Source organism: Osmerus mordax, chromosome 6 (genome assembly GCF_038355195.1).
Source record: "Osmerus mordax isolate fOsmMor3 chromosome 6, fOsmMor3.pri, whole genome shotgun sequence".
Lineage (NCBI taxonomy): Eukaryota > Metazoa > Chordata > Actinopteri > Osmeriformes > Osmeridae > Osmerus > Osmerus mordax.
In genome coordinates this window covers 21,775,942-21,848,030 of record NC_090055.1, presented here as the reverse complement: position 1 = coordinate 21,848,030, position 72,089 = coordinate 21,775,942, and the positions used below count along the sequence as shown (strand labels likewise).

The 72,089-nt window shown below is 44.3% G+C and overlaps 1 protein-coding gene across 3 annotated transcripts; it reads left to right on the top strand.

Annotated features, from left to right (window-relative positions):
* The first annotated feature begins 32,352 nt into the window (after nt 1–32,352).
* vegfaa (vascular endothelial growth factor Aa) lies at nt 32,353–48,400 on the top strand. Of its 3 annotated transcripts, XM_067238586.1 has the most exons (8): nt 32,353–32,756; nt 32,900–33,038; nt 33,946–33,988; nt 37,404–37,600; nt 38,967–39,043; nt 39,181–39,207; nt 44,484–44,615; nt 46,189–48,400. In XM_067238586.1, exons 2-8 carry the CDS (start codon nt 32,973–32,975, stop codon nt 46,208–46,210), a joined length of 564 nt encoding a protein of 187 aa, XP_067094687.1. In that variant the 5' UTR covers nt 32,353–32,756; nt 32,900–32,972; the 3' UTR covers nt 46,211–48,400. The 3 variants fall into 3 exon arrangements, with proteins under 3 accessions (XP_067094687.1, XP_067094686.1, XP_067094688.1); XM_067238585.1 differs by having other exon boundaries at nt 32,353–33,038; XM_067238587.1 differs by lacking the exon at nt 44,484–44,615 and having other exon boundaries at nt 32,353–33,038.
* The last annotated feature ends 23,689 nt before the right edge of the window (nt 48,401–72,089 follow it).

Genomic DNA, 72,089 nt, shown 5'->3' with positions numbered 1-72,089 from the left:
CAGATTCAGCCAAATGCTTCAGAACTCATAGGACGGCGCTTCACAGTGCAGATGGACAATGACCCGAAGCATACTGCGAAAGCAACCAAAGAGTTTTTTTAAGGCAAAGAAGCGGAATAATCTGCAATGGCCAAGTCAATCACCTGACCTAAATCCAATTGAGCATGCATTTCACTTGCTAAAGACAAAACTGAAGGGAAAATGCCCCAAGAACAAGCAGGAACTGAAGACAGTTGCAGTAGAGGCCTGGCAGAGCATCACCAGGGACGAAACCCAGCGTCTGGTGATGTCTATGGGTTCCAGACTTCAGGCTGTCATTGACTGCAAAGGATTTGCAACCAAGTATTAAAAGTGACAATTAGATTTATGATTATGTTAGTTTGTCCAATTATTTTTGGTCCCTTAAAAAGGGGGGCCACATATAAAATGTGTTGTAATTCCTACACCGTTCACCTGATTTGGATGTAAATACCCTGAAATTAAAGCTGAAAGTCTGCACTTAAAGCACATCTTGATTGTTTCATTTCAAATCCATTGTGGTGGTATACAGAGCCAAAATGATAAATTGTGTCAATGTCCAAATACTTATGGACCTAACTGTATATTGTGCTTAGTAAAGTTATGCATTGTGCTTATTAAAGTTCTGTCTTATGATCTGAGAAGTGTGCTCAGGCTTAAACATGGTGTCTCACACAGGGTGTGGGAAGCAGGCTGTTCTTTGTGTCTCTATCTCTTCATTTTCAGAAACAACCTTGAAACTGGGTGGAGATGGCACCCGAGCAGGTGGGACGCGTAGGCAAGAACAACTCCCTGATGCACGAGAGAACAAGCTCAACCCTTTTTTGATACTTGTGTTTCATTGTATATGATATGCTGGGGCAGGGAAAGATAGCCAGTTGGACTTTGTGAACCAGCCCAAACTCTGTTGCGGGTAGGGAAACTTAGACAACCCCAGAGCTGTGTACTTGTTGAAAGCCTGCAACAACGCAGGCTTTCCTTAGCGAAAAACATGGCGTGCTCTAAACCCAGCGAAAAGTTGCTTCCAAAAAGACCTAATTTCAGACAAGTATGCATTTGTGCTGCCGGTGGGGAGCACACAACCTGTGTTTAATGCCCTTGTCAACAGTGGTAGCTAATGTGAAACGTCACTATCATGGTCGTGGGAACTAGGAGTGCTGTAGCACACCCTGACAGCACGAGAATTTCAAATAATATGACTTGAAAATTCACCAATGCGGTCGGCCCAGCCCCCCAGTAGCGGACTGGCCATCGGGAGCACCGGGAGAAGAATAACCATGGAAAACCAGGCTAGGAAACATAAGGGTGGGGCTGAAAAATAAAGATACAAAAAGACATCACCTTCACTAGACAAGGTTTTACCAATTGAAAAACGTCTATGTTGATTTTTCATAAAGCTCAAAAAACTATTTTGCGCTCAATTAAGGCAAAAATGGTCTCACACAGAACTCTTGAGGTAAGGGCCAGAAAAATAAACCATAATTGTTCCAGAGCCTGGACTGAATAAAAATTTGGTTAGTGGACCTTTTGGGTTTCTAATTGAGTACCTCTGGTGTAGACTGTAAAAAGAATGGACGACGGACGCGTCACTGCTTCCTCCCACTGTACAAAAATGAAGCCAAAATATCTCGGATACAGGTGCTGCCATCTTGCTCTGGTGATGTCATTTGTCAACTTTTCAGAGCTGTTATACCCTCCATTCTCTTTACAGTCAATGGTTTAGAAGCTGCCAGTTTGTAAGTCAACATCAGGGTTTAGGCTTTAAGGTGTTGGGGGAAGAAAATATGACATTTTTGTCAAACTTTATGCACGGGCACAGGATGTCCAACATGACCCTCCCTTAAAATCATAATTAGCCTCCAAAAGAAACAAACAAAATAGAAAGAACCAATACAATTCTAAAGATAAATAATGAACAGGGTTAAGGAGTAAGGGTAAGGAGGGTTAGGTAAGGAGGGTTAGGAGGGATGAGAGCCAAGTTCGGTCTCAGCTGGAGCCCCCTAGAGGTTGGGGTTAGGGGCCCTGATGGAGAAAGGTTAGGGTTAGGTGTGGTAGGGTTATGGTAAGGTTATTCAAACTGTCCCTGAATGTTTCAGCCGTCGTTTTGGCATCAGATGGCCCATGTTTAAATTGTCACTGTTAATTTTCTTATATGTATTTTTACTGGGCTGCTGGTGGGCTGCCCTTCTGTCACCAGTCCGGTCAGGGTGAAGTCATGGTCCTAAGAGACAGTTAGAGGGGAGAGGTCCTATCATTCTTCCAAGTTTGTAGGGTGGAGAGAGCAACATGTGCATTTGAGTGTGCATGGTTTCTGGTTTGTGTGTGTGCGTCTCTATGTGTTGGTGGTCTTAGATGTGTGTGTGGTCTTGGGTGTGTGCGTGTATTAGAGGGGAGAGAGGAAAGACACCCAGATCATTGACTGTGGAAAGGCTGTCATGATTTCAAAAGGAGTTTCCCAAGGTGACCTCTTACACAACAGTGGTGTACAGTGCTGAGCTTACATAAGCCACTTCCTGTCTGTATAAACATGTTTTCAGGAGGGTTGACGTCATTCTGTCACTCAGCAGAATCTCTGTTGAGCACCTAAATAGGCCCCCATAGAAGATTAGCATGAAAACAAAGTACATACAATTAACAGAAGAGATCCCACTCAGGAAGTTGTGGTTAGGGGGAGGAGGAGAGGGTTAGGGGGAGTGAGAGGGTTAGGGGAAGCAGAGGAGGAGGGTGGGAGTGTTGGGGGGAGGAGAGGGGGAGGAGAAGGCAAGGATGCAAACGTGTTACCTTTTGGCAGGATAGGAGGGTTATGAGGAGGATTAGGGTCAGGACAACAGTAGCGCATGATCCATTGCCCCCCCCCCCCCCCCCCCGTCATCACTTCACACACACTGCCCTTTCTCCTCCTGCCTGCCCTGATATTTTTATCATACATCCCCCTTACTTACACACATACACACACACTCTCTCACACACGTACACACGTATGTCAAGCCTATAGATATGTTAACGACCCAATCACTAATGAATACAAGCTGTGAGGCAGACTGCAGCCCAGGAGTGTGAGGGAAGCACAGGGCTACTAGGCCTGCAGCCAGACACACTAATAAACTGTGCACACACTCACTGCAGGACGTAAGAGCACACACCAGGCTTCCCTAAGTTGCTGTGTGTGTGTATAATGAGGTGTTAACTCTCCGGTTAAGTTCTTTCTTGTGGAACTGAGGATTGCTCTCACACTCACCCTCCACCTCAGAGAAGGAGAGGATCGAGAGGAGGGAGGAGTGGAGGACAGGGTTAGGGAGTCAGGTGGCTGAGCGGTGAGGGAATCGGGCTAGTAATCAGAAGGTTGCCGGTTCGATTCCCGGTCATGCAAACTGACGTTGTGTCCTTGGGCAAGGCACTTCACCCTGCTTGCCTCGGGGGAATGTCCCTGTATTTACTGTAAATCGCTCTGGATAAGAGCGTCTGCTAAATGACTAAATGTAAATTAGCCTAACAATGAAGCAGCCAGTGTACATGCTTTTCGCAGACCTGCCCCCACTGCTAAAAAAAATCCTAGAGGAAAAACTTATGTTGCAACCTCACATAGTTGAAACAGTTGTATAAAAACAAAGAAATTGGGCAATCCTGTGTTAAAATGGTCCTAACATATATCTACCAACGATGTCACTGGCAGTATGTTAGCTGGAATCGCAATTCAGACATTACCCTCTGCAAACTGAAAAAATGCCCCTCAAAAACGTAAATAAGCTTGAAATGTACTTCTGGAAAACTGGCTAGTATTACAAGTCACAAGAATAGTATGACGTCATGAACCTCCCCAGATCAAGATTCTTGTGACGTCATACTGTAGAGAAATACCTAAGGTAATTTCAATTGTTTATACTTGTTTAATGGAATCCAAACAACACTCAACATTATATATAAAAGCTAAATGGGAGAAAGAGCTAGATGAGGAAATCTCTCCTGAGATTTGGTATGAAATGTGGGAATGTCACGAGACCACCACACAATCTCATAAATGGAGAGAATTTGCCTGGAAAAATCTGATCTGTTACTTTATCACCCCCTTAATTACAAGTAAACAGTTGTCAACTCCGCAAACATGCTGGAGACAAAGTGGTGACATGTCGCCAAATCATACACATAGTATTTTTTGGAGCTGCAAGAAAATAGAACCTTTTTGGAAAGAGGTACATGAAGTTGTATGCCAGACTCTGGGATTCCCTTTACATGTACAATCTTATACCTAGGAAATTTAAAAGAGTGTGTAGCTAGAGATTACCTATATCTGGTGAAAATTCTTCTGGTGAAAATTCGAGCAGGAAGACAAATCCCAAAAAATGGGCTGAAAGCAGACCTGCCACACTCTAAGCATGGCTATCTATAATCAGGGACATCCAGGGAATGGAAAAGTTAACATACAAACTGAAATTGAAAGAAGAGTTATTTGCTAGGAACTGGGGAAAATGGATACAAAATGAAACATATGTAGACATGACTGGATAAAAAAATACAATATAAACATTGAAGGTTACAGGTTCGATTCCCGGCCGTGCCAAATGACGTTGTGTCCTTGGACAAGGCACTTCACCCTACTTTCCTCGGGGAGAATGTCGCTGTACTTACTGCAAGTCGCTCTGGATAAAAGCGTCTGCTAAATAACTAAGTGTAAATGTAAATAATATGGCTCTTGTAAAGTCTCCTCCTGTTAAAGGCCAGGTTTACCCTTGTATTTTTCTTCAATTAATTTCTTTCTGTTAACCTATTTTCTATATTTCCAATGTATGTTTTTACCATATTTCTGTCACTATAAGTACAATATGTTTGTGTCTTACTTCCAATAAAGACAAATAAAAAAAACCTGTGTGGCTACTCTAATCCTCTTTTCCGTCTCCATCTCTTTCTTCCTCTCAATCAATTGTCCTTCCATCCTTTCTCTCCTTTCACTCTCTCCACACACGCCGACCTACACGTATGCATGCGTTTGTGACAAGTGTGCTTGTTGAAGCACTTCACCCACATATCTGGTCCACTTTAGCGAAGCAATTTACCTAAATTACTCCCGCAAAGATCCAGCTGTACAAATTAACTGCAGGATGCATGGAATGGAGGCACTTTAACACATTGACCACTTCACATAGAGGCAGGAGAGAGGAAAAGGGGTAAAGGAGAAGTGAGGGGGAGAGGAAGAAATGGAGAGTAGAGGGTGAGGAGGAGAGGATATGGAGAGTAAATGGGAGAGGAGGAGAGGGAGTTAGTCGAAGCGACCAACAACGTTATCTTGTTCGGGAATCAAGCTAATAATTTATTGGTAGTTGTAAATATGTAATTGTTCAAAAGCCAATGCCACCATAAAACCTAGTCGTTCAGTACTAGTTTTACATTCATAATATAGGGTCCAAGGACGCGTCTAAACAATGAAGGCCTCAACAGCACGACGAAAGCTGAATCCATCGAAAGATGCAGCACATCATGTGTCCCACGAACATGTGCTGTGGGGATGTCATTGGTGTCCTGACTAGTGATATTTGAAAGTCTTGGGCTAGTTCTATATCACATTGACAGCATAGCATACATTTTTACTGTATTATTTTTATCAAGGTCGTTAATATGCATTTTATATTAATATCAATGTCTGTTTTCTTGTTTTTAGCTCATCAATGGTGCAGAGACTATAGAGGTTCCTTTACAGCAGACACTAAATGGAACCAAAGAATCTGATTATTTCGCTGGTATGTAGGAATCATGCTACAAATATCAATGTTATTCAGGCTACATGTCTGAATGACAGAACCTTATACATGGTAACCCCTGTGACATCTACTCTTAAGAGATTTTAACCTTCAGAGATTATTTTTCTTGTTTATCATCGCTTTAATGTGGACACTCACAACGTCCCCACAGCACACCTCCAGTCAGTGTTTGACTTTGCACACATCTGAGACAACTAAGCCAAGCTGTTTGCGTTCGCACATCTTGAGTAAAACAGGCTTTGTGGGGACATCTCAAACACAATGTTATAGTTCCCTGAGGGGACCAGTTGTCTCTGTGTTGCCCAAAGTCAAACACTGACTAAAGGTGTGCTGTGGGGACGTCGTGAATGTCCAGAATAGAGTGATATTTGAAAGTCTTGGCAGGGTTGAGGAACTGCAAAGTTGAACTTCATATATTACATAGACTGTATAACATCAGTGTTTACTGTATTATTTTATCCAGGTCATTTAATATGCATGTAACATGAATACCAATTGTCCTGCTTTCAGCTCATCAATAGTGATCAGACTCTACAGACACACAATGAAACCAGTGGTGGCTCAGATGTTCCTCTGTCTTCTAGATATGAGGTAAGAAACTAAGTGAATTAATTGGTAGGTATTAGACAATCAAATGAATGGGGGGCACTATGGGTTACCCCAAACAGGGTTTGGATTTGTGATATCAGCAAATGTTAAACTGATTGTGATGACTCGGCTATTTATAAAAGGTGTCATTTGAATAGTGTTCTATCTCGTTTCCCAACATCGGATTTGTATAAGTATAACTTATTTTAGAGTTCTTTCCCCTGGAACAGATTTCATGTTCCAACCAAGGGGGGCTGGCGCTGTCTTAGTGTCTAGGGCTGCATCAAATACCCTTTTTTGCTCTGCTAAATTGCTGCACTAGTCCACACTTGACCGGTGGGGATTTCATTCTAATATGAGTGTAACCGTTAGCTGCTCCTGGCATTCTCTAATCCCTGCTTTCCTCTCTCTGTCCCCCCCCCCCCCCCCCCCCCCCACACACACACACATCCCCTGTGGTGTGGGGGGTTTGAGCTGTCAGCACCTGCCTGGTCGTCGGTCTGCCAACGCTGGACCTGGTCGCCAACCGGAAACCAGTCTCCATGACGGGCAACTGCGAGTTTCCCGGTCCCTTCCTACATCTACCAAGTTAAACAATGGATTTTGGTGTTTCAAAACCCATTGACATTTCCCTGCTGTATGACTATGTTAAGCCTGTGTTCTGCTCCTCTCTTTGACCAACCGTCTCTGGAGGAGGGGATCCCTCATTGAATTTCTCCTCCCAAGGTTTTTCCTCTAGTGAGTTTTTCTGGGAGTTTTTCCTTGAGGGTTTAGGCTGGTTGAGGGGCAGTTCTATGGGCGTATATGAAGACCTCTGTGACATGCTTGTGTGTAAAAAGTCTATACAAATACATTTTTGATTTGATTTTGATCAGATACCTCCTGTGACAGTGAAGACAGTGACTCTAGCTTGAAAACAAGTCAAAAACAACACTACCGTGATGACACACTGAGTGTCTTTGGCTTAATGGGTTTGACTGACCCTGTCTGTGACTCTACAACGTCAGACAACGTCACTGTTGACAGGCCCAGCCTTACATCTGAAGCCACTGGAGCACAAGAAAAACCCTGTTTAAGTCAGAACATAAATGACAGCATAGTTGTCAATACTTGCCCCAAAAAAGGTGCAAGCAGGTTGTATAACAAATACATTATTGCTTGTATTGCTCTAAGCCTTATGCTAAGATGGCAAGGCATCTAGAAAGTGCACACAAAAATACAATGGATGTGGCTAAAGCCCTAAGCCTTCCAAAGGGTTGCCAAGAGAGAAAGAAACAGTTTAATTATATCCGCAACAAAGGAAACTACGCTCACAATGCTGGTGTTATGGAGTCAGGAAAGGGGGACCTAGTTCCATCTAACTGACCAGTTAAAGACTCAAAGGGAGAGGACTTCATGCACTGTGCTTACTGCCAAGGACTTTTTACAAGAAAGGTCCTGTGGCGGCATTTGCGTTGTTGTACACTTAAACCTGTATCAGACAAACCCAAACCAGGAAAGAACCGTGTTCAGTCCATGTGTGCATACACAGGGCCAGTGCCTTCACACATAAGTAGACAACTGTGGAGAGTTTTCAGTGCCATGACTACTAACACAGTCATGGATACAATAAAAAATGACCACATCATTATTGAAGTTAGGCAGCACTTGTAAACAAAGGTGGGACGTCAGCCAGGAATCAACAGATTGTACGAGAGAAGATGCGAGAAATGGGAAGCCTGTTTCAGAATCCCAGGAACGTCACCATCTTGAAAACAATGAAATACCTCATAAATCCAAAGAAATACATGGAGACAGTCAAAGCTGTCCAGGTTACATGTGGGTATGACAGTAAAACAGATGCGTTCTTTACTCCATCACTACCAAATAAACTTGGGAATTCTCTGGTTAAAGTAAGCAAACTCTTAAAAGTTCAGGGTTTAATCTCAAATGACAAAGATCTTGTTAGGGATGCCAGTGAGTTTCAAGACGTCCATAAGGAAAAGTGGAATGAGATGATTTCAGCTACAGCGTTGAGGAACATCAGGGAAGCAAAGTGGAACAAACCCTCTCTCATGCCCTTTACTGAAGACATCCCAAAAATGTATGCACATCTCAATGAAGTGCAAGAGGAGTGCTTCAATTCATTCACCAAAAGTCCATCTACAAACGACTGGATGCAAAGGTGTGTCTGACCCAGATCATTCTCTTTAACCGGTGCAGGGAAGGAGAGGTGTTGTGCATGCCTCTATCGGCATTATCATCAAGAGACGCCTCTGATCCACATGAGGATTTGGACTGGGCACTCTCTGAAGTGGAAAAAAAACTCTGCCGACAGTTCGCAAGGATTGTCATCGGGAAAAAATGGTCGGCCAGTTCCAATGTTTCTTACTCCAAAAATGCTTTTTAAGCATTGAGAGGCTTGTGGGGTTCTAAAAGAGAATAGTTACATGTTTGCAAGACCAACAGCTATGACACATTTCTGAGGTTCAGACTGCATCCGTAGCTATGCAGGGGAGTGTGGTGCAAAGTCTCCCAAGTCATTGACATCTACCAGACTGAGAAAGCATGCTGCAACCCTTTCAACGGTGCTGAACATTTACATTTAGTCATTTAGCAGACGCTCTTATCCAGAGCGACTTACAGTAAGTACAGGGACATTCTCCCCGAGGCAAGTAGGGTGAACTGCCTTGCCCAAGGACACAACGTCATTTTGCACGGCCGGGGATCGAACCAACAACCTTCTGATTAATAGCCCGACTTCCTAACCGCTCAGCCATCTGATGCCCCATGACAGACACAGAGATGGACAAGCTGGCCAACTTTCTTGGCCATGACATGAATCCATCGCGAGTTCTATCGACTACCTGAGAAGACCCTGCAACTCGCCAAGATCAGTAAACTTCTTATGGCTCAAGAGCAAGGAAGATTAGCTGAATTTCATGGCAAAAACTTGGATGAAATTGCTATAGATCCAGACGGTGGGTTGTTTTATTAGGCTTTTTTGATAGATCTTTCTGTGTCTACCGTCTGTTACTTTTTGTTTGATCACATCGAGAAGATGTATTTTGTATGAATTCAACAGAAAAAGTTCAGGGGTCTCATTTATAAAAGTGTGCGTAGGATTCTTACTAAAAGTGTACGTACGCCCAAAAGCCTAAAATGGCACACCTGTACGCAATGTTCCCTTTATAAATCACAGATTACCCACAAGTGTGCGTACGTGAATCAGCATTGTACCTCGCCCTGAACACGCCCATTTTTAACCATAAATAGTCAATGCAAAGCACCTCATGAATGCTAATCTAGTATCTCATCATGACCCTGGCATGCGATTGTTCTTTACGGTGAATCATAGTGCATGACAACTTCTCAGACACTGTTAGCCTATTGGTGGAGTCCGAAAACTCTGCGAAACTGTGCGAGTGGCGTCAACTGTGCCAGTGATACCGCGAGTCGAGATACAATTTGAAAACAAAAGCGTTTTGTTATGAACAGTAATCTATTAAAGTCTGGACTGATAACGATGACGTGGAGTGTAGCGATTGCGCGGGAGCTTAACGACTGTATTTGCAGTTTTTGACATATGATGATATATGCACAGTATTAAATAAATATATTTAGTTATACACTGTATTCTGCAGTTATTTAAAGGTAGGATATGTGATATCTGCATTCCATGCAGTCGGGCATTTCCCCCTCCTGCACTCCGGTAGTGGACAATATGATGGTGAGACGGCGCTGAATTTTTATTTAAAATTTGAGTTGGATTGTACAAGGTGTTTATGGAACAATTATCACTCAGTACAAACGCAAATAACACTGCTGGATTTAATCTTCATGATAATGATGAAATGGAGTGAAAAAAACGTGTGTGAGGAAAACAAAATATATAAATATTACGAGTAATGTTCTTCACACATTCACTTTCTGCAGTCTGACTACAGTACGGTCATCTGCGTCGCCAATTTCAACTGTTTCCAAAATGTGCGTAGGCCTACGGGAGGGTTAGAGTTTGCGTGGAGGACCGTCAAGTTTGTTTTTTATAAATCACAACCTTTGCGTGGAAAGTGGCGTACGCACATTTTCAGCCCCGTTTTGTGCGTACGCAAGCTTTATAAATGAGACCCCAGGACAGTAAGGAGGATAATCCCTCAGACAGCAGGGAAACTGTTCATCTGCACTTCAGTCAAGACACACGCAGGCTGTCTGTAGGCAGGCTGTCTGTATTCTGTAATTGATTTCACCATTTATTCATACACATGACAAATGGTTTAACATTGGCGGAATGGATGTACATGGGGAAGCGCTCCCTGCCTTCACTGCAGCATGCATGACATGAGGCAGGGAGCAACAAGTTAAATACCCCACGGGGAGAACAGACAGACAACATGGGGGAGAAGGGGATGGTGGTGGGTGGCAGCAGCGCAGAACACAACGGTAATCGAGGACGCGTGTGCGTGCGACTTTATAGCGCCGCCTATCAAGCTAAGCCTATGGGCTGAGAACACGCCGATGGGTGATATGGCGCGCATATAGTGCATATCATTGGGTGCATAAGGTCTTACTGATTGGGAATGGAAATCTACTGTGATCAGTGGCGGATGGGCCCCCACACTCTAAGGGCCCCGCCCTGCATAGCAAAAAACAGACTAGGCCTATATACAAATATATAAAAACAAGGAAAACACTTTGAGGGCGCTCATTGAGAGCCCCAAGTTTCAACTGCCAGGTAAAGGAATTCCGTAATGTAGGCAACATAACAGATCTTCATCCACTTCCATGGGCTAAATTGTCTCAAAATTAGTGATGTGTCGTTCGTGAACGATTCGTTCATTTTGAACGAATCCTTACAAGGACTCGGGAGTAACGAGTCCTCTCAAAGAGTGATTCGTTCATTTTCTCATGGCCGCGCATCGGGACTGTTGCATAGGCTCGTCCAAGTAAACAGAAATGATTCGTTCATTTCCCGACTCGGTCTTCGGGTACGAGTCTTTGGATCATTTTTCACGTGACCTGCATAGGCTCTGTACTGGTAGCTAGAGGAAACGAACGATTCGTTCATTTCCCGACTCGGTCTTGCTACGAGTCTTTGGATCATTTTTCACGTGACCTGCATAGCCTCTGTACTGGAGGAAACAAACGATTTGTTAATTTCCCGACTCGGTCTTTCTACGAGTCTTTGGATCCTTTTTTCACGTGACCCGCATTGTATTTTTTAGTAGAGGAAACAGTTTCCTCATTCCCTTTCGCGTGGCCGCTGTTTTAGTAAGACGTGAATGACTCAAGTCATCATACTGACTGGTTTTGTTATTTTCACTTTACATTTACACTTACAGTTTAGTGCAGTGTAATTGTTTGCCGTGATAATTAAATGCTTGTGTGATAATAAATGACCAAATCATACAAACTGTCATAATACATTATTTTAATGCAGGAATATCTTTTAAAATAGTATCTGCTGGTGCACATGTCATGCACTAACCTACATGAGAATACGATACGTGTTTGCAGTGGACGGATAGCCCCCCCCCCGCGTTGAAATGAACGAATGACTCGAAAAAAGATTCGTTCATTTTACTGAACGAGATTCAAAGAACCGAATCAGTAAAATGATCCGAACTTCCCATCACTACTCAAAATCCATGAATCTGGCAACAATGGCTTTTGCGTATCTTACGTGCCTATTGCGCCATTACGCCTCATTACGTTCTGCTAGATGACGGTAGAGACATGAGTAAATAAAGAAAATATGCAAGCGGTGCTCAAAAGCGCAGCAATAAACTGTTGTCTGAACAAGCTTGAGCAAAACACCCGAAGCTTAAACACTTATTTAGACCAGCCAGAGAAGAAGCTATTATCAACATGTCCACAGACGAAACACTACCGCAGCCGCAGGTAGCTAGCAGCAGCATGTCTTCACCAGCAACCAACAATAAATATACTTGCTTAGCCTACTTATTGGCAAGAATAAATGTTTTCCTTTCCTCCATTGATTGTGTGTTATTTCATAGTTGCGATGCTATCCTTGGTTAGCCTGGTCCTAACCAGACCCTTGTACATTTCATTTGTACACAGGGTCTTGGATCGCTCCATTGAGAAGCGTTAACTTCCTTGAAGGCGGGTGCTCTGATGTTTAAAACTATTGGATCTGCCCAGAGCCACTCTGATCTGCCATAACCAATCGCTAGCGTTCGCCTTAGCTAGCTCCTTCACCACTACTGTAACGTAGCTAACTGCCGTAGCTGGAAAATCAAACTTTTCCCGAACCCCATGGGGAGGAGGGCCACATCATGGCCACCAAAAAAAGATTATTCTTGCTCCGGCTTTAACTTTTGGATATTCGGCAGCGACTCCGCCGCCATTACTGAACTACAACTCAAACTAGCGAACGACATCAACGTCATCGTTCTCAGCCACTCCCTCTGTTTGCTGATTGGACCTACAAAAATATTGTTTCCAAAAACCGACTAATACATCGAAATCCCAGACCTAGTACAGAAGCAAAATCAAAATTGAGCGGAAGTACGTAGGAGGGCAGAGCCAGGCTAATCCTTGAGTAAGTATAAGTAAGTCAGGGAGGGAGTCAGGTGGCTGAGCGGTTAGAGAATCGGGCTAGTAATCAGAAGGTCACTGGTTCTATTCCCGTCCGTGTCAAATGACGTTGTGTCCTTGGGCAAGGCACTTCACCCTACTTCCCCTCGGGGGGAATCTCCCTATATTTACTGTAAGTCGCTCTGGATAAGAGCGTCTGCTAAATGACTAAATGTAAATGTAAACTATCAGCACCAAAGAACGGGTTTTGAACAATGACAAATGTGATTTTTTTCAACATTTTCGACAACAAAAAAATCGGAGAGTGTGGATGTTCTTCATGTTCGTATGCTTCATGTTTTGGTTACCCGCAATGCTTTTGGGGCTATCTCGTTGTTTATAATCATTGACCGATGCACTTTTGTAAAGCTCTCTCTTGGAAGTAGTTTTGGATGAAAGCATCTGCTAAATGAATAAATGTACATGTAAATGTTCTGCACTGTAATTGCCTGATGCAGGTTTGATAAATACTACGCAAAATGAGGAAGCATAGCAGGCGCTATTACCGAACTCGCATAAACAGACGCAGCGTAAACTGCGCATGTGTTAGTAAAGGCCGCAGTATGCTTCTCCGACTCCGTTAACAGATGGGCGGGTTTACGGTTATGGACTGATACGGACAGATAGACTGCGTTTATGGTTTCTCCGTAGGCTGTGGGTGCTGAAAACTATTTACCGCCAGTAGAGTAGGTGGCGCGACGTTTTTTCGTCGTAAGTCGTCGTCGAGTGTTTATTTACCTAGGTTATCGAGAAGTCTGAGAACATTTACAAATTAGCCGTTTCATCAATAAAATAAGCACATTTTCAGCAACTACACTGCCCATTTCTCGTCCCATTTTAATTCAGATTCTGATTGACATGTACTGTTTAGCTGAAATATGAATTGTAAAAACTTACAGCAATGGCGGACGAACAAGGATTCTGTTCGTCCTGTTTATCAGGGCAACCCCGCCTTTGACGCAAGCGGTTCTTTATACTGACCAATCACAGCCAAGGGGGTATCCGTAACTATCCGAAATTACGACGGATAGTTAGAAAATTCAGGAGGTGCACGTCGAGCTCTCCAGTATGGTGACCCTGAAATGCAAATCACACCCACTAACATGAGTGCATCCCCCCAAATGAAAACACTCCCCCCAAATACGAATCAACTTCCCCCAAATAGGATGACGTGCTCACCTCCCCCCAATACAAGGACACGCTCCCCCAAATGGGAAACAACATTACATTAACTCAAAAACACATTACATTAACTCAAAACGGAAAGGGTAGGTACAACACTTCGTCGCTGAATGGATGCAGTAACTAACAAGAAATTGATCGACAGAAGTACAAAATGCAATAGCCCAACAGAGTTACGTGCAGGACATTTGTTTGGCTATCGAAGCATGTAGCAAATAGTAGGCTACTTATGCAAAAGTATATATTGCGTGTTAAACGTAAAAATCGATAGCCAAACAATTATCCTGGTCCACGTACAATATTACAATATTGTATATCCTGGTATTACACATGTACAATACATATCTTTCTTATTTTGGGGACTATCAGCAAAGGAAACACTTCCTACAACTGAGAGGGATGAAAGGCCCCCACCTCCCAACAAACTCAAACCACAATCATCAGATGATCTGATACCTTCAGAATTCAGTACTGTGAGGCCATCCTCCAAAGGTGAACTTTTTAACCCTCTTTTTTGTATGTCAGTAATGATTGTCTATTCCTTTTTGAAGATGTACTGTAGTAATCAGTGTATGAATTAAACTAATGGTTAAAGTAATTGCCAAATGTTGTAATAGCAGCCACAGGAATTATGAAGAAACGAAGAAAACCTTTTGAATCATTGACCACCTTACATCTATTTGTGATTTTGTCACAAGAATTCCATCAGTTACCATCCTCTGTCAAGCCAAAATTTGCTGCTGGTAGAGTGATTGATTAATTGATTACACAACCATGGCTGCCGGAATTTGTTTTCTGTACAGTACGTTATACGCAGTACAAATACATAAGTGGACAACACCAGACAATCCACATATCATGACAGACAATACAAGCAACATGTAATTTAAAAACATGACAGACATTGTCAAATGTAAATACTTGTATTGTAGATGTTGGAATTCACAGTATAATGATCAGAATCAGAATCGGATTTACACCACACACTCTTTCTAATGCTTTCAAATACTAATGTGTTTTTCTGCCCACTTCAAGGTAAAGCTACCCAGAAGAAGACACCTTGGCAGCAGACAGAGGTGCAGGTGGTGGAAAGGCACATTAATAGTTTTATCACATCTCGTATTGTACCAGCTAAGAGTGACTGTGAGAAGTGTTTAAGGGCTGAACCAGAAGCTCTCAAGAACTGTGACTGGTAAAACCTGAAGTTCTATGTTAACAACCGCATTACAGCCTACAAAAGAATATGGCAACGTAAGTAGCGTAGTGGTATGGCAGTTTTTGTTTACATCAGCAAACGTATTACATGTCTATACAACCTTTTAAAAAATCAGTTGAAATGTTATGTTATATGTAGTGCTGTCAGTTAAAAGTGTTATTAACGGCGTTAACGCAAACCAATTTTAACGGCGTTAATTTTTTTATCGCAAGATTAATGTTCTTTTTGGCCTAGCAAAATTTGTATTTGTTTTTCACATGGTGTTGCAACGACTACTGACGTTAGAAAACTACAACACCACACCGGATCTAGCTAGACCGGAAACAAAACAACAGGCACACCGCACACACTTGTTTGGGCTTGCAAGCCGGCTAAAGAGTAGTAGGCTAACGTTACGTTTAGAGTGGATAAAGAGCGCGAGACGCCGAAATGAATGCCAATAAGATTATGAATGGAAAGGTTACTTTTAAAAAGTTGCCAAATGGTTCCATTGACAAGACCAAATTGATCTGTGTGTTTTGACGTTGTGAACTGAGCAATCATCGCAGCACGTCCAGTCTGAAATGCCACCTAATGGCCAAGCACACAGCTGATGGAAATTCTCCGCCCCCTCGTCAAAGCCAGGCAATGTTGTTTTCAATTTAAAAAAAAACATTTGCACTAACTAAGCGATCCAATCCACTTTTTCATGTTGATAAGAGCATTAAAATGAGAAAAAAAATAATGGGACAAAAATAAATCAAGGGACATTTAGAATAGATAAAAATGGCGATTAATTGCGATTAATTGCACTAGTTATATGTTCTGAAGTTACTTTTTGAAGTTACTATTTGATTAGTGTTTAAAGGATAATCCAGTGGCTCACATACTGTGACTGGCAGAACCTGAAATTAGTTTATAACTACATTTTGGCCTACAAAAACAAATAAAAGGTTTATTGCAATGTTAATGGAAGTGTCATGTCTTGAAATTCAATTAGTAGTTAAGTGTAGTTTTATTATGATGGTACTAGTGTCAGGGGATTTAGTAGTAAGACGATTAACAGTTGTTGACTGTGCTAATGACTTGGGTCAGATGGCTGAGCGGTTAGGGAGTTGGGCTATTAATCAGAAGGTTGTTGGTTCGATTCCCGGCCGTGCAAAATTACATAGTGTCCTTGGGCAAGGCACTACACCCTACTTGCCTCGGGGAGAATGTCCCTGTACTTACTGTAAGTCGCTCTGGATAAGAGTGTCTGCTAAATGACTAAATGTAAATGTAATAATGGATGACAAAAATGGACAGTGGATAATAGTGTAAAGTAGAAGAATTTAAAGATTGGGCTTATGCAAATATGGGTTGGGTTAGGGTTAGTATATAATAATTATTCACTTATCTTTCAATCCTCGTACTTGGGAATAGCCGTTCACTATTTTACCCATAAATATTAACGCATCATGTTAACTCAATCAAACTGATATTTCTTTCAAACCAAGGAATATCTGTAGAACATAAAATCTGCTTTGTTGTGAAGATAACTACATGCACAGTGCTTAGCATCTGTGCGGTGCTTTGTCTCATTTTACATCTACATAATACATGAACACCTAAGCTGTTTCAATATCTAAACTTTCATTGATGTAAGTTGCGCTCTTCCCTCCATGATGTTAGTGATAGGCTGGGGTGTGGAGGGGAGTGCAATGGGGCTGGGTTATTCAGTAAGTGATTAGCTCAAAACAGGTTGTAGAGTGACATGAAATTGTATTAATATAATAAAGCATAAAGATTGATAAGTAATCCCAGGAACACAACAGACAACATGACCAAAGTATTGGAAGGGTTAGACGGACAACACCAAGCATCCTGTCAAATCAAAAAATAAAACTGACCCGCTAAACTCTCTACTGACTGAACGTCACTGTTATACCAAGGTTTATGGTTGAGATAGAGCAAATAGTTCATACTGGAGTGCAATTATCCACACATGATCCATCAAATGCCAGTGACTTATTCAGCATATTCATCTACACTCAAGGCTAAATCCTGAAACCTATACCAGTCTCTCTCCACACCTCTCTTCTGTACATGTCAGTTGCAGTCTTGAACTTAATGTGTATTATTTCAATATAGTAGTGTCCCCACTAATCAAATGAGTATTTGTGTGAATTACGCAAATTCTATGTAAATTTGGTCCCCATCAGCCATGTTCACTCGTGCCCATAAACCATGGTAAGATCAGAGATTGTCACCAACTTGAGAATTTTGAACGTGTGTATTTTAACGCGTGTAAAGGCTTACAAGGTTGTGGTTAGTTTACCTGATTTTTCTCATACCTCTAGTACCTTTAGAAAGGGTGGTCCCCACAAGTGATGTTCAAAACGGTGGTCCGCATCAGACATAAAAAACGGTATGTGTGTGGTGTATATGTGGTATGTGTGTGTGTATGTGGTGTGTCTGGTGTGTGTGTGTGTAGGGACACATACTTATCTGCTCACAGACATGCACCATCAGACTGTATAAATCAGCACACCAGTATCTATGACGCATACAGTATATCTCTAGATTGTTGCTAATGTACGAACAAACAACTGGAATCAGATTTGTAAAAACAGATCATTTCTAACCAAAAGACAAACAAAGCCGGATGCTGCCAGCCTTACCCCACGCACACCACACACACACACTCTCTGTAGCTGGGCTCTGCTTCCTGGCTTTGATCAAATAATATCTGTTCTTGTGTGTGGTGTGTGTGAACAGTTAATTTGGTGAAGATCCTGCCTGTCATCTCCTTTTAACAGACAGGCCACCTGATTGTCCACTAGTTTACAACATGCTTCTGTGTCTGGTAGCTGAGATGTTACTGTGTCTGGTAGCTGAGATGTGGTTAATTTACACTATGTCTGGTAGCTGAGATGTGGTTACTTTAAACTGAGTCTGGTAGCTGAGATGTTACTTTACACTGTGTCTGGTAGCTGAGATGTTACTTTACACTGTGCCTGGTAGCTGAGATAAAGACACTTGTTATTCTTCTTAAAGCAAAGCTTTGTAAACTGACAGCTTTGCCATGCGCCCCTCACCCTACTCACCCCCTTCAGGGTTACAGCTACAACCACCCTTCTCACCCTCTTCAGGATAGGTTACAGCACCCTTCTCACCCCCTTCAGGATAGGTTACAGCTCCTCCACCCGCCTCACCCCCTTCAGGATAGGTTACAGCACCCTCCTCACCCCCTTCAGGATAGGTTACAGCACCCCCCACCCTCCTCACCCCCTTCAGGATAGGTTACAGCACCCCCCACCCTCCTCACCCCCTTCAGGGTTACACCACCCCCCACCCTCCTCACCCCCTTCATAATAGGTTACAGCACCCTCCTCACCCTCTTCAGGATAGGTTACAGCACCCTCCTCACCCCCTTCAGGATAGGTTACAGCACCCCCCACCTTCCTCACCCCTTCCTCTCTACCAGTACTTTATTATTTGCTCTTTCATCCTCCTCCCTTTCTCCATCCTCACCCTCTCTCCCCTCAGCCTTTCCCTCTTTCCCCTCGCTCTTTACCCTTTCCTTTTCTCCCCTCTCCCTGTCTACCCTCACCCTCTCTCCCCTCAACCTCTCCCTCTTTCTCATCACCATTTCTACCCTCTCCCTTTCTCCCCGCTCCCTCTCTCCCCTCAACCTATCCCCCTCTCCCTCTTTCCCTCTTTCTCTTTACCCTCTCCTTTTCTACCCTCTCCCTCTCTACCCTCTCCCTCTTTCTCATCACCCTCTCTCCCTCTCCCCCCGCTCCCTTTCTCCCCACTCCCTCTCTCCCCTCAACTCTCCCCCTCACCCTTTCTCCTCTCACCCTCTATCCCCTCTCCCTCTTTCCCTTCACCCACTCTCCCCTGACCCTCTATCCCCTCTCTCCCCTCACTCTCTATCCCCTCTCCCTCTTACCTCTTTCTCCTCTCCTGTCCTCTCCCTCTCCTCCTCTCTCTCCTGTCATCATGGAAGGGTCTGCTCATGCTTCTGTAGTGATTCCACTGACCGTGGGGTCCTGACTAAATATTTTCAGAGAACTATGTGGGGTGTTAAGGGCTTTAGGACGGTCCTTGGGATTAGTGTGTGTGTCTGTGTGCAAGGGTAGTTAGTGGAGCTGAGGTTGGGGTAGAGGTCAAGATTTGACCTTCAGGCTGACAGATTTGGCGATGCAGTGTCATCCCAGTCTGCCTGTCTCGCTGGCTTTGCTATCTGGGGTTTCAGACACAATAGAAGTAAAGTCAGACTTCCAACCATATCCACAGATAAGAGGAGCAGAAACCTTGACCAGGAACAGATCTGAGACTGGACCAGACAAGACGGCATGTTCTGCATCCCACACAGTTGCCCACAGAAGCACCGTACACACACCGCTTTACTTTGCATGGCATTGTGGGATGGAAGTTAATTTATTAACCATGCTTCATGTTACATGCTAAGAGTCACTTGCACCAAGACAGACATAACAGGATGATGATGCATTTTGGATTTTATTATCTGGAATTAGTTAATTAGCTATGTACACTAACGTGATATCTGTTTTTAAATATGTGTTTTGTTTTACTACAAAGTAATGTTGGATATGACTCCATAGTGTCCTCTACAGGTGAAATAATTCAGTGTCCTGCAGCAACCTTCTACACCAGGAGTGGGGAACCTTTTTTCTATAGACCTGGGAGTCAGGTGGCTGAGCGGTGAGGGAGTCGGACTAGTAATCCGAAGGTTGCCACTTCGATTCCCGGTCATGCCAACTGATGTTGTGTCCTTGGGCAAGGCACTTCACCCTACTTGCCTCGGGGGAATGTCCCTGTAAGTCGCTCTGGATAAGAGCGTCTGCTAAATGACTAAATGGAAAATGTAGACCAATTTTTAGTTTGTAAACATTCGGGATGCGCGCGCAATGTGGCTGCAGAAAACCGGGAAAGGATAGCATTTAAAACGGCAAAAGGACCACACAGATCATACAAATAGTTAGATTTAAAAAGACCAAAATAGTCGAGGAGGACAGCAGTTAAGAGAGAAAGCGATTCCCCATTGGTCTATCGCATCAGAATTTTGATTTGGGTCACAAAAGTCTTGAAATTTGAGTGAGAATGTTGCCCGATACAGACCGCATAGTCGAGCGGCAGCCATGTCTTCACGTCATGTCACAAAGTTAATCATTTTACAGTTTTACAGTCAATTCTACATCTAAAAAGTCGAGCAAGGCAGCTTTCAAGAGATATGGGAATTCTGCTTTTAGCCAGCTGGTCCTATTATTTTTGTGATTTGTGTAAAACTGGCAATCTGAGTGAGACTGCGTCCCCGTTACACTGTTTTGACGTTAGACTCAGTCAGACTCGTCGCTCACTGTCAGTGTGCACAATGTTGTATTTCACTCCATTCTACACCAGAAACGTCAGAGAGGACTGCCTATCGTAGATACGAGCCTGCTGAAGATAGCCAGCATCTCGGATTTCTTTAACCAAGCCTGATTCATTCATAATTTGCCTGAGAAAGCGACCTCCGCCAGGATAGTTTTGCCCGATCACTTGGTCAGGCTATTTATAGGTATCGGGGTCAAGTGAGTCAAGGGATTCAAGGGAGTCAGATGGCTGAGTGGTGAGGGAGTCGGGCTAGTAATCTGAAGGTTGCCAGTTCGATTCCCAGCCGTGCCAAATGACGTTGTGTTCTTGGGCAAGGCACTTCACCCTACTTGCTCCGGGGGGAATGTCCCTGTACTTACTGTAAGTCGCTCTGGATAAGAGCGTCTGCTAAATGACTAAATGTAAATGTAAGTGACTTTTGTGAATTGACAAGTGAAACGTAAATGTACTTGTCCAAAGGACAAGTGCCTCAAAAAGTTAATGTCAAGCCCTGTAATCCAGTGGACAGATATATATGATGTCCTGATCCACACTCCAAGTGTATTATACCCGGGAGAAGTTCGTCTTTTGCAACCGACATGCGCAGTTGAGCCTGCTTGACAGTCGTGTGACGTAGGGTGCAAATTGGTCTATAGATATAGATATTTATATTTCCATTCGATAACGATAATTAAGACGATATACCACAGATCCGTAGTAGCAAAATATGTCTCTTCCTCAACCTTTTCCCTACAATAAAGTTAAGGCAGCGTGGTGTGAGAGAAATGTTTGCGGCCAGGGAGCACGTAACTGGGGTCCAGTAACTTAAGCTTTTTAAAACCTTGCTTTTTATCAATACCTTGGCGCAAACTCAAACTTTCTGCATGTTCCAAAAAATTATTTTGCTTCAGGTGGTAAAAAAGGTTTCTTATATACTGGTATAATAATTGACCTATCGCTAAGCCCCGCCCCTCGAATGCAAACGGGCCAATGGCAGTATAGTAACAGCTGCACTCGGACATCTTCAGTTTACAACTCCATAGAGTAGCATTAGGAAAAGGGATTCTTCTCTTGTTTTATCGGGTTTGTTGTAATTTAAGTTAAAAAACAATGGTCAAACGATGTGCATGGGGTAGATGCAACCCTGATACGAGGTATCATTAACTCCGCTTCAAACCCCCACAAACGTTTTTCTACCTTCTCCACCCTTCTTAACCCACCTCCCCCACCCCCTCCCTCCACCCTGACAGCAGACGACTTCTCCTCCTTCTTTGAGAAAAAAGTCGCCGACATTAGCAGTCGGTTCCCTAAACCCACCTTTCCTACCCTCTCACCCTCCATGATTGACCCAACTAAATGTCTAAACTCTTTTTCTCCCCTGTCTGAGGCAGAGATCTCTGACCTCATTCTCTCTCATCGCCCCACCTCCTGTCCGCTTGATCCTATCCCCTCCCCTCTCTTTCAAACCATCTCCCCCTCCATCATAACTTTTTTTCTCCATGTCCTAAACTCCTCTCTTACCTCTGGCACCTTCCCCTCTGCCTTCAAACAGGCTAGAGTTACCCCTCTACTCAAAAAACCCTCCCTTAACCCTGCCGTCCTCCAGAACTACAGACCGGTATCACTGTTACCCTTCCTTTCAAAAACAATTGAACGTGCTGTATCTAACCAACTGTCTAACTTTCTCTCTCAGAACAACCTGCTTGACCCCAACCAATCGGGCTTCAAGACTGGCCACTCCACAGAGACTGCCCTCCTTTCAGTCACCACTGCCCTCCAGTCTGCCAGAGCGGCTTCCAGGTCATCCGTCATCATTCTGCTGGACCTTGCTGCAGCGTTTGATACGGTTAACCACCAGATCCTGCTCGCCAGACTTTCTGAGATGGGCATCACTGGCACTGCACTCCAGTGGATCTCATCCTACCTGTCGGGAAGATCCTACCAGGTTTCCTGGGGAGGCAAACTGTCAGGACCTCGCCAGCTCTCCACTGGTGTCCCACAGGGCTCCGTCCTTGGACCCCTCCTCTTCTCTCTGTACACCACCTCACTTGGACCAATCATCACCTCCCATGGCTTCTCCTACCACTGCTACGCTGACGACACGCAGCTGTACCTGTCGTTCCCCCCGACCGATCCGGGGATCTCAGCTAGGATTGAGGCCTGCCTCACAGACATCTCCGCCTGGATGACCGAGCACCACCTCCAGCTGAACCTCGCCAAAACAGAACTTCTCATCATCCCGGCTAAACCCTCCATCTCCCACGATCTCTCAATCACCCTGGGATCTGCGACGGTGACCCCTTCATCCTCTGCCAGGAACCTTGGGGTTACCATGGACGACGAGCTCTCCCTCACGGCCCACATTGCTGCGGTCTCCCGGTCGTGTAGATTCACCCTCTACAACATCCGGAAGATCAGGAGATACCTGTCTGAGCACTCCACCCAGCTGCTAGTCCAAGCACTTGTCCTCTCCAAGTTGGACTATTGCAACTCGCTGCTCGCTGGTCTCCCAGCATGTGCAACCCGCCCTCTTCAGAGGATTCAGAACGCAGCGGCCCGCCTGGTCTACAATCTACCCAGACGCTCCCATGTTACCCCGCTCCTCATCTCTCTCCACTGGCTACCTATCATGGCCCGTATCAGATTCAAGACCCTGGTATTGACCTTCCGAGCAGTGAACGGGACTGCACCCGTCTACATGAAGTCTCTCCTTCAGCCTTACACCCCCACCCATCACCTACGGTCTTCTTCAGACAACCCCCTGGTGGTCCCACCGCTCAAGACCGCCCAGTCCCAACACAAGCTCTTCTCCTGTCTGGCCCCCCAGTGGTGGAATCAACTCCCCACCTCCATCAGAAATACTGACTGTCTGTCCACCTTCAAGAAAAGGCTCAAGGCGCACTTGTTCCGGGAGTACAATGGTACTTAGGAATGGTTCGCTTGACCCGATGTCAGTTTCCTCAAGGATCACAATGACTCTTGCTTAGAGACTTGTTGCTCTTGTGGTTAGTGGTAATTGTTTAAAAAAAAAATTCTCGCTGTGATATATTGTTTTTATTACTGTTGCTTGCTTTTTTCCACAGGTACACTTGCACTTATAGCGGTTCATGTTGTTTAATTGTAACTTGTTTAACTACATGCTCTTATGGTTCTTCCCTTTGGCACTTACTTTGGTTGTTCACAATGTGTGCTTCATGTTTTGGCTACTCGCGATGTTTTTTGGCTATCTTGTTGTTATGATCAGTGACCTATGCACTTTGTAAAGCTCTCTCTTGGAAGTCGCTTTGGATAAAAGCGTCTGCTAAATTAATAAATGTAAATGTAGACATGGTTTAGTTTTGAGAAGCAGAAGGTGGTTCGGAGTTAACGCCTCCAAGTCGTTCGGATCTGTGGATTCCTTGGTGATGGGTCTACTGTTAAGAATTGATTCTACTTCACAGAGCACCGTGGAGAGGGCTTCTTCATCCAGACTTTGTGTCCTCAATGTAGAGTTAAGGACCTTCCTAATAGAACGAATCAACCTCTCCCATTCTCCTCCAGGATGTGATCCAGTAGGAGGGTTGAAGGTCCATTTAATTCCTTTCAACGAGAGTGCGTCATTGATCTGTTCCAAGTTCCATCCGTCAATGGCCCATCTCAACTCGCGCTCTGCGCCGACAAAGTTGGTGCCGTTGTCTGACCGCACCTCTTTGACCTGCCCTCGTCTTGCGATGAAGCGTCGCAGAGCATTAATGCAAGAATCTGTGTCCAGTGAGGAGGCAACTTCAATGTGTACTGCCCTTATCGCCAAACATGTGAAGATGACTCCATATCTTTTCACAAGGCTCCTCCCATGCTTAACCTCGAACGGACCAAAGAAGTCGACTCCCACATGACTGAATGGAGGTTCTTCCGAAGAAACTATCCGTAGGCAAGTCCGCCATCTGCTGTTGACCTACAACTCCATGTAGCCGTCGACACACTACACATTTAGCCAAAATCCGCCTTATGGAACCACTAGCACCAGGGATCCAGTATCTCTGGCGTAATCTCGACAACATATGATTCCTACCTCCATGGCCAACCTCTCGATGAATATGTTGTAAAATGAGGTCAGAAATATGAAGGTCTTTTGCTAGTATGGCCGGATGTTTTGACTCTTCAGGCATGGCAGCCCTACTCAGCCATCCTCCAACCCTTAACACACCGTCTTCCAGTTTCGGATTGAGTCTACGTATATGGCTTCCCTTTTTCACACTTTCTCCCTTTTGCAAGCATGAGAACCTTCTTATCTGACAGAACATGATAACCTCAAGTTCAGCTCCTCTGATCTCTCCCGATGAGAGGTAACCACCACGGAGCCTGTTCCTGGAATCACGAGTGTCCTTAGTGAGAGCATCTTCATGTTGCGTTGCATCAGTAAGACATGCAGTGTCCTCCGTTCTCCTGAGTTTCAAAAGCAATGCCTTGAATCTTAGGATCCAACCCATCACTCTTATTAGACGTGTCCAAGATGAGGTGCGATTTATCAAACAAGTCACGGCATCATCTTCATTCCTTGTTGTAGAAACCCCAATTGCAGCTGATACCTTTACCTCGAAGTCTTCAGATGGAAGTTGCTGCAATCCGTCTGGGTTAACGGGCCAGCATTCTTCTGATTGTAAGAGAAACGAGGGACCGGATATCCAAAAGTCGTTGTTTAGGAATGGCTCCGCCCTTACACCTCTGGAGGCAAGGTCTGCAGGATTGCGTGCAGTGTCCACAAATCTCCATTGAGATGCGTCACAAACCTTAAGAATCTCTGAAACCCTGTTTGCTACAAAGATTAGAAATCTCGAAGTCTCATTCTTGATATACTTTAAGACAGACAAACTGTCTGTCCAGAAAACAGAATCTTGAAGCTGTAGTCTTAGCTCCTTTCTCCATAGTTGGTCCATACGTGCTGCTACAACAGCAGCTGTCAACTCCATACGTGGGATAGTAACAGTCTTTAAAGGTGTCACCCTGGACTTTCCCATTATGAAGGCGCTGTGTATCTGAGAATGTTCATTGCACAGTAGCAGATAAGTAACAGTACCATATCCTTCCTCACTTGCGTCGGCAAAATGATGCAACTGAGCAGTGGTTACTTCCCCGAAGTTCAGAGGTTTTAAACATCGTCTGATGCTGAATCCTTCCAACTGGTGTAGCTCCTTCAACCAGTCTATCCACCCCTGAGCAACTGCTTCTGGTATGACGTCATCCCATCCTAGCCGGTTCCGACATAGATCCTGAAGAATCCTTTTAGCTGTAAAAACCACAGGAGCCAGGATCCCCAGAGGGTCATAGAAAGAGCTAACCGTCGAAAGGATCCCTCTGCGGGTCAAGGGTCTCTCCTGAATAGTTATGCTGAATTTAAAGGTGTCGGACTGGACGCACCAACGCACTCCCAATGCTCTCTCGACAGGTAGTGAGTCATGGTCCAGATCCAGGTCTTTGACTTCTTTTGCTCTCTCCTCTTCCGGTATTGAGGCCAACACACTGCGGCTGTTACTTATCCACTTCGTAAGATGAAAGCCGCCTTTGGCACAGATGGCTTTAAGGTCTTTATAGAGGGATATAGCTTCCTGTTCTGAGGCTACAGAAACAAGGCAGTCATCCACATAAAAACTGTACATGATGGTCTCAAACACTTGTTGGCTGAAAAGGCTTTTGTTGTCTTCTGCACACCTTCATAGAGCAAAGTTAGCGCAGCCTGGCGAAGACGTTGCCTCAAAAAAATGGACAACCATCCTGTACTCCTCCATACACTGACTGAAGTCTCCACTGGACCACCAAAGAAATCTCAACAGGTCTACATCCTCCTCTGGAACCTGAACCTGATGGAACATCGCCTCGATGTCAGACATCAGAACAACAAGCTCTTTTCTGAACCTGGTCAGGACTCCAATCAACGTACTAGTCAGGTCAGGGCCATTCAGGAGCTGCACGTTGAGTGATGCGCCTCGAAATGATGCTGCACAATCAAAGACAACTCAAATTTTTCCTTTCTTCGGATGGTACACCCCATGGTGTGGGATATACCAAACCTTTCCATCACTGCGTTTTAGATCTGTGGTTGGTACTTTCTCTGCATAGCCACTGGATATAAGGTTATTCATGAAACCAGTGTAGTCTTCATGAAATAAGGAGTCTTTGATAAACCTTCTTTTCAGGTTAAGGGTGCGTTGTTCTACAATGCTACGGTTGTTAGGCATGCTTATCTTCCTGTCCCTCAAAGGTAAAGCAATACTGTAATGGCCATCAACTGATTTCACAGTATTGTTAGCCATTTCTAAGAACTTGCAGTCCTCCCTGGAAAGTCCTGGCTGTTCCTCCTGACTGCACTCTGGAAAGTCCGTCTTAAACTGTTGCTTCCAGAGTTCATTAAGTGTTACAGCAGAAATTCTGTTGATGGTAACTGCAGACGGATACACATCAGGGCCATCACAACATTCTCCACCAAGGGGTCCATTCACCGTCCAACCAACCATCGTCTTGATGGCATATGGCCCTTCTTCCACACTCCGGATGACTTCAAGTGGTTCCAAAGCTCTGGCCACATTCATGCCTATCAGAAGCTCCACATCTGTATCTATCTCAGGTAAGTACACATGTTGCAAGTGAGGCCATTTATGCAGATCTTCCTGTCGTGGGACGTTACTCCTATTAACAGGCATCCTACGTTGTGTGAATATATCTGGCATTTCACAGTACCAGCCACTGTTCAATCCAGCCACTTCCAAGTCTGACACGATACAACTGTCCACAATTATCTCTTGGCCCATGGTACGCAAAAGAATCTTTGTTTTCCTCCCAGAGAGATTCAGTCTATCCATCAAACCCGTTGTGCAAAAGGATGCTGAACTGCCCTGGTCCAAAAAGGCATAGGTCTCCACCGTCTTTTGACCTTTCTTTGATTTAACCTTTACTGGTACAATGGCGAGCTTAAAGTCTTGTTCACCGGCCCCAGTAAGACCACTGGTTTGGACTTCAACCAAAGAACGGCCCACTGCACTCTTCAAGTTCCTCTTGCCTTCCTCTGCCTCTGCTCCCTTGTCCTTGTGGTGGATGTGAAGCACACTAGGGTGCCTTGAGCCACACATTTTGCAAGAGAGACGTTTCCTGCACTCCTTACTGATGTGACCAGTACACAAACAGCCAAAACACACTCCATTCCTTCTCAGGAAATCAATCTTCTCACTCTGAGCCCTTTGCTCCAGCAGAGTACAGAACTCCAGCATATGTCCACCATTGCAGTACAAGCACGTCCTTTCAGGTACATGTCCATCTTCAACCCTGTGTTCTGTGAATGTCCTTCCAACTGTAGTAGCAGCAGTGGCAAAGCTACCTCCTTTAGCCCCTAAGTGAGGTGGCCTTGTCCTGCTGCTTTCTTTATTTACCACCAACATCGGGGCATCCTGTAGGTTTCCAAACACAGGGTCTGTCATGATTTTTACTTGACGCTCCATAAAGGTCACAATATCAACAAACATAGCTCTCCGGTGATGCCTTTCCTGGACGTCACATGACACTGTTCCTCATTTGTCTCTCAGTTTGTACGGTAGTCTTCTAATCACAGTGATCATATTGGTAGGTGTATTCAATTCACACAGACTATGAACCTTCCCCATGGCATTACAACATCCACGCAAGAACAAACTGTATGCATGTAAAGCATTTACATCTTCTGACTTAATTATTGGCCATGAAGAGACCTTATCCAAATAGGCAGATGCAATCATATGCAGTAAAGTCCTTGCCTTTGCAAAGCCCGAGCCGTCAGTCATGTGTTGACAGCTCCTGACAAGTTGTTGTGGTTGTCCCCTGGTGTACTGTTCCAGAAAATGAAGGCTGTCTTCAGCATTGTCGGTTCTTTCCTCAATTATTTGTTCAAAGGACCTCATGAAAGCATGGTACTGTAGAGGATCACCATCAAATATTTGCATAACCCTTTTAGGCAGTGATACAAGACATTGCTGATGCACCAGCATGGATGTTATCTCATTCTGTTTCTCCATTATAGACAACATGTGGCTCGGGTCCCTGTCAATGTTCATGAAAGAAGGTGTATGGACATCTCTACATCTGCCGGAGATGAATGATATTGTCTGCCCTTTTCTGTTTTGTCCCTCCAAAGTGTATTTCAGAATTTCCCATTGCCAATTTTCCCTTCTCATCCCTTTCAAGTTTATGTGGAATGAAGATATCTGAATCGATATTAAGAGCTTCAACTGCCTTGTCATGTTCCTGTTGCAGTTGTCTTGTCATGGTTTTCTTGAAGTATGACTCCATGCCATTAGATCGGTGAGAAGTGGCAGTTTGCACCCCAGATCCACAGGTCCTTAGAACATTCACTTTGGCCACTGATGCAGCTATATCTGTGTCAAGCGGAAGTTGTTCCTTTCGTTGTCTTAAGTCCTCTTCCTGCTTCTCAAGAGAATGTTTTTCTTTCAGTAAACCATGACGGGCAAGCCGGGCATGACACATATCAACGCAACGTAAAAACCCAACACCGACAGCCGCTGCAATCACATGCAGGCATGCTAACCAGCGCGCTGAAACAACACACATAGATCAGATAGGTCCGCTCCAAAAACGCTGCAGACACAATCCCACACAGCGGCAATTCACCCGCTCCACACAACGCCAGAACAAAAACTCAACAAGTGGTGGTAATCCGTTCAAACTGCGTACCAAGCAAACCGTAGCACAGTACGCCTACAACACAGGTTACATACCACTGTTTGGCTGGGTTTCTCTCGGGCGGCTGCCATCCTACGATCCGTTGCCGGGGCTTGCATGTGTGGTTTTCGCTTCGTTTCCTTTCCGTTGATTTTGAGGTTGTTTTGCTGACAAATGTAGGCGGCCAATTTGTGATCCTCAAACTCTGCCGCCGAGAGGCTGAATAGGGGAAACCAAGGTGCCAGACGCGCTTTGTAGATTTGTATTTATTTGGTCTTAAAACAAACAAGGTTGTGCATCCAGTATAGCAAAATACGACTTCCCCCGTCACCCCCTCCTCTCCTCAAACACACAGGTGAACAAGTTAAATAACATAACTTCCTCCGCCCCCCACCAGGTGTCCTAATTACCGCGACCTGGCTCTTACAGTTGGGGTCAAGCAGGTTGTTCTGAGAGAGAAAGTTAGACAGTTGGTTAGATACAGCACGTTCAATTGTTTTTGAAAGGAAGGGTAACAGTGATACCGGTCTGTAGTTCTGGAGGACGGCAGGGTTAAGGGAGGGTTTTTTGGGTAGAGAGGTAACTCTAGCCTGTTTGAAGGCAGAGGGGAAGGTGCCAGAGGTAAGAGAGGAGTTTAGGACATGGAGAAGAAAAGTTATGATGGAGGGGGAGATGGTTTGAAAGAGAGGGGAGGGGATAGGATCAAGGGGACAGGAGGTGGGGCAATGAGAGAGAATGAGGTCAGAGATCTCTGCCTCAGACAGGGGAGAAAAAGAGTTTAGACATTTAGTTGGGTCAGTCATGGAGGGTGAGAGGGTAGGAAAGGTGGGCAAAGGTAGTCACGCGTGTTTTCGTGACGTTAGTGACGCAGTGACGTTAGTAACGTCAGTGACTGTGGCTAGCAAATTAGCCACCGTTAGCTTCACTTTTCGCCACAAAAACTTAACTGAAGCTTAAACCATGCAACGGAACGTAAATTCCAATAGAAGCAACTCAATCGCTACCAAGACGAAACTTTTGACACCTACGTTGTCTATGTAGGCCAAATATTGACTGAGTTTTAGGGGGGCAAAAATAAATAAATAAATAAATAATAATAATATATATGTGAGAGAACAAAGGTTGTGCTCTCGCCGAAGGCTTGAGCACACCCAATTATATTTGCTATCGGGGCCTAAACAGAAAATATGAAATGGCTGAATATCTATATATTGTCAAGGACATAAAGCAAAGACAGCTGCTCACAAAATACACAATGAGTGAACACACCCTTGCAATCGAAAAAGGAAGACATAAAAAAAACATGGTTACCTAAAGAGTACAGAATCTGTGGGCACTGTACATCAGGGGAAATTGAAAAATAAAGATATTTCCTACTTTAATGTTACAAATATAAAAGTATAAGAGATCAATATCTGGACAAATGTAACCAGTTAATTGAAAACTACACAAAACTTGACATAAATGAGAAATTAAGGATATCTCTGGGCGAAGGGCCTACTGCAAGCCTTGCCGCTAGATATGTATCTCAATGTCACAACCTGAGGGACAGTGAATCAACCTTGTATGACTGTTAAAACCTTTCTGTCTCCTGTCATCTTAACATGCATTTATCTGTTACTTTTCTACAGTCCCCAACTTACTATGCTACTGTTGTTTTGCCATATTATTATTGTTAGACTCTTTGTTAAATGTTATGATATATATGTTAAAATGTCCATTCAATATGGACTGCTTTGGCAATACTGCTCAACCCGAACTGTCATGCCAATAAAGCATACTGAACTGACAGGGGGGTAAACAGAGAGAGAGAGACAGGGGTAAACAGAGAGAGAGACAGGGGGTAAACAGAGAGAGAGACAGGGGGGTAAACAGAGAGAGAGACGGGGGGTAAACAGAGAGAGAGACGGGGTAAACAGAGAGAGAGACGGGGTAAACAGAGAGAGAGAGAGACAGGGGTAAACAGAGAGAGAGAGACAGGGGGGTACACAGAGAGAGAGACAGGTGTAGAAAGAGAGAGAGGGATGGGGGTAAACAGAGAGAAAGACAGGTGTAAACAGAGAGAGAGACAGGGGGGTAAACAGAGAGAGAGAGAGAGACGGGGTAAACAGAGAGAGAGACAGGAGGTAAACAGAGAGACAGGAGGGTAAACAGAGAGAGAGACAGGGGGGTAAACAGAGAGAGAGACAGGGGGGTAAACAGAGAGAGAGAGACAGGAGGGTAAACAGAGAGAGAGACAGGGGGGTAAACAAAGAGAGAGACAGGGGGGTAAACAGAGAGAGAGACAGGGGGTAAACAGAGAGAGAGAGACAGGGGGTAAACAGAGAGAGAGAGAGACAGGGGGGTAAACAAAGAGAGAGAGACGGGGTAAACAGAGAGAGACGGGGGTAAACAGAGAGAGAGAGACAGGGGGGTACACAGAGAGAGAGAGAGGTGTAAACAGAGAGGGAGAAAGAGAGAGAGGGATGGGGTAAACAGAGAGAAAGACAGGTGTAAACAGAGAGAGAGAAAGAGAGAGAGGGATGGAGGTAAACAGAGAGAGGGGGAGATACTTTTATAGGACAGTATTGTACAGTATTTTTAAGTATTTCTTATACTGCAGAATCAGTGTCTTAATTTTTCCCAGTCCTGAATGACCACCGCAGCGTCTCTTCTCGCAGCTTCTCTTCTCTACTTACATTACTTCTTTTTTTGGCAGAACTTCGCACTATCCCTTTCTTAATGTATTTCCAACGCAGACGTCTCTATTTGAAATGATAAGTCATAAACCTTACTGTGATTCACGTTTATCCAGACTAGTGTCTACTAATTCAAGGACAGTACCTTAGGCTACTATATCTTTAGTTTTACAATAACTGTGTATGATAACTTTGGAACTCTCTAGTAACACCCCCTGGCATTCGTCCAACCAATGAGGACAACGCTCGGTCGGTCCACCGATTCATTCCCAAACCCGATAGCTCGCGCTCCTGCAACAGTATACCCGTAACACCAGCGAGGAACGGAGGTAACGGAAACAGTCTCTCTATTCCTCAGCTGAATGTTAGAAACCTCGAAGAGTAACACACGGACGCTGTGGTGAAATACAAAACGAGGGTGCGCAAGATCAGTCTGAAAGTATCTGTTGCGTTCAAAGAAGGATTGATAACGAAACCCTTTGTACCGGGCAGACACAGTGCCGCTCTCACCGTGCTGCGATCTCCGAGGCTATCGTCGGTTCCGCACGGTGAACAGCATGCGCAAAGTTCCACTAAGAAATTGAGAAAGTTCTCAGCAGCGTAGTCTCTGGTTAATGCCGATTTTGAATTATTTACCCGTTTGGGAAGGATCTAGTATAGCGAAATAACCCTGGAAACGAACTTCGGATGATCACAATTGGATGTTACATTTATGTGGGGTTTTCTGTGAGTCCTTGGATACAGTTAAAATAAAGTAATGTTAACGGAATCCTTCCAAGTCACGCATCAATGTGTGTGGACGACATGGATTTGATTTAGCTACAAACGAGATTACAAACAAGATAGCCTACTCGTTTTTGTGTTTGTAGGTAATCAGTCTACTGTGAATACCCAGAACTAAACGACAGCTGCGATTGTAAAACAACCTTTGGAATTACAACCATGAACTTTGTTGTCAGTTTGGTACACATACTTTTGGCAGCAGTTATCCACTTCTCCCCTGTAAAGGTGAGTTCTCGTGTCGAGCTTCTGTACATGTTTCATTATTGCGCTGGTTTTTCTTGACGCGCGCGCCGGTCGGGTCGCTTCTTGTGGAAACCTCAAAACTACGAGCATATTCATGTGGTTCTTACTGTGATGCGCAAAAATACAACTTTGAATACAATTACATATGTGGTGCTTAATAATTGTGAGTAACCGCTATTATTATTATTGTTGTAATATATGTGGAGGTTATTTGCTTTCCGTTTGTAATGTTAGGGAAACCTAACAACTGGAGCTCCTCGACCGAGGCTAGCTTTCGCTGGGCTGCGAGGGAAACACGAGTGTTTACAGCCAGGACTCAAAGTCAAATTGCATCATTAATGTCACTAGCACTAGGCTATAAAACCGACACACACTTAACATGTCTATTTTTACTTTCAACTTTTTTCTTTTAAAATGTTTAAAAAAATGAATATTTGTGTGTTTAAACTGTCCCAGTCACACTCCTGTTCAGGACAATCTGGAAAATCGAACAATATCATAGGCTGCTGTCATTCCCACCGGCCCATACACTGTAACTGTATTGCTAGCACTATTTGGGCTCCAACGCAATATTCCATAGCTATTGCACCAGTCCGTGCAATGTGACCGTAGGGCGCGACACCGAGGCATCTGCCGTGACTCCGCACTTGCCTGTTATAGGTGGAAAACCTTAAATGTGACATCTGTCATGAAATACGTCAGATTCACTGGAGAGTCCTGGCTTATAACACGTCATTCTATGCTTTATTTTAAAACATACGGAATTGTCATGTATTCATATCTAGACCCAGGAATAGCCTATGGTAGTTTAAGCATAACATGTGCACTGGCATTTACATATGAAACTGTTAAGTTATTGCTCTAACAGCTGTGTATGGTTATTTTACAGACGGCTCACATACCCAAGGAAGGGGAGAGGAGTAAAAATGACGGTGAGTTTACAACTTAATGTCTCGTTTGTGAATTAACGGCGTTGGCGGTTGATGCACAAGGTGTTTTAAGAGCCACCTAGCGGCCGTAGGAGGAAATGTTGTTTCTACAGCAGAGCCTCTCACTTCCTACAGTAAAAACGGATGTTTATATTTACGTGTTTATATTAAGTTATATTATCGAAGTTGCCTATGTGATTCCATTACAGAGGCCTATTATTATGGGATGGGAGCCACTTTCCATAGAGAGGAAGTCAGAGTAAATGGGCAATGCTATCAAACCTGGGAGTTTGAAGTCACCAGTGAACTGTGCTAGACTCCAACGCTGTGTGTCGGTCGAAGGCAAAGCCACAACAGGAAACAGTTGTATCATGTTGTACTTTTCCTGTCAGTAAGTCAGTTTGAAGATAGACAGAAGACTGGATCAGTGTGTCCCACAGCTAGCCTTCACCCAAGGTCGTAGCAAGCTGATGTTTGTTGGTTGGCTGCGACTCAGAGTCCTTGCTAGCTCTGACCAAGGCTGGGAGGACGGCAGGCTTGGAGGTAGGCAGGCAGACAGGCTTGGAGGCAGACAGGCTTGGAGGCAGGCAGGCAGACAGGCTGGGAGGCAGGCAGGCCAAGTCACCAAGAAGCTAGTAGAGGCTGGATGTTGGAGGCCAACACAAGAGGATAGTGGAGGCTGGGTGTTGGAGGCCACCACTAGAGGATAGTAGAGGCTGGAGGTTAGAGGCTGGGTGTTGGAGGCCAACACTAGAGGATAGTAGAGGCTGGATGTTGGAGGCCAATACTAGAGGATACTAGAGGCTGTGGGGCTTCAGCTCAGCCAGGATGTTGTTGTAGTGCTAGGCAAGCTCAGGGGTGGGCTTCCAGGGATCACAGGTCACAGGTCAACCATGGCACCGCCTGTCCTGAGGTCATGACCCCGGGTTCAGGAGACAGCCGGGGGTTCCTTGGATACAGCAGGGTAGAGCTAGGATTATTCTGAGATGTAGAGAAGTATTTTAGAATGTTTTACTGGGTTGACATGGACATAAACATGTTTATTGATATGATGATAGGGTTTACAATCACTATTACCTGTGTAATACTAAGTATAGAGGGGTTGTGGCTGTGTGGGACACCATGGGTGGTCTCTGGACTGGACAGAGTTGATTTTGTTGTTGTTCTGGAGGAACATGAGAAACTGTGTTTATCACAGTGGGGCTCTTTGTGGTGCCTGAATCCCAGGTTTGTACCTTGCTGCTCCACTTACCCGGACGGAGCCCTCATGGAACTTCTAGGCTGGACCTTTTTATCACAACAAAGGAGCAAAAGTGCTCTCTTCCTCCACCTGACAGAGCCCAGGAGGGATGGAGGACAGGTTTAGAGGGAAGGAGAGGAGGGATTTACATTTTACATTTATGCATTTAGCAGACGCTTTTATCCAAAGCGACTTCCAAGAGAGAGCTTAACAAAAGAGCTTAACAAACGAGATATCCCCAACATTGCGAGCAGCCAAAACATGAAGTATACATTGTGAAAAAACTAATAAGTGCCAAAGGGAAGAACCATAAGAACATTCAGTTAAACAAGTGACAATTAAACAACATGAAACTCAAAAAGTGCAAGAGTGTACCTGTAGAAAAACAATCAACAGTAAAATATTTCACATTGAGTACAAGAATTTAAAACCGTTACAACTAACCAACAAGAGCAACAAGTCTCTCAATACGAGTCATTGTGATCCTGGAGGAAACTAACATCAGGTCCAGCCAAGCATTCCTAAGTGCCGTTGTACTCCCGGAACAAGTGCGTCTTGAGCCTTTTCTTGAAGGTGGGGAGACAGTCAGTGTCCCTGATGGAGGTGGGGAGTTGATTCCACCATTGGGGGGCCAGACAGGAACATAGCTTGTGTTGGGACTGGGCGCTCTTGAGCGGTGGGACCACCAGATGGTTGTCAGAATAAGACCGTAGGTGGCGGGAGGGGGGTGTAAGGCTGGAGGAGAGACTTGATGTAGTCAGGTACAGTACCGTTCACCGCTCGGAAGGTCAGTACCAGAGTCTTCGAGGGATCGAGGTTTAGAGGAAGGAGAGGAGGGATGGTGGTTTAGAGGAAGGAGAGGAGGGATGGAGGTTTAGAGGAGGGATGGAGGTTTAGAGGAAGCAGAGGAGGGATGGAGGTTTAGAGGAAGGAGAGAGGGGATGCAGGTTTAGAAGAGGGATGGAGGTTTAGAGGAAGCAGAGGAGGGATGGAGGTTTAGAGGAAGGATGGAGGTTTACAGGAAGCAGAGGAGGTACGGAGGTTTAGAGGAGGGATGGAGGTTTAGAGGAAGGAGAGGAGGGATGGAGGTTTAGAGGAGGGATGGAGGTTTAGAGGAGGGATGGAGGTTTAGAGGAAGGAGAGAAGAGATGGTGGTTTAGAGGAGGGATGGAGTAGAATAGACAGAGAAGACAGGTGAGAGCTGAATAGGGAATGAGGGAAGTGGTGATTTATCCAGGACAGTTTCTCTTAGTTTGCAAGAATAGTATGCTAATCAGTATCTTCTTATTGTATTTTAATATAGCTAATGATACGCTAGGATATCTAACTGACTATGTTACTATGATGGTGATGAAGATGATGACATCAGCGGGAATGATGCTGATGATGGTGGTAATGATTATGATGAGGATGAAGATGATGGTGGCGATGAAGATGGTGGGGGTAATGATGATGAAGATGGTGATGATAGTGATGATGAAAATGATGGTGGTGATGAGGGTGATGATGATGGTGGTTGTGATGGTGGTGGTGATGATGATGGTGGTGATGATGGTGGTGATGATGATGGTGGTGGTGATGATGGTGGTGATGATGGTGGTGGTGATGATGGTGATGGTGATGATGGTTATGATAATGATGAATGTGATGATGATGACTGTGATGAAACATGGACAGGCTGACCCCACCCCTCTCCCCTGCAGTGGTGCAGTTCATAGAGTATGTGTACTTTAATATAGCTAATGATACGCTAGGATATCTAACTGACTATGTTACTATGATGGTGATGAAGATGATGACATCAGCGGGAATGATGCTGATGATGGTGGTAATGATGATGATGAGGATGAAGATGATGGTGGCGATGAAGATGGTGGGGGTAATGATGATGAAGATGATGATGGTGTTGATGATGGTGGTGATAATGATGGTGGTGATGGTGATGATGATGGTGATGAGGGTGATGATGATGGTGGTGATGATGATGGTGGTGATGGTGGTGATGATGGTGGTTGTGATGGTGATGATGAAGATGATGGTGATGAGGGTGATGATGATGGTGGTGATGGTGGTGATGATGGTGGTTGTGATGGTGATGATGGTTATGATAATGATGAATGTGATGATGATGACTGTGATGAAACATGGCCAGGCTGACCCCACCCCTCTCCCCTGCAGTGGTGCAGTTCATAGAGGTGTACAACAAGAGTGTGTGTCGGACGCGGGAGGTGCTGGTGGACATCTTCCAGGAGTACCCTGAGGAGATCGAGCACACCTTCATCCCATCCTGCGTGGCGCTGCAGCGATGCGCTGGCTGCTGCACGGACGAGGCGCTCGAGTGTGTTGCTACGGAAACACGCAACGTCACCTTGGAGGTAAGCTGCTGACTGAAGAACCAAACTCCTTCTTCTCCTTCTCTCTCTTTCTGTCTCTCTCCCACTGTCTCTCTTTTTCTTTTACCATCATTTTATCTTTGAACTCCTTTTTCTATGGAGGTCAATGTGTCTGAATTCAGCTCTGCCACACTGCACCCCACGCCTCTCTCTGTATGGCTCCCTCTCTTTCTCTGTATTTCTCTCTCTGTCTTTCTCCCCTCAGTCTTTCTCCCTCTGTCTCTCCCTCTTTCTCTCTCTTTATTTTTCTGTATTGTTCTTCCTGTCTCTCTCCCCCTCTCTCTCTCCACACCGCTCTGGCATGCTGCTATGTTGTTTACCCAGCGTGTTGTTTACTCCTGTGTTGGTGTGGTCAGAGCCCAATCCTGGACGGGCCTTGACCAGGGCTGGGAAACACACAGGAATGTAGGGCAACATCTGGCTGTGCGGTCACCGAGCGGTCAACCTGTGGTCAAACACTGGTCCTCAGGACATCAGGGCCCTCAGAGGAAGTCATGTTGAAGAGAAGGAATCAGAGTTTCATGAATGTGTTTCATGGTATCAGCAGTGACCCTTCAGCTATGGCAACATAATCTAAATTACCTGAATTAGCTCCCTTTTAGAAACAAACTATCATGAAACCAAATGATCACACAATTCGTCATTTCTTTAATTCAACCAGATATGTAGACATCAATCCCAAATGTAGGGTCTTGCCATCCGCTGTAACACAGACACTCACCCACAGCTAGGCCATGTTGGAGTCCATGAGCAATGTACTTACACACACAGGGTCAGGGTGGAGGTTAGGGTCAGGGTGGAGGTGTCCTCCATGCTGTCAGGGTGGAGGGGGTAATCAACACACATGTCTCATCCTTCATATTTGCAACCTAAATTGGGGTAGGAAGAGGGAGATGAGGGGGAGAGGAGGGAGAGAGAGAAGAGGAAGAAAGGAGGTAGAGTGGAAGGAGAAAGGAGGGAGAGAGAGAGGAGGGAGAGAGAGAGGAGAGAGAGAGAGAGAGAGAGAGAGAGGAGGGAGATAGAGAGGAGAGAGAGAGGAGGGAGAGAGAGAGAGGAGGGAGAGAGAGAGAGGAGGGAGAGAAGAGGAAGAAAGGAGGTAGAGTGGAGGGAGAAAGGAGGGAGATAGGAGCGGGAGAGAAAGAGGAGGGGGAGAGAAAGAGGAGGGAGAAAGGAGGGAGAAAGAGGAGGGGAGAGAAGGGGAAAGAATGGAGAGAGGAGGGAGAGATGAGAGAATAGGGAAAAAGGAGGGGGAGAGGAGGGAGAGTGGAGGGTAGAGGAGGGAGAGAGGAAGGAGATTCAGAAGTCTGAACTAGTCTTCAATCTGAAGGTTTCTTGTGTTCCTCCACAGGTGATCCGTGTCAGGCAGAGAGTCTCTCAGCACCAGTTCCAGATGAGTTTCACGGAACACAGAAAGTGTGAGTGCAGGTAAGACGTTCCTCCATCAATCAACCATGTTAGTTTCTGTGTTTCAGAGACATCATAGTCCATCACACTTCTGCTTCACATATAAACACAACAAAAATATGTCTTCTCACTAGGTTTGTTTCTCTTTCTCATTTTAGACCAAAGCCAGAAGTTAAAACAAAGAAGTAAGTCTCTTCGCTTGTTTGTCTTGTGGGATGAGGGAGGGACTTTTCGCCTCAGTCAAACGCTGCAAAAGCAAATCATTCTGCCCCATAACATCCAAACGTGGATGAACCTCCTCATCACCCAGCCAATCTCCAACATAGAGCTAAACCTGAAGCCTCCAGTGTTGCTGTTTCCCCAGTGCTGGATGAGAAACCCTAACCCAGCAAGCTGCAGCCTGATGAGCTCTTTGTGGACAGTTTTAGACAGACAAACATTTGTGGTCCTAATGCTAAGAAGACCTTTAAAGTTGCTGTTATGTGTTTCTGCGTCTCTATCTTTCTGTCTCTCTCACTGTCTACTCTGTACCTGTCTGTCTCTCTCACTCATTCTGTCTGTGTCTACTCTGTACCTGTCTGTCTCTCTCACTCATTCTGTCTGTGTCTACTCTGTACCTGGCTGTCTCTCTGCCTAGGAGAGCATATTGTTCTAGGAGGCTGAGAGGAGGGGACAAGAAGCCTCTTTCTACTTTGAGAGATGTTCAGTATGTCTATATATATGCTGGATCTATAATATTATATAAAAAATATACTGAATCTATAATGTTATATTATATATATATATATACCTGCAGCTCATCTCTCAGCCGTGAGAGAGGGAGATGGGTAGGGATGGAGGGAGGAAATGGAGGGAGGGAGAGGCCTTAACGGTGCGTGTCCAATACAGCGACGCAAATCGCTTTGTGTCGCTTGCCTTCCTACAGTGCACCATGCTCGGGGGCGTGTCAGACTGGTGAATGCAGAGTTGTAGTTCTGTAAGGTTACTGTTGTAGTTTGTATAATGTCATGGTCAAGTGTGGAGAGTTGGGTTTACATACTCATAATATTGATAAAAATATAACTTTTACACACAGGAAGCAAAAATCCGATACGCTGGCTAGATGTAGCATGATGTTATCTACTGTACACACTAGTTCTGGCTCTTTTTTGCTGTATTTTATTCAGAGTGAAAGACTAAATGTTACAGTATGCGACCGGACGCCACTAACGGTACTAATGATAATCTCAAAATATCAATCAAAATACAACTGGTGTACACATGATGCAAGAAATACAATACGCTGGCTAGATGTAGCATGAACTGCCGCCTGCGCTCCCAGCTGCTCCAGCCTGACCCCCCACCACACTTCCATCTAATCATAGTAACAGGTGTCATTACGGTAACCAGCAGTTTAAATTGTGGATAAGCCTGGAGGCAAACAGGCTGGGGGGATAGGGACTGGGAGAGGCAGGGGAGACTGTAAGTGTGTGTGTGTGTGTGCATACATGTGTGTATATGAAAATGTAAATTTTTGTTGGTGTGTATGTGTATGTCATTACGGTGTTTCCCACAGAATTGGATTATATTTGTGGTGGTAGGCAGGGGCGGAGCCAGACATTGTACACAGAGTGCGCTCGCAAATTTCTTTAGCATCAATTTGAGCACTAAATCGTTTTTTTGGTTATTAGTTCTTTATGTAATATGAACATTACGTTGGACTCATATTAATTGAATGTATCAGTTTTACATTTATGCATTTAGCAGACCCTTTTATCCAAAGCGACTTCCAAGAGAGAGCTTTACAAAAGAGCATATGTCACTGATAATAACAACGAGATTGTTGTTATGCCCCAAACATTGCGGGTAGCCAAGCATACATTGTGAAAAACAAATATGTCCCAAAGGGAATAACCATAAGAGCATTTAGTTAAACAAGTTACAATTAAACAACATTAACCTCAAAAGTGCAAGGGTGTACCTGTGGAAAAAAGCAAGCAACAAAAATATATTGCACAGCAAGTACAATAGTTATAAGTCAGTTACAACTAACCAAGAGCAACAAGTCTCTCAATAAGAGTCATTGTGATCCTGGAGGAAACATCAGGTCCAGCAAATCATTCCTAAGTAGCGTTGTACTCCCGGATCAAGTGCATCTTTAGCCTTTTCTTGAAGTTAGGGAGACAGTGTCTCAACTTTGGACACATTTTGACAAATTTGTGCAGATAATTATGATACTAAGGCCCAATCACAATGTCCCCCCTAAACCTGAACCCCATACTTGACGTCACCTCATAAGCGATTGAGTGCGAGTGGGCTCAAATTGCTATAAATTGGAATGCGACAGCACTTTGCTGCATTTTTGGGGGGCTTCCAGGCTTCCCCTGGTAACCCTCGTGTTTCAAGTCACAACGCTGTGAATTGTGGTCAGTTCTCTTAGTCCTCATTTTTGTGCAGACTTTGGCTAACCAAAAGGGTGCATAAAAGGCTCAAATTATTTGATGTTTGAACACAGCCAGGAAGAAGAAATAATTAAATCAGGGACAGTACAGGTACATGCATGTTCTCAATGACCCCCACACACACATGCACTCAGACCAGTGTTGCCACAGTTACTTTGAAAAAGTAATCTGATTACTGATTACTGAATACTCCTTTAAAAAGTAACTTAGTTACTTTACAGATTACTTGATTTTAAAAGTAATCTTAAAGTTAGATTACAAGTTACTTTATTAGTTACATTCAGCAGCTGCCGACAACACCCCCGCCGCCTCAGCATAAAAATGACAACCGGTTTTGCCAACACTCACAGTGCATTTTTAACAGTAATGTACACAACAACAATGTACAATGTATCTCCAATGTACAATTTATGACATTTTAAGTTGAACTTAACTATTTCCTGAAAAAATACATGTTGGTTTTGCACCGAAGTCCAGCTTTTGTTGTTTGGGTGGCGGGGGACCTCCGGCTCTCTGCTTCGTACCACCTTGTGGAATTTGCTCTGTAAATTTGACAGTGCAGTGCTGCAACTCCAAATTTGACGTCTTGTTTTTGTAGCTTAATAGCACTTTGTCGCCACCAGTACAGAGTGTACAACGAACCTTGATATTTCCATCTTTAGCTGACAAATACTCGAAATAGTGATTGTATTTCCAACTCAAAAATGCGCATCTCTCTCTCCTCCCCCATTGTTGTTTGTGTCGCTTCGTGGTAGGTCTATGTATATACACGTGATTTGACCCTCATGCTGAAAACGTGACTAAATTGTCGCATAAGCTAGGCCTACATGACTTGACTCCCAGAGACGCAACAAGAAATCAAATATATATTTTACTATTAATGACAAAATAGTAACGCACAGTGACTTGGACAAGTAACTTTAATCTGATTACTGGTTTGGAAATAGTAACGCGTTAGATTACTCGTTACTGAAAAAAGTGGTCAGATTAGAGTAATGCGTTACTAAGTAGCGCGTTACCGGCATCACTGACTCAGACACACACATACACGCTCTCACACACACATCCATGCACTCACACATACACACACCCACACACACATCCATGCACTCACACATACACACACCCACACACACATCCATGCACTCACACATACACATACACACACCCACACACACATCCATGCACTCACACATACACGCTCTCACACACACATCCATGCACTCACACATACACACACCCACACACACATCCATGCACTCACACATACACACACCCACACACACATCCATGCACTCACACATACACACACCCACACACACATCCATGCACTCACACCTACACACACACATACACACAGGTGCCATGGATGCCCCCTCCAGTGAAGACCCCAGATTAGAAACAGGATGTCCCTTCCAGAAGGTCTAACTGCTATTGACCCGCTCTGCTGGAGAGTCTGGGCATCCTCTCCTTTCCTGTACTCTTCTCCTCTCTCCTATCTCCTCTCTCTTCTCCTCTCTCTCCTCATTCTCTCTCTTCTCCTCTCCTCATTCTCTCTCATCTCTCCTCTCCTGTACTCTCCTCCTCTCCCTCTCTCCTCTTTTCCTCTCCTGAAGGGCTGTTATTCCATGTTCTGTTTCGGCTCCAGACTGCTGTTTGAAAACAGCAGCTATCAGTGGCACTGGGCCGTGAGCTCAGCGTAGATAAGGGTGTTTTCATACATGGTGGTGAAGTCTCTCTCAGGGAGACACACTGGGCTTGTAGAAAAGGAAACAGTCTTCCTTCGGAGACAAACAGCAGCATATCTGGTGCTTTGGTCCTGCGTCTCGTTCTTGTCTCATACTCTGCTGTCTCACACACTCAGCCTCGATAGACACCATATCTCCAAGCACCAGCATCAATCTTGACTGTAAATAACGCTGGAACAATGAATGAGATTCCGTTCCTCTGAGACATGTCCACACTATATAAAGCCCCTGTCAGAGGTGTGGTCGTCACAACATCCCATGCACTCAACATGGGGGTAAGTGGGCATGGAAACAGGGCGAGCGAATGTATGGGCAGGATTGGGAAGAGAAGGGACAAAGGATTGATGCTGTTTATATTTAAACTGGGATCTGTAGTTGACAGCTCTGTTGAAAGTGCTCCTGCTAGCTCGGCTATACCTGCGTGTGTGTGTGTTTGCGTGTCTCTCTGTGTGTGTGCATGTGTGTGTGTGTGTCTCAATGTGTCTCAATGGCGATGTTCATTCGTGTGCTCTCCTCCTTCACCACACCTCACATGCTTGGCTTGTCATCTGACAGGGAGGGGATGTCTGTCTCCTTGCCATGTGGTTCCATACACTTAACAAAGACACATCCAGCTCCCCCTCTAAAACCTGCCTCTAAACATACCTCCCCCTTTAAAACCTGCCTCTAAACATACCTCCGCCTTTAGAACCTGCCTCTAAACATACCTCCCCCTTTAAAACATGCCTCTAAACATACCTCCCCCTTTAAAACATGCCTCTAAACATACCTCCCCCTTTAAACCTGCCTTAAAACATACCTCCCCCTATATAACCTGCCTCTAAACATACCTCACCTTTAAAACCTTCCTCTAAACATACCTCACCTTTAAAACCTGCCTCTAAACATACCTCCCCCTTTAAAACCTGACTCTAAACATACCACCCTCTTTAAAACCTGCCTCTAAACATACCTCACCTTTAAAACCTGCCTCTAAACATACCTCCCCCTATAAAAAAACATATGCAACCATTAACAAATATTTCTCCAGTTAGTCTTAGTGTTGTTCTGAACCAGTCTTTGCTAACATTGTGAGGAAGGGGAGGATTGGTGTGACTTTGTTAGGAAGGCACTTCTGTCCCAACTGTCGGGGAGGCGGTAGGGAGGAGGGGGTGGGAGGGCGGGAAGATGATTTACAGGTGATGGTGCATGAGTGTCTGTGTCACACCCCTTTCAGCAGTAAACGCTCTGTAGCTTAGATCTCTTTCTCTCCTCTTTTTGCTTCCCTTGCAGCCACTGTGAGCCTTGCTCAGAGAGAAGAAAACGCTTGTTTGCACAGGACCCTCTCACCTGTAAATGTTCCTGCAAATTCACACAGTTAGACTGCAAGTCCAGACAACTTGAATTAAACCAAAGAACTTGCAGGTTTGTTTACAATGTTTACAAAGATAAACATGGTGCCTCTCCTCTCATCCCTCCATTCATCAACCGTCTCTCTATGTTGCTTGAGTGTTGTTTCCTGCAGAGAAATGCATGCTTCTCCCTTGCTTATAGTGGTGCTGTGACGTGTGCATGGTGTGCTGAGGAACCGTCTACCTACTGTATGGAACATCATGTGGAGGGCTGTGAGGGTGGGAGAGGGCTGGGGAGGGATGGGAGGGTGAGGGATGGATGAGGGAGGGCTGGGGATAGATGGGGGAGGGCTGGGGAGAATGAGGGATGGATGGATAGATGAGTGAGGGATGGCTGAAGAGAGTGAGGGATGGATGGATAGATGGGTGAGGGATGGCTGGGGAGAGTGAGGGATGGCTGAAGAGAGTGAGGGATGGATGGATAGATTGGTGAGGGATGGCTGGGGAGAGTGAGGGATGGCTGGAGAGAGTGAGGGATGGATGGATAGATGGGTGAGGGATGGCTGGGGAGAGTGAGGGATGGATGGGGGAGGGCTCGGCAGAGTGAGGGATGGATGGGGAAGGGCTGGGGATAGATGGAGGAGGGCTGGGGAGAGTGAGGGATGTCTGGGGGAGGGCCGGGGATAGATGGAGGAGGGCTGGGGAGAGTGAGGGAGGGCTGGGGATAGATGGAGGAGGGCTGGGGAGAGTGAGGGATTGATGGGGGAGGGCGTGGCGCCTGCACCGACTGCCTCATCGTCTGACTACTCAGATGTCCTCGGAAGAATAATCCCCATTACTTACGTATATGGAAATAAAACCTATTACCATTAGTGCAAACAATGGCTGTGACGTGTGCATGGTGTGCTGAGGAACCGTCTACCTACTGTATGGAACATCATGTGGAGGGCTGTGAGGGTGGGAGAGGGCTGGGGAGGGATGGGAGGGTGAGGGATGGATGAGGGAGGGCTGGGGATAGATGGGGGAGGGCTGGGGAGAATGAGGGATGGCTGGGGAGAGTGAGAGATGGATGGGGGAGGGCTGGGGAGAGTGAGGTATGGATGGGGGAGGGCTGGGGAGAGTGAGGGATGGATGGGGGAGGGCTCGGCAGAGTGAGGGATGGATGGGGGAGGGCTGGGGATAGATGGAGGAGGGCTGGGGAGAGTGAGGGATGGCTGGGGGAGGGCTGGGGATAGATGGAGGAGGGCTGGGGAGAGTGAGGGATTGATGGGGGAGGGCGTGGCACCTGCACTGACTGCCTCATCGTCTGACTACTCAGATGTCCTCGGAAGAATAATCCCCATTACTTATATGGAAATAAAACCTATTACCATTAGTGCAAACAATGGCTGTACTCAGTCAGCAGCCAGTGAGGATCCTGAATGTGCCTCTCGTGAAACTCTAACCAGGTTTTCTGTCCATGACCTCCCATGACCCCACCCAGGTGACCTTTGAACTCTGCGGCCCCCCACTCACTCAGTGCTGGATTTAGAGAGCCACACACAGGGGGGGTAGGATGTCACATGTTTTCAGTTGGTCACGGGAGGGGAGTTGCTGCCTGATTGGTGGCTGGTGTACTAACCTGCCATCCCTCATGTCCTCCTCAGATGTGACAAACCCAGGAGATGAGAGGAGCAGACAGAGATGAGGAGGAGTTGGAGAGGGACACTCACGTGAAGGAATCATTTCTTGGCACAGCACTTTGTAACCTGAGGACGCATTCCCTTCAAGGACAGGAGGAGAGAAGTGAGACAGAATCATGAGCAGGAGAGACTTCACCACCCTGTACAATTCTAAGATGATTAATATATATATATGTATACTTATTCTAAAAAGTACGATGACAATGAGTATTTGCTGCTATGAAACGGATGGTTAAATGGTGAATGAATGCGCCAGAGGCATGTGGAGGGGTGTGTTTCTGTGCCAGTTGCTTTGGGCCCATGGTTTGGGTTTGGAACCAAGAGATTTTGTCAAAATCATTAATATTTTATGTAATACTTCACTGGATGTTGGTCTGCTATGGATGTAAATACCTAAAATGCTTTCTGTACAAAAAAGTGAACTTGTGACCACACCTTCACTTAGGGGTGCAATTTAACATTACTCACATGAGCCGTCCAAGAAGAAGAGGAGGAGGCATGGGCCGGTATTAGATTTTGACGGTATGATAACCTTGAGAATGTATTGAGATTACAGCTTTTTTTTTTACACAATATTTTAGTTTTAAGCAACATATAAAGTTGTTTGAACAGCAGTAAACATGTCAAGTTGAATAGTTCAATTCTTACTTGTTTTATTTTTACTAAAAAGAACAATACATTATACTGTTTTAATTGAACTTATACACAGACGGTGGAAGGCTTAAACAAAAGTATATACATGAAACCAGCTAAATGTAGGCCGAAATGTTTGTACCAAATCACAGAAATGTAGTAGCAGGGCTCTCAGGTTTTATCAAAAGTTTGGCGTGAGATTACCATACCATGTTTCTTATTGTCTGGTTTTTAACTCTGTATAACTTGAGACAACTATCAACTCTGCGCTTCTCAGCGTGAGAAATGGTTGAAATGTGTGAGTCTAACAGCAAATGCGTGAGATTGTAGAGACATGTAGTAGGCCAATTCAGCTCTTCAGCAGAAACATATTTTTCTATGGCTCTGGTGTAACGTAAGCTAACGTGAAACTAGCTGACGCTAGCTAGTTAATTAGCCGTGTTATGTGCCTCAATCGGTAGCATGCCAATAATACTGTTCAAAGTTTATTTCACCAGTGCTAAACATGCCAACTCTCTTAACTTGTTGCAACCGGAGGGTTACTATATCCGCTGAGTAAAACCTGAGGGATTCCTGCACTTTCCGTCTTTGACGAGACATTTAAAAAAAAAACGCAGCAATGGTATAACAGAAAATTAGAGGGGTATTGAAACCGTGACTTTTTCAAACCGTGATATACCTTGACACCGGTAACCGGCCCATGCCTAAAGAGGAGTAGAGGAGTGGACGGGGGTGGAAGAGGAAGTGGAGGGCTGCTGGAAGTGGACAAAAAGACTAACATCTAGTAAGATTTAGTATGAGAATTCTTTTGAAGGGATATTTAAAGAACATGACAGCAGTGTTTAACGAAATGCTGTTGAAAAATCAAGATAATTTAATGTGTTTGTGTGTTGCACATCTGTGACAGGTCATCAAGAAGATGATCTGTAAATAATCACATAATATCCCATTGAGTAGAATACTTCCTCTTGTGTAGAATGTTTGAATATGTGTTTTGTGTATTTTATTTATATTTATATGCAATGTTATGGTGGATGTTAAATCTATCTGCATTTTCACTGCTGTGTCTGGACATGGACACATAGAATAAGACGACTTTTTTTGTACAAAAAAAGAAAAGAAATGAACGATACTTTGACATTCCTGAATAATACATCTGGGGGAGGGTCCTCCCAGCGTCAACACATGAAATTATGAGGCGGTTGTTGTCGTTCTGGACTCAAGTCAGGATATGTTGTTGATGCACAGAGACATGGTAGAGGCTGAGACTGTGGATCTCGACTGAGCTACGGGAACCTACAGAACCGCAACACTACCCACGAGAACGATGCCCTCTGGTGAAGATAAACATTCTATTTGTATTTAATTGTCTGCTGTTTTTTTATCTATCCTGTACAGCCACATTTTAGTGTTTGTTCACATTAATATATTTATTGGTACTGTAAATGAGACATTTGACTATATTAATAACATTTCTTTTATGTAACTACTAAAACTTATTTATTTTTTAAATATATTGTTTTTTATTAAACCAAAAAATAATTTTGGTTTGGAGGACTATCTTTTTAGCACTATGATGTAATTTACATCATCAGCTACATTCACCCTAACATTCCCCACAACATGATATATCTCCTACGGATGATTAATACAGGACAAAGTGAAGCTGTTACACAGGATATCTATAGGATGCAGTATATGTATAGGATACAGGACATAAGTATGATACAGGATATCTATAGGATACAGGATATATACAGGATGCAGTATATGTATAGCATACAGGAGATATACAGGATATCTATAGGATGCAGGATATATATAGGATGCAGGATATCTATAGGATACAGGATATCTATTGGATGCAGTATATGTATAGGATACAGTATATATATAGGATGCAGTATATGTAAATGATACAGGATATAAGTATGATACAGGATATCTATAGGATACGGGATATATACAGGATGCAGTATATGTATAGCGTACAGGATATATTTATGATATAGGATATACGTTTGATACAGGAAATATACAGGATATGTATAGAATACAGAATATATATATGATACAGGATATGTATAGCATACAGGATATATACAGGATAGATACAGGGTGCAGTATATGTATAGCATACAGGATATATACAGAATATATATATATATATATATATATATATATATATATATATATATAGACAGTATATTCTGTATATATATTCAACAACTTTTTAGTTTTTTTCCAAGCCAGTTTTTGCTTCACAGCCAAAACGTCCAAAAAACACTGCATATAAAAGGGTTATGTAATGACAAAGCGTATGTGATTGTGTCACACACAAGCTTTCACCACAAAAGAGGGTAATTTCCTTGTGAATTTGTGGAGATCACCAATTCATTTTAAAAACTGCATCAGGTTTTTCCAGTAGAATATGTGACGCTGATTTACAAGGAAAGAGATTAAGCACACAGTGTCTTTTGGTTTGTAAGCCGTTGTTCAGGACATAGCATGTTTCCAGGCAGATAAGGATCTGGTTACTGTTGTCTACAAGATCTTGATGCAGGAAGTTTTCAGTTAAACAGCTACCCTCACAGTCCTAATCCTAACCCTAGGGGACTAGGTCTGGACTAGGTCAGGTGACTACATTCTGGACTAGGTCAGGGGACTAGGTCAGGACCAGGGCTGGACTAGATCAGGTGACTATGTCTGAATTAGGTCTGGACTAGATCATGGGACTAGGTCTGGACTAGGTCAGGGGACTAGGTCAGGACCAGGGCTGGACTAGATCAGGTGACTATGTCTGAATTAGGTCTGGACTAGATCATGGGACTAGGTCTGGACTAGTTCTGGATATGATCTGTACTAGGTATGGACTAGGTCTAGATATGATCTGTACTAGGTCTGGACTAAGTCAGGTGACTACATCTGGACTAGGTCAGGGGACTAGGTCAGGACCAGGGCTGGATTAGATCAGGTGACTAAATCTGAATTAGGTCTGGACTAGATCATGGGACTAGGTCTGGACTAGTTCTGGATATGATCTGTACTAGGTCCAGGGACTAGGTCCAGGGACTAGGTCCAGGGACTAGGTCCAGGGACTAGGTCCAGGGACTAGGTCCAGGGACTAGGTCTGGAGTGGTGGAATGGACCGGTGTTCATGGGAATGTGTTGGACAAGGAGCAGGACAGAAGCACTCATTGGGACCATGGACACCACAATGGACAAGAGTTACAATGGAGACACTGCTGTCCTGCTTTCAGAACTGGAGCTGTGACCTTTAGCAGAGGACCAGGACCATGGACACTGGTCCTCTGCTAGCCACAGCTAGCCACAGGTTAGCCACAGCTAACCCTAACCAACCAGGCTCAATCACTTGTACATTGCCGAATGATCTCTTGAACAGGACATGAAACACCTTAACCTCTACCATCAGAGGCCTTGTGGAGCTCAGAGGCCTTGTGGAGCTCTATTCCCTCAGGAATGCAGCAAATGATTTCATGTGTGATCAGGGAGGAATGTGTGAGTAGGGCCAGCCCTGACCTCGTGCTAACAAGGACTTATGCTGCTGGACTTTCAACCACTTCTTTGGCCGCAATATGCTACTTTCATTAACCTTAACCCTTAATGACAGGAACCTTGACTTCAATGTATGTGTGCGTGTGTGTGTGTTTGCGGTGTGTCTGGGAGGTGTGTTTGTGTACTGCTTTCTTGAGTCCTGTTGTGAGATGTGAACACCAGACAGACATGCAGGATAGTGGGAAAACAGGTACTGTGGCTTTAGGAGTTCACATGCTGTCACAAGAGCAATGTGTCTGAGATCAGGTAGACCTGGCTTGCTTCCGGCAGTGGAAACTATTTTACTACACACAGTACTTGATACACACTCCATTACACCTGTAAACTCTGGGATTTTCTCAGACGCTACAGGCAATGTCCCCTCTATAGGCCGATATATGCTTCTGCGTTTTTCGAAAAACGGACACATGGGAACGCCCTCGTCTATGTGGAACGCCCTCTACGAGCTCTCCGTCAGCCCTCGGAGAGCTCGACGTGCACCTCCTGAATTTTCTAACTATCAGTTGTAATTTCGGAGAGCGACGGAGAGCTACGGAGACCCCCTTGGCTGTGATTGGTCAGTATTAAGAACCGCTTGCGTCAGGGGCAAGGGCGGGGTTGCCGTGATAAACAGGACGAACAAAATCCTTTGACCGCCATTGCTGTAAGTTTTCACAATTCATATTTCAGCTAAACAGTACATGTAAATCAGCATCTGAATTAAAATGTGACGAGAAATGGTCAGTGTAGTCGCTGAAAATGTGCGTATGTTATTGATGAAACGGCTAATTTGTATATTTGCTCCGACTTCTCGATAACCTAGGTAAATAAACCCTCCACAAAAAAACGTTGCGCCACCTACTCTTCTGGCGGTGAATTGTTTTCAGCACCCACAGCCTACGGAGAACCATAAACGAAGTCTATCCGTCCGTATCCGTGCGCCCGCCCATCCGTAAACGGAGACACGGAAGTATATTTCGGCCTTTAGTTGCGCGCATGAACGTCCGCGCAGACCAGTTGAAGGACCCGCACACTAAATTTTTCAGACTACGCACAAAATAAAATCAGTATTTTTTTATTCTTATTTTAGAAGAACTAGTAATGTTCAGTTGATCGGCCAAGTGCGGCGATGCACACTTCATATGTTTCAATGTTTCTCTACTCAGCCAATTACAATACAATTACAATAATAATGTTACATTTGAACAATCTATCTAACGTCCATTTCACGCTCAGCTCAAGCTTTGACTAGAAATGCAGCAATGGCTAAAGGAACATCAGGAACGTTACCTTTACAGTCGGCCCAAAAAAGGGCAATTTTACATTTAAACACGAATGGCTTTGATGAAATCGTTCAAAGGGACACAAGCGATGGTCCAGGTGGCTGGTGAAGCTTTCTGATATATTTAGCTACAAAGAAGCTAGCGGGGTTCTGCAAACTTGCTCAGAGGCGAAAACAAAAAGCGAGTTTACCACCGGGAAAACTTGGGCCGAGTGGAAACTGTATTATTTAAAACATCACTTGACACAATAATTTAATTCTGATGCTGTGCAGATTGACATATAATTATATGAGATTATTGCTGTAATTATTATCATGATATTAATGTTGTCCATATCACCCATCCCCTACATTATAGCTAAGGCCGTTCTATATAGCCTGCTGATCGGTTGCAGCATTGAACGGGTCATTAATTGCTCACAGTACTGAGGTTTGCTCACAGTAATGAGGCTTGCGTTCAGACAGGTTTCTATTTGCTCAATGTGGATTTTTTTTTGAGGGAACATTGGCTACAGGGGAACATTATGCCTGTGTGTGTATGCATGTGAGTGTGTGTGTGTGTGTGTGTGTGGAAAGAAAGAGAGACCAAATCATGGGTTAACACCCGCTGTCTGCTCATCTTTCACCATCAGTCATATCAGGCTTGAAATGTCTCTCACTGCCAGTTGATATCTGCCACAGCCCCCAGGATAAGTCCCCCCCCCCACACACACACAAACATAAACACACACACGCAGGTTAAGGTAAATGAAGAGTGAATGTAACTTTGTGTGTGTAAGTGCGTATGTGTGTGTGCTTGTCTGTGTGGGCCTCTGTGTGTGTGTGCCTCTGTGTGTGTGGGTGTGTATGTGTGTGTGAGTCTTAGGCCAGAGAAAGGGTGAAGTATTCAAACAGTTTTTTCCATTCCCTACGGTGTGTGTGATGTAACCTGTCGCTGGATTGCCTGACTAATTATTTAAGTGGAAAGTCACAGGTTGGGCAATTGCTGTGCTGGGGCCTTGGCAGTCTGGAAGCTTGTCCCTCAGTCCAGCAGCAGACACCCAACACACCAACAGCCCTCTGTGTCTCTAGTGTGACAGCGCAGGGATGGGGGGGGGGGGGGCTGGGATGGAAGGGGGGGTTTTCAAGGAGGGGGGGTTGACCAGTGCACTAGGCTGGAGATGCACGATAGGCGAGGGTGAGTTGTGTGAGTGTTGGATAGGTGAAGGTGAATTGTGTGAGTGTTGGATAGGTGAAGAATAGACTCACACAAACCTTGTAAGATATACTTGCACATGCACACACATGCACACACACACATGCACACATAAACACACACACACACAGTTAAAGGAGCCCTCTTTCATTTACAGACATGAACTTGGGTTGTGCCTTGTTTGGTTTGATTACTAGACTACCAGGGAGTCAGATAGCTGAGCGGTTAGGGAATGGGGCTACTAATCAGAAGGTTGCCGGTTTGATTCCAGGCTGTGGAAAATGACGTTGTGTCCTAGGGCAAGGAACTTCACCCTACTTGCCTCGGGGGAATGTTCCTGTACTTACTGTAAGTCGCTCTGGATAAGAGCGTGTGTATGTGTTGGATAGGTGTGTGAATGAGCGATTTTCCACTGAATAAATGTCAGATTGGCATTTATTTAGTGTAAAATCGCTCAGTACCATCTGCTAACTGAAAATATGCCCCCGAAATTATGTTTTGGGGGGCATAGTTTCAGTTAGCAGATGGTACTGTTTGATTTGCGATTCCATCTTCTAATGCCGGTAACGTCGTAGAATAATCTTCAAAGGCGGTTCTTTATTAATGAATGAATGCAATGAGTAGGCTAAATGCCTGAAAATATCACGAGAAGGGAAAAACATAAAAGGACGTTTAAGTCATAGAGATTAGGTCAATCTTTACACCGGTCTGCCAAATTTATTAGTTTTGATTCAACGATGAGGCTGCCTCTTGCAGGGGAAATGAGAAGACATCTATTTCATTCTACACTTCACTCGTATTTTGAGTTGTAAATGAGCAGCAAAAAAAAATCTTTTAAATCTATGTAATTTTTAGAAATAATAAGTATGCATTTTTATATAAAATATACAGAAATATCAGTTGTAAAAATGTCATTAAAAAACGGACCCCTTTGCAACCGACGCAAGCAAGCACAACCTACAATTTCCCCAGAAATTGTACCCTCTCTAGTATGTGTTTAATCTTTGTAAGATTTTTCAGGAGTTTTAATGGGAGTGAGCGGTGACCGTGAACAGGTGTGTGTTTCTCTCACAAATGGGGTTAAAGACCAGGCCATACCATCCAGGCAACAGATGTGTATATCTCCTGTCTGGGCAACAACACACACCACACACACTTCAACGGCAGCAGGTTGTGTTCCTGCAAGGCGCTCTCTGCCTTATCTTAGGAATGTGGACGGTGGTTCCTGGAACAGCAGAGCCCCGGCTGGTCAGATGACATCACTGTCCCGTCACCTGGGCTGTCCCACACGCCAGACATGTGGGTTCACATGAATCACGTCAAGGTGGGGGGGACATATTGTCCTCTTCTCCTCCCCTCCTCTCCTCCTGTCCTCTCCTCCTGTCCTCTCCTTTCCCCTACTCTCCTCTTCTCCTGTCTCCCTTACTCTCCTCCTGTCCTCCTATCCTCATCTCCTCCCCTGTCCTCCCTCCTCTCCTCTTCTCCTCCCCTCCTGTCCTGTTCTCCTCTTCTCCTCCCCTCCTCCCCTCTTCTCTCCCTCTCTCTCTCTCTTTCTCTCTTTATCATGGGTCCCCCAGAGTAAAATGAGCATCAAAAGTGACTCCCTCTCTCTGACAGACACGTTGGGGTGAGCTTTCCTCCTGCCAGATGTGAAGGTGTCAGGCTGTAAACAAGTGACGCGGCCTGAGCCCAGCAGAGCAGTTGCATAACGGGATAAGGGTCAAGGAGAACGAGAGGTGGAGAGAGAGAGATAAAGAGGGAGAGAGAGAAAGGGGGAGAGAGAGGCAGAGAAAGCTAGTGGAAAACAGAGGAAAGATCTATCAGGTTTATGTCAGATGGAACAAGTTTAAAAAGAGGTTCTGTAGAGGGTTATGGTTTACCTCTCTGGGACTGATAACCAATTTGCTGAAGCGTGGCATTGACTTAAGTGTAACAATGTCTTGATAACAACAAACATCAGAAAAGTTCAGGCCTGATTTAAGTTTTTATGTTTTAAGTTAAGTTTTTATTAGGATTTATTGCAATTCGTATGAACGTGTAAGGCTTCCTCCGCCATGATAACACTCGCCCGAAACCGCCTCCAACTCGCACGAAACTTGGCCGAGAGACTTGATGACAATCGGCCACTGACAGCAGTGGAGATGAGAGCGCGCTTAAAAAACAGTTAGAGAGCAGGAATCTGTCTAAATATAAAATTATTGGTCACAAATCATTGGTCACATTTCTAAATATTAAAGGTGTTCGCCTACACACGATTCTGTATAAATACATCCGATTATACCGATGCAAAAATGTTAGAAACGATGCATCGCGATTTCATCCCACATTGTATCCGGTGCACACTTTTTGTCCATCACAGCTTTTATGCCGATGCGAACCGGTGAATCTTACCATCCTTAGTTTATAATGTGAACGTACGTTTTTTTTACAGAGAAGTTCAATTAATAAAAGTCCTATTTACCGGCAAAGAACAGCCTGTAATGTAATTTCACAGATATATCTTGTAAATTTGGTACAGGAAAATTACAATTATTTTACGGTTAATTAATGTTTATAAAAACATTTTTTTTACTGTAATTTAATGGGTTTAATCTGGCGTCCCGGCTGCCAGATTGTTCCTGTTTTTTTACAATGTAGGGCTGGAATGGTAGATCTGGGTGACTTGCTCCTGTGCATGGCCCCAGCAGGGTAGCTAAACTAGGCTAAGCTAATGCACTATATTTATATTTAGTCATTTAGTAGACGCTCTTATCCAGAGCGACTTACAGTAAGTACAGGGACACAGGGACATTCCCCCCGAAGCAAGTAGAGTGAAGTGCCTTGCCCAAGGACACAACCTCATTTCGCACGGCCGGGAATCGAACTGGCAACCTTCAGATTACTAGCCTGTTTCCCTAACCGCTCAGCCACCTGACTCCCACTATGGCCCCTATGCATGGCCCCAGCAGGGTAGCTAAGCTAAGCTAATGCACTATGGCCCCTGTGCATGGCCACAGCAGGATAGCTAAGCTAATGCACTATGGCCCTTTTCAAAAGTGAATGAGGTGTGCAGGTACAGGGGAGAGAGGGAGGGATAGGTACAGGGGAGACACCAGCTGGAGAGAGAGTCATTGGGAGAGAACACCTAGTTAATGTCTCCATGAACTCATAAACAGGTACGACAGAGAATCTAGGTTGTGTTGCTGTTTCTCAGTTAGATTGCACCTCTGTTGACAGACTAGGGCGCAAATGTACACATTCATGTTTGGTTTGGCCTCCTGTCTGGGTAAACAAAGCATGTTCCTATCCCCTCCTCCTGCTGACTGGGATCGTATCCCCTCCTCCTGCTGACTGGGATCCTATCTCCTCCTCCTGCTGACTGGGATGTCTGTACAGTTGTTGACACTCCAGATATGAGATGAAACCCAGCTAAGCGCAGGAAGATTCCTCTCAGGTTCTTCATGCTAGAAATATGTGACTGAAGACAAACAGGGAAACAAACGGGTGGTGAAATTGGTCATCTTCCACTGCCCCTGAGGTGGATTATCATAATCTGATTACGTAGGAATTTATTGTATGGGAAGGGATTACTGTAATTCCACTGGTAAATGGCAGACTTTTGTCCATCGTGCCCGGATGGCGTAATAGCCATGAGCAAACGAGTGCTTGCTGCTGGTAATATGACAAGCCAACAGCAAACTAATTGCTATGTGGTTTCATCCAGTCATTTTTGTTTATAGATTTTTTTGCCTCAGCTTCATCAGACAGGCTCTCTGGCTGGACCAGATGCAGGTAACTGGAGCTAGCGATTTCCAAGAAGTTCACTTACATTGTAACATATCTATCAAACTTTGATGAGGTTGATGTCTAAGAAAAACATTTCAAAGCTACATAGCGTACAATTGACTTCCTCTGGTTGGTCGTGACTAGGTTAGAGAGACCATGCTGTATCACGGCCGTTTATGTCTGCTCTCTGAAATATGTGATTTATGTTCAAAGGAAGACAAGAAATAAACTCTGCAGCAAAGTTATGGCAAGCACAACATGTTTTTAAAAAAAGACTAAATTATATTATTCACCAGTTACGATTACTTAAGATGAATGTTACTGTTCCAGAACATTAAAAAACGAAGTTTCATTTTTGTTCCGGGCGAAATATCAGACAGACAGACAGAGGGCAGGCAGAGGGCAGGCAGGCGGGCACAGGGCTGTGTGTGTTGGCTCCTGCAGCAGGGAGACAAGTCACCCTCAATGAAGTTTCTGTGGTTCTGAGCATCTGTTTGCACTCCTCCGCTCTCCTTCAGCCAGAAGGTGATGCCGGATCATCCTGGCACTGCAGCAGCCAGCAGGCCTCCTGGGGTCAGCAGCTCCTGTCACATCAAGATGTGGAGGAGGTGGTGGAGAAGGAGGAAGTGATGGTGGAGGAGGTGGTGGTGGAGAAGGAGGAAGTGATGGTGGAGGAGGTGCAGGAGCAGGTTCTACAGGCGGGTATTGGTACTTCATAGATCCTAGTCCACGTTCCCTCAGGGAGAACCGAGAGTACTCCATGTGCTAATGGGTTAGGATTTACCCTAATGGTTACGCACAGACTGATCTACTGGACTCTGTTCACCATTAATAGTTTCATTGTAATTATTAATGGAATGGTAAGGACCTTTGATGTGTTATTCAGGTTAAGGGCGGGTCTGGTATCCCACACAGACGAATAGCAGCACTGGATCCCACAGGGGTGTGGCTCTGTTCAGCACAGTTGAACATGTTTCTTTTATGGAGATATATTTTCAAATATAGCAAATCACTTTTTCACCACAATTTCACCACTGGAAGAAAAAAAACAAGCAAACATTTGATCTGTTCTCGTTTGGATCTGGGTCTGTGTCACTGATGATGTCTTCAGCAGCCAGAGGTCCGTTCTTTGTACGTCGCTTATTAATCCTAGATCAAAAGACACATGTAAGATGACATCATCGTGCTAATCATGATCTGTCTAATTATGTTCTTCAGACACCCCTGTTGTTTATGATTAGTATAGCTGGATTGAGTTGTCTGGGATAATTGCACGTTCATGTTTTGGTTTACAGTTTTTTACAATCGCTATGACATTTTTTTTAATACTTTTAACAATTTTCCTAAATTCTTAACGCAACACACCTACAACACACAATTGGCAAAACGGTTAATATCATGTTCAAAATCACACATTGTAAACTAAACTCTAATTCAATAAACATTACACCATGTCTACCAAAACACACGTTCTCTTTTGACGGGAACATGTGGTCAATCATAGCTCAATGTCATAAAAAATACAAACATCAGATGGAATAACAGAAACTGCATTATTTTATATGTGTCAGGTTTCACATTATTTGGATCATAGATTGTGTTTGCAATGCAGTTTCTTTTGAAGCCTCTCTACATTTTAGTTTTTTTGGGTTTAGTACAGTTTTTCTCGATTGCTTAAGCACGATTTTGATCGTTTTGTTTTTCAAAACACCTCACACAATTAGCACAACCACACTCCCAATGAGCAAAACACCTCAGATCCTTTGCAAAATGAAACACTCGTGTAAAAACTATACAATAATTTAACAAAACCATATATTGTTACCATATGAAACACACACGTTGCATATGACTTAATTCTGTTTGTACCAGTTACACACTGCTGTTGCAAACCTAAAACACTTTTAGAAATTATACTTATCAGTGATTAGAGTAGTGTAAGTGAAGTACACAGAAAGTGCAAATACACAATAAATTCACCAAACACTACACAAGACTGATGCTGCAGACTGATGAAAATAATAAATTTTTCTCCATATACCCAAATTTGTCAACATGGAGAATCACAACAAAACATGTCTCAGTTTTCATAACTGCATGAGGGGTACCTGAGCCTGGGGCCGGAGATCATACACCTTCCACCGCCATGCCGAGAAAAACTCTTCGATTGGGTTAAGAAACGGAGAGTATGGTGGAAGGTAAAGAATTGTGAACTGTGGATGGTGTTGAAACCAGTTCTGGACCAGAGCAGAGCGGTGGAATTACACATTGTCCCAGAAGACAGTGAATTGCATCTGGTGCATGTGGTTAACTGCAGTGATGATGTTTTGCAATCGGTCCAAAAATGTGAGGATGTGAGCTGTGTTATAAGGGCCCATATTGGCATGACGGAGGAGGACCCCATTCTGGGTGATGTTACCCCCACGTTGCCCCGGGACATTGATGATAGCCCTGTGGCCAATGATATAATTCCTGAGGGATCGCCTCAGCATCCATCTGTAAAACTTTGAAATACAGTGAAAGACAAGATTATGTAGTTCAGCATAGATTTAGTATACAGTACATTTACATGTAAAAAGGTATGCAACTTTAGAGTGCTAAAGTGAACAATACATACCTCCACATAGTCATGCCGCAGCTGTTTGACCCTCTCTGAGTTACGCTCAAAAGGCACTCGATAAATCTGTTTCATCACAACCTGATTTTTGGTCAGGATGCGTGCCAGTGTAGAAAGAGAGACCTGATTGACATCATGGAAAATGGCATGGTCACCAATAATGTTGGCTTGAATTTCTCTGAGCCTTATTGCATTATTGGCCAGAACCATGTTAACGATCTGTCTTTCTTGCTGTTGGTTGAATATGGGCGGCCTTCGTCCTTGTTGTCCTCGACCCTCAATCCTATGTAGAACAAACTACATGTAACCTACTGTAAAATGTCACAGGAAGGGGTATCACAAGTGCTGATATGGTGCATACAATAAGCAGCTGTAAACAGATTATTTTTTACCTGTTTTCTTGTCGAAAGGTCCTAATGACAGATGCCACTGTGAATCTGCTAAGATTCGGCTGAACTCGTAGTCCAACCTCCCTCAGTGTCAACCCATGGTTTACTACATGTTCAACATGTGTGGCGCGAATTTCATCAGACAAATTTGGTCCTCTTTGAGCCTCTCCAGCTTCTCCTCTACCTCCACCTCGGCCTCTACCTCTGGCACGGCCTCTTCCTCCTTCTGTTTCTCCTCCTCCGTGGATTTGCCCTCTCACCCTCACTCTTCTCCCTCTGATTCCTTCCATTTTGGTTGAAGATAGGTGAACTCACCTGCTGCATTTTTATAGTGCTTAAACCTGATTGGTGTGTCTACAATCAAGCAATCATGTGTTTGCGCACCTGATGGCTGTGTTTAACCAATTGCCACGTGTGGTAATTTGACTGTCGGTGCTTTGAAATTGCAAGGAAGTGACATCTTGATATACTTCTGTGTCTAATGCATACAAGTGTTTTTAGTGTTTTCCAAATCACTTGTGTGAATTGTTTTGCAAAAAGTGTGATGTTGACATGTGCTTATAGTGGTGCAAATCTGAACCGTTGTTTTGCTCCTTGAGTGAAGGTTTTGATAACTGTGTAATACTTTTGATTTTAGTGTTTATCCTATCGTAAAAGCATGCATTTTGTTTATTTTGTTGCAGAAATTCAGAACAAAAAATGAATGACCCATCTCAGAGTATCTTTATAGAATATACGGTTACTGTATTGAAAAAAAGAAGACACAAACATAATTGCTGGAGTAAAGGCTTTATTTGCAACAGGACATTACTGCAAGATATGCAATATAGCTGCCATTTAGATTACTGTATGTGAAAATACTACTAAATATACAAACAGAAAAAGCCCCCCCCCAAACAATCTACTATGTAATCTAATCTGCCCGGTCTTCTGCATTTGGCCACATGTTCTCATCCACATCACACCTGATATTTTCTCTGGCTAGGCATCTTGGGAAAAATCTTTTGGCATGCCTTATCCACCCCTGGCAGTGTTCAGCTGTGATGTCTTGGCATGCAGCATCCATTGCATCCAGGAGGGACATTTGGTCATGTGGACGATGGTCAAAAACCTTCCATCTCCAGGCTGAGAAAAATTCCTCAATGGTGTTGAGGAAAGGTGAAGGGGCCAGGAAAAGGGACATCATCCTCGGATGGGCGTCAAACCAGGCTGTAACTGCCCGGGAATGGTGGAATGCCACATTGTCCCATGTGATCACATATGTTGGCAAGTGGTCTCCCACCTGTCCCCTCTCTACCTCTGGCACCAGTCTTTGGTGCAGGTCTTCTAAAAACAGGAGAAGGCGGTCTGTGTTGTAGGGGCCAATCTCACATTTATGCAGGAGTGCACCGTTGTTGGAGATTGCGGCGCACATGGTGATGTTGGCTCCTCTCTGGCCCGGCACGGTAACTGTGAGCCTTTTGCCAATTATGTTTCTTCCGCACCGATGCCTTTTCGCTAAGTTGAAACCAGCCTCGTCAACGTAGATCATTTCATGTGGGACTTCATTGGGCCTCCAACTCCAATGAGTCTCTGAAAGTAATCAGACAGTGTGTGTAAATGCTCTGCTCTATACATATTATATGTCTTACTGTATTCCAGGTTTATAGAATACTTGGTAACACTTTAGAATAATGGTCTGTTGTTGTAAGGCAGAGTTTCTGGGTACATGTACAGCTTGTGTCTCTGTAAGGTCAAGAGGTCATACAGCGAGGCCCCCTCTGAGCAGAATATAGCATGCAGTCCAGACAGTGGGGAGACAGTGAGGAAAATCATGTACGAATAAGGCTTATGTGATTAACGACCACTTCATCTGCTGAACGTTCTAGTGTATCAGTGTACTGACCACTGAAGACCCGTTAAGGAAGCGATTCTGTGCATTCTATGTTTGAACATGTCCAGATACTGTATTTAAGCACTCTTGTAAGAGAGAGTCTTCACTCATGCTAGCCACTCTGTTGTGGATTGGTGGCATGATCCGACGTTGAGCTAATAAAACCGAGTCAACCCTTTTTATAATTGTCGTGACTCCTTCCGGCCTGCCTTCTCCAGAATTTACATCTTATCAGTTGTTAAAAAGTAGCTATGCAGGAAGTAATAGGTAGTACTACATTAACACCAAATTTAATACTATTAACTAATATGGAACCAAGATTAACTAAGCAGTAAGTAATAACTAATTTATGACAAAGGTAGTTCCTTGGTTATTACTAAATAAATATATCCTCTTGAAAACTACTTGTGAACTATAACCAATTAAGAAAGAATAACCAATTAATTACTAATCACAAAAGTAACATGTCTTAAAAGTGAACAATTTGGTTGTTTCCTCTTAACATGGTCATAACTTTTCAGAAGCTTGTGCCTCAAATGGGTTCTTTGTGGAAACCAGTTTATGAATATTATATCCCCCCAAATACATTAGCTACAGGTTGAGATTGTGACTACTCTTACCAAAGGATGGACATATGTTCTCTGTTTATTTCAAACTTAAACATGGTATAATACAAATAATGATAACTTGTTTAACATTTTTAATCATTGTGAAGTGATGCTGACACGCTCATGATTGGATTAGTTCACTATTATGAGCTCTTAAGTGTCAGTTCAATATGTCTCAGACTCCAAAGACCTACCTTTATGTTACAGTAGCCGCCTGAGGAGGACTTCTCTTTAGGATATGAATATAAACATTGATGTTCTCTTGTCAAAAAACAATTTGCATCCTGCATTTATGTTGCGATAAGCGTAAAACCACATCTTCCAGATTACAATGTTTGTTAGAATATCACTAGTGCCTCACATAAATGTATGCCTGTACCGTTTGTGTCAAATATAAAATTAGACTTATTATATAACTTGTATTGAGAAAAACCAGTATAACTCCTCACTAATTACTCATGTGTTACCTTGTCATCCTGCAGGAACTACTTGTGATGTGGACCAATATTTTTAAGGCCTCACTAAAATGTCACCTCGCAAGATATACTACATAAAACAACTGCAGTGATTGGGTAACATTTTTTTTATTTGCACTGGAAGTTTTCCATGAAATCGTAAAAGAAAATCCTACATAATGCAAAAATGCACATGGGCATGCAAGATAAAGAATTTTGTAAAATATGTCTGAATGAAACATGTTTTGTTTGGCACAATGATGAAACCTAGCATGTAAACAAAAAATGCTGTATTTTGGAATGAAACATACACATTCAACAAACTGTGATGAGAAACTGAATCAAACATTATGGCTAAACAAGTAATAGTACATGGCTAACCCTAACCCAAATTAACGTATAGGCCTACTCACTCTATAATGAGTCTAGCATTGGCCACTAGTGCGAAATACAACAGCAACGCAATTCCAAAGGGATGAAAATAATGAAGGATGAAAGAACAAATGGCAGGACTGTAAAATAACTTGCTAGATAACCCAATTCAGAGAACAGTACAGTACAGTTCTTGCTAGCTGTAAAGCCAGGCTAGCTGTCGGCTAGCTTGTAAAAAGTCCCATTCATACAAACTGTATAGTATTGCAGTCGAAATTCGCACTAATTCTACAATTCGAAATTCGCACTAATTCTACAATTCGAAATTCTAGTGATTATATTTGCCAAATACTGGATATTTACCATCCATAAAAATGTGCCAAATGATTTCGCGCTCCAAACTTACTCACTGAAGTTGCACCGGAGTATAGGTTTAGGGAAAACATGACATGGATTTCAGGACAAATAGGTTTCGGTAAACTAAATCGACTGGATTTGAAAAATGGACCGGCCGGGATTTGATATTTTCTGAGCTGCAGAAAGACGTAATAGCAGTCACATCGAAATTGCCTGCATAATCATACAGTATGATCAAATATTGGGGAGGACGTGTCCCATAATCATATGATCAAATATTGGGGGGGACGTGTCCCATAATCATACAGTATGATCAAATATTGGGGGGGGGGGACGTGTTATAACGTTAATATTCATAAACTGGTTTCCACAAAGAACTAATTTGAGGCACAAGCTTCTGAAATGTTATGAATCAGAATCAGAATGGGATTTATTCGCCATGAAAGTTAGCACAGAAGAGGAATTTTGCTTTGGCAGGAAGGTGCATACAATAAACATATACCTAAAATTTAAATATGTGGACTATCTATACTAAGGGTACATAAACTAGCAGTACTAAGTGGGATTAGAATTAAATTAAAATTAAATATACAATAAAATAAAATATAAGTTGCCGTAAATCACAATATAAAAATACAAATATTACAAAAAATACAAATGTACAAGATACCATTATTGTAATGCAGTGCAAAAAGCAGTGTGTTTTAAGCAAGAGTCATTAGAGTCAGTGTGGTCCCTTGGCCTTGTTGAAGAGGCCAACAGCGGAAGGGAAGAAACTGTTTTTGTGGCGTGAGGTATTGGTCCTGATGGACCGCAGCCTTCTGCCGGAGGGGAGTGACTGAAACAGGGAGTGTCCAGGGTGGGAGGAGTCGGCCACAATCTTCCTCGCTCGCCTCAGGGTCCTCGAGGTGTGCAGGTCCTCGAGGGTAGGCAGATTGCAGCCAATCACCTTCTCAGCAGTGCGGATGATACGCTGCAGTCTGCTCTTGTCCTTGGCAGTGGCAGCAGCGTACCAGACGGTGATGGAGGAGGTGAGGATGGACTCAATGATGGCTGAGTAGAAGTGCACCATCATTGTCTTTGGCAGGTTGAACTTCTTCAGCTGCCGAAGGAAGTACATCCTCTGTTGTGCTTTCTTGATGAGGGAGCTGATGTTCAGTTCCCACTTGAGGTCCTGGGAGAGGATAGTGCCCAGGAAGCGGAAGGACTCCACAGTGTTGACTGGGGAGTCACACAGGGTGATGGGGGTGAGTGGGGCTGTGTTCCTCCTGAAGTCCACAACCATCTCCACTGTCTTAAGAGCATTGAGCTCTAAGTTGTTCTGGCTGCACCAGGTCACCAGGTTGGCCGCTTCCCACCTATAATCAGACTCGTCTCCACCAGAGATGAGCCCAATAAGGGTGGTGTCGTCTGCAAACTTCAGGAGTTTGACGGACGGATGACTGGAGGTGCAGCTGTTGGTGTACAGGGAGAAGAGCAGAGGAGAAAGGACGCAGCCCTGAGGTGATCCGGTGCTGATGGACCGGGAGTCAGAGACTTGTGTTCCCAGCTTAACGCACTGCTTCCTGTCAGACAGGAAGTCTGTGATCCACCTGCAGGTGGAATCAGGCACGTTCAGCTGGGAGAGCTTGTCCTGAAGCAGGGCGGGGATGATGGTATTGAAGGCAGAGCTGAAGTCCACAAACAGGATCCTGGCATAGGATGCTGGGGAGTCCAGGTGCTGTAGGGTGAAGTGGAGGGCCATGTTAACTGCATCGTCCACAGACCTGTTGGCTCTGTAGGCAAACTGCAGGGGGTCCAGTAGAGGGTCAGTGATGGATTTAAGGTGTGCCAGCACCAGGCGCTCGAAAGACTTCATTACCACAGAGGTCAGGGCGACGGGTCTGTAGTCATTATGTCCTGTTGGCCTTGGCTTTTTGGGCACAGGGATGATGGTGGAGGACTTGAGACAGGCTGGCACATGGCATGTCTCAAGGGAGGTGTTAAAGATGTAGGTAAACACCGGAGACAGCTGGTCAGCGCAGTGCTTGAGGGTGGCTGGAGAGACAGAGTCCGGCCCAGCTGCTTTGCGGGGATTCTGCCTCTTGAAAAGTCTGTTAACTTCACCCTCCTGAATGGAGAGAGTCGTCACTGTAGAGGGGGGGAGGTGGGAGGCCTCCTGGGTGGGAAGGGGTAGTTCAGGACTGTCCAATTGTCTTTCAAATCTGCAGTAGAACTCATTCAGGTCGTTGGCCAGGCGGGAGTCGTTAGTGGAGTGGGGGGCTCTGGGCTTGTAGTTGGTAATCTGCCTGAGCCCTCTCCAGACAGAAGCAGAGTCGTTTGCAGAGAATTGGTGCTTTAGTCTCTCTGAGTACAGTCGTTTAGCCTCCCTCACCGCCTTGCTAAACCTGTTCTTCGACTCCTTGAAACTGTCTTTGTCCCCACTCCTAAACGCGGCCTCTTTCTCTGACCTCAACCTTCTGAGTTTAGCTGTAAACCAGGGTTTGTCGTTGTTGTAGCTTACCCTGGTGCGTTTTGGTATACAGCAGTCCTCACAGAAGCTGATGTATGATGTCACAGCCTCTGTGAGCTCATCCAGACTATTGGTAGCAGTCGTGAACATGTCCCAGTCAATGCAGTCCAAGCACGCCCGCAGATCCTCCATAGCTTCACTGGTCCACTGTTTTGATGTCCTCACAGCAGGCTTACAGCGCTTAAGCTTCTGCCTGTATGCAGGAATCAGGTGGACCATGGCGTGGTCAGAGTGACCCAGTGCTGCTCGGAGGACCGCATGGTATGCTTTGCTGATTGTAGAGTAGCAGTGATCCAAGGTGTTTCCTTCTCTGGTAGGGCATTTGATGAATTGTCTATATTTTGGGAGTTCTTGAGTGAGATTGCCTTTGTTAAAGTCGCCTAGCACAATAACCAAGGAATCCGGATTTTCATGCTCCACACTCAGTATCTGGCTGGCGAGCACACGTTGAGCCTCGTTGACGCTAGCCTGCGGAGGCATGTAGACGCCAACCAGAATGAATGATGCAAACTCTCGTGGCGAGTAAAAAGATCTACAGTTAATAAAAAATGATTCCAGATCAGGAGAACAATGCTGCAGAATCACTGTCACATCTTCACACCAGTCACTGTTAATGTAAAAACAAATACCACTGCCTTTCGTTTTGCCAGAGAGCACAGGGTCACGATCCGCTCTCAGCAGTTTGAAACCTGCTAGCTGTAGCGCAGAGTCTGGGATCAGTTCACTCAGCCATGTCTCCATAAAGCACAAAACGGAAGATGAATGAAGTTGTAGTCCTGATGTTTAAAAGTACTTCTCTAGTTAGAGAACCCCGGAAATCTTGGCAGAACACTGAATTAACAGAAAAAACAAGACAAAAAAGAGCGCACCTAATGACCATGTTAAGAGTAAAAAAAACACAATTGTTCATTTTTTAGACATTACTTTTGTGATTAGTAATTCATTGGTTATTCTTTCTTAATTGGTCATAGTTCACAAGTAGTTCTCAATGAGGATATATTTATTTAGTAATAATCAAATACCTACCAAGGAACTACCTTTGTCGTAAATTAGCTATTACTTACTGCTTAGTTAATCTTGGTTCCATATTAGTTCATAGTATTAAATTCTGTGTTAATGTAGAACTACCTATTACTTCCTGCATAGCTACTCGTTAACAACGGACCATTATTCTAACGTGTTACCGAATACTTTACTGCAAAATACACTAGGTATAGTACTGAAATGATGTATTGCATAACCTCACCTGGACGTATTGGCGACGGAGTTCTTTGATGCGCTCACTGTTCCTTTCATAAGGAACGTTATACAGTTGTTTCATTCGGACTCTTTTTATCTAGAGTCCGAGAAATGGATGTTATGCTGATTGCTGCAATGTTCCCAAAGACATGATTGTCCTCTACAACTCTGGACTGAATGTCCCTCAGTTTTATTTCATCGTCAGCAATCACCATGTCGACAATAGCAAGTTCCTGTTCTTCATTTAGGAGCTTTCCTCTGCCCTCTGAGGGAAGTAGACGTTGAATCCTTAGAGAGACAAAATACAGTTACATATTAGAGACTGGAGGTATACAGTCACTGTAATACATGGTAAACTTACAGTATTTACACTTTGCAGTAGGAGAAGCCCTTACACAATATCCTAACAGTTGGTTTCTCGAAAAATCCGGACAATGGATGCAACTGTTTCCCGGCTGAGATTTGGATGTACTCGTTCACCAGCCTCTCTGTATGATAGCCCGTTGTTTATGACATGGTCTATGATAGTAGCTCTTATTGTTCCAACTATTATTCTTCGAATCTTTATTCAACTTCTTCTACTTCTTTTGTGACACCTTTCAGCTCCTTCAAATCTTCAGCTATTAAAACAGTTAAGCTATCAAAAAAATTCAGCAGTTTCAGGCTATGAGTGCTACGACTTTTCAGTTTTCTACCTCTTATGCTTGAATTAATATAAATCAATATTCATAATATTTTTGACATGGTTTACCAATGGAGTTTTTTTCAAATCCTCTTAATTCTCTTAAACTTTTTCAACTTTCAAATCCTTCTTCCTCAATCTTTCAGCTAGAGCCACCATTTAAACTTTAAAATGTTGACAAAACCCTAAACTATAAAAATAAATTTTGATATCTATTCAACTTTTTCCAATATCACTGATTGTTTCATGAGTTTTTCAAACCATTTCTGAGATTTACATGGGTGTGTATGTGAGAGCCTAGAGTGCTGATAGAAACACTTAAAGTGAAGAGGAGCTTTGAAATCTTGTTAAGGATATTGAAAATATCCTTATTTTTTGGATTGGACATATAGTTTTGCGTCTAGGTTAACTTGTTTGAGGTGTGGATTCTAGGTACATTTCTGTTATTCTCTCTGCCCTCAGTGTGTTAGCAATCATAGCTGCACCATCACCGTGGTAACCAATCAGACGCGCGCCACTCAGTCTCTTACACAGGTGATTGGTATTAGCTTATTAGTGGAGTCACAAGATGTAGATATTCAGTCAACTCGTCTCATTAAAAGATTAAGATCACTACTACACAACTACTACCACTACTGATACTACTAGTGCTGCTACTACTACTGCACCTGCTGCTATATCTTAATGCCACTACTACAACTACTAATTCTGCAGATGCTGCTAATATCTCTTTTACTACTATTGCTAATGGAACTGTTATATTCTACCACGCCACTGATACTACTGTATCTGCTACTACTATTACTATCCCAACTGTAATGTACAGCTACTAGAACTAATAATATACTTCTACTATTTCTACAGTTTAACAGTTCACCTTTCAGCTTCTCCCGCATTGTATTTCAGCTCTTAGCATTGTTAGATGATGCAGTTCAGCTTCCACACTGCATCTTTTGTGTGACTCACACATTTTTTTAATTAATTTCAGCTTGCGGGTATTTTCTAATTTCTGTTTTTTCAGCAATTTTGAAAAATTAATTTCAGGTTTCAGCATTCCAACGCATTTTCTGCAGGAAATGCACTTTCTAGTTTCGTCAGTTACCCTAGCTCTGGCCCTTCTTTGAGCACCACCACGCATTCTGACTCCTCTCCCTCATCCTTGCCCTTGTCCTCTCCCTTGTCCCACTCCTCTCTCTCCCTTGTCCCACTCCTTTCCCTTGTCTCACTCCTCTGCCTTGTCCCACTCCTCTCCCTTGTCCCACTCCTCTCCCTTGTCCCACTCCTCTCCCTTGTCCCACTCCTCTCCCTTGTACCACTCCTCTCCCTTGTCCCACTCCTCTCCCTTGTCCCACTCCTCTGCCTTGTCCCACTCCTCTCCCTTGTACCACTCCTCTCCCTTGTCTCACTCCTCTCCCTTGTCCCACTCCTCTCCCTTGTCCCACTCCTCTGCCTTGTCTCACTCCTCTCCCTTGTCCCACTCCTCTCCCTTGTACCACTCCTCTCCCTTGTACCACTCCTCTTCCTTGTCCCACTCCTCTTCCTTGTCCCACTCCTCTCCCTTGTCCCACTCCTCTTCCTTGTCTCACTCCTCTCCCTTGTCCCACTCCTCTCCCTTGTACCACTCCTCTCCCTTGTCCCACTCCTCTCCCTTGTCCTGGTACTTGTCTTCCTCTCCCTCGTGCAGGCATTATTCTTACTTTCTTTGTGTTGCTCTATATTGTTCTTTTCCCACACAAGATCAGCCCAAAGAGGTCCTCTTTATATACCATATGGTCATGTGATTGAAAGAATCTCAACACCTGAGTGTGTTTCCTAGATGGGAATCAGCTGTGATTATTTGCCTAACTTCAATCAGCTGTTTCTCAGTAGCAATGGAATAAAATACAGAGGATATATTTGGGTTTCAATTCACAATATGAACAGTTGTTCACTTTGGCCAATACATTATGTTTTGAACATGATGTTATCTGTTCTGGCATACAGTGTGAAATCATTGGTAAATTGGGCAGTAAAAATAGATTATTTTGTTCTTGGTTGAGCATGTGTGTGAAAGAAGTTCAGGAATTGTACATTTGTGTTTAGTCTATGCATTTTGTGTCAAAGCAACAAGAAATGTGTTAATTGTATAGCCAACACAGACGGATGTTGTGCTAACTGTGTCAAGAGTTTAGGAAACATGTTAAAAGTATGGAAAAAATGGTCATAGCGATTGTGAAATACTTATTTTTATATATATTTTATTTTATATTTAAATTGTTTTATTCTTAGATTGTTTAGTTCTTAGGAATAGTTAAACTTCTGTACCTTTACTTAATTTAAGATTCGTATATGTTTAGTGTTTGCACCTTCCTGCCACAGTAAATTCTGTGTTTGTATAACATACATGGCGAATAAACCGAATTCTGATTCAGATTCTGATTGATGTGTGCTCTTCCTGACAACAGATACAGATTAGAAACACATGGTGTTTCTACCACATGCTGTGGTTGAGTTTACAATGTACTGGAATAAAGAGGCTGGTGAGGCTGGTGTAGGTATCTGATAGGAAGCCAAGTGACAGTTGTCTCCAGAGTGAAAGCTTCAGGAGGATGTCTATATTGTTGAGCTTGTCCGTGTTCCAGGTTGTCATGTTTTCCCGTAAACAAAAACTTGAAAGATCCCTTCAGTCCGCCAGGCCCCTCACATAAATATTTGGGTTTAACTTGACGGGAGGACTGTTTGAAGTTAAGATACTTCTTGAAATGTCATTAGGGATCCAGATGCTGATGTTGAAGTGAAGCATGTCTGCAGACAGGCCCTGTCACACATCCACACCTCCAGCTCACCCTAACCCTCCAGCTCACCCTGACCCTCCAGCTCACCCTGACCCTCCAGCTCACCCTAACCCTCCAGCTCACCCTGACCCTCCAGCTCACCCTAACCCTCCAGCTCACCCTGACCCTCCAGCTCACCTTTAGATCTCCCAGGCTTCTTAGCACCACCACACACCTTCCATATATGTCTTACACTGTAATAATGTAATCACTGTAAATAAAAAACCTGCAGTATCTACTGTAATCTCTCTAACTTACTCTGTACATCTCTATTTCTCTCTCATCTGTTTCACTTTCTCTGCCTCCTCTCTTTTTCTCTTGCTCCTTCTCCCTCTCCCACCCCTCTCTCCCCCACCTCCTTCTTTCTCTCTCTCCCTCTGTCTCTTTTCTCTATTTCACCTCCCCCCTCTCTCTAGTTCCTGATGGTTCACATAGCTCTTCGAGAGAGACCCAGGGTTGTAATGTGAGATAAGCGTGGGATCCTCTGCACTCTCTGACTCTGTCCCTGCCCCCTGGCTGGTAATGTTCAGCCCCTCCAGACCCTAAGAGCATTTATATATAGACCTGAGCAGACATTCACCTGGTGCAGGCAAAGAGAAGCAGTCACAAGACACTGTCTGTCCCCACAGCACCAAGCCTACTGTAACCCTCCACTTAGAACTCCTCCTCCTTGTCCTGCTCCTCCTTTCTCTCTCTTCCTCCACTCACTCTTTCTCTCTCTCTCCCTCTCTCTAATGGAAATGACAGAAGTGCTTGAATGATATACATAATAGTTATACTTATAGTAATACTACTAGTAATGCTTGTGCAAGACAGTAGGCCTACAGTACCGGACAGCACAGTGGTCAAGCACCAGTTTCATATCTACTAGGGTTAGTAAGGAGAGGGAGATCTGGAGTTGATGGAGAGGAAACATGTGTCATGTGACTCTACTGAGGGTGTGTGTGTGTGTGGGGGGGGGGGGGTTGAGGGGGTGGTTGGACTCTGCTGAGGGTGTGTGAGGGGGGGTTGAGGGGGTGGTTGGACTCTGCTGAGGGTGTGTGAGGGGGGGGGGGGTTGAGGGGGTGGTTGGACTCTGCTGAGGGTGTGTGAGGGGGGGGGGGTTGAGGGGGTGGTTGGACTCTGCTGAGGGTGTGTGAGGGGGGGGGGGTTGAGGGGGTGGTTGGACTCTGCTGTGGGTGTGTGGGAGGGGGGTTGAGGGGGTGGTTGGACTCTGCTGAGGGTGTGTGTGTGTTGAAAGGCAGAGCACAGAGCAGGTAATGTGTCAGTGCTGCTATATCTGGAGCTATCCCTGATGCAGATGTCATGTGCTGTGGCTGGGCCTCAGGTCTGGCAGCCCTGTGCAGGGTCAGGGTCATGACTCTGCAGGAGGCACCTAGGAAACATGAGGTGAACATGCTGAACCTTAGTTACCTCGGTTAACTAGAGACTAGCCTCCTGCAGAGACTAGGTAACCTCAACACTGAGACAGGTAACCAAGGTAACCTCAACACTGAGACAGCTAACCGAGGTAACTTC

Coding starts and splice junctions, on each gene's coding strand:
- vegfaa (XM_067238586.1), top strand. CDS start 32,973: ATGAACTTTGTTGTCAGTTTGGTACACATACTTTTGGCAGCAGTTATC. Junction 33,039..33,945: donor TCCACTTCTCCCCTGTAAAG/GTGAGTTCTCGT, acceptor GTTATTTTACAG/ACGGCTCACATACCCAAGGA. Junction 44,616..46,188: donor TTAAACCAAAGAACTTGCAG/GTTTGTTTACAA, acceptor TGTCCTCCTCAG/ATGTGACAAACCCAGGAGAT.